This window comes from Arachis ipaensis, chromosome B3 (assembly GCF_059453495.1).
Source record: "Arachis ipaensis isolate K30076 ecotype BB chromosome B3, ASM5945349v1, whole genome shotgun sequence".
In the NCBI taxonomy this organism is placed as follows: Eukaryota; Viridiplantae; Streptophyta; class Magnoliopsida; order Fabales; family Fabaceae; genus Arachis; species Arachis ipaensis.
Genome location: NC_142438.1, coordinates 77642041 through 77714129, shown reverse-complemented (window position 1 = coordinate 77714129; position 72089 = coordinate 77642041). Strand labels below are relative to the sequence as shown.

General features: G+C 38.8%; 3 non-coding genes across 3 annotated transcripts; 1 reads left to right on the top strand and 2 right to left on the bottom strand.

Annotated features, from left to right (window-relative positions):
* Window positions 1-27181: 27181 nt before the first annotated feature.
* Window positions 27182-27289, bottom strand: LOC148571180 (small nucleolar RNA R71). The gene has a single exon (XR_015908856.1). It is a non-coding gene; the product is annotated as a small nucleolar RNA R71 (small nucleolar RNA).
* Window positions 27290-35394: 8105 nt separating this feature from the next.
* On the top strand, window positions 35395-35502 carry LOC148571179 (small nucleolar RNA R71). The gene has a single exon (XR_015908144.1). It is a non-coding gene; the product is annotated as a small nucleolar RNA R71 (small nucleolar RNA).
* A 35790-nt stretch (window positions 35503-71292) lies between these two features.
* On the bottom strand, window positions 71293-71396 carry LOC148571178 (small nucleolar RNA R71). Its single transcript, XR_015908050.1, has one exon. It is a non-coding gene; the product is annotated as a small nucleolar RNA R71 (small nucleolar RNA).
* Window positions 71397-72089: the final 693 nt, after the last annotated feature.

Here is a 72089-nt window from a genome sequence, read left to right as displayed (position 1 = left end):
AAAATAATTGTTACAAAATAAACGTTGTCTTTTTGTAACTAAAGAAAAAAAAGTTACAAAATTAAGTTATATTTTGTAACAAAATTTTATGATAGAAAAAATATATTATTACGAAAAATATTTTAAAGGTAAAAAATTGTTATCACTTTTGTAACAAATTTTGATTTTTATATTAAAAAAAATTTGTTACAAAATATTACTTTGTATTGTAATAGTTTCATTTTTTGTTACAAAATTTTTTGTAACAGAACATACTGCAACAACTCTTTTTTTGTTACAAATTCCTTTCCTTTCAAAATTTAAATTTTTTGTAACAAATTTTTTTGTTACAAATACTGCTTTTTCTTGTAGTATAATGCATTTGCAGCTAGCAGAATAGTAACATGTAAGATGTTGGAGATATGGAATTGTTATAGTTATATTTATTGTTATACAAGTTAAGATATATAAAAATTTATTGTTATATTTTCAGGGAATTGACACAATGGTAGAGGAGCATGACACACAACTTTCTAGTGGCCAAAGAAAAGAATTGTCATAACAAATAAATTTTGAAGAATCTAAAAATTCTGCTTTTGGATGAAGCTACAATCTACAAGTGCATTGGTTGCTGAATTTGAATGTGTTCAAGAAGCCTTAAAGAAAGTCATGTTAAATAGGATTACCATAGTTATTGCAAATTGGTCAACAACTACTAGGAATGCTGACACTTGTAGTGGTGTAACAAGGGAAAATAATAGAGTTTGGGTGTTTTAAACTAGTCTTTGTATCATGTGCTCCAGCTAGAGCTTATCTTTGTTGTGGTTATAGTTTTTAGAGTAAATAATTATTTCTAACCACGAAAGATTCAAGCGCTCACAAATCTACCCATGAAAAAATAAAACTAATGCTGTACCCAAAGAAGATAAATTCTAATTGACAAAACTACCTAAAACCTAAAAAACTATTCAAAATTTTCAAATTATCCCTTCTTTACCAAATCCAATTTCACAATCTCTCTTCCTCTTTCTCTTCCACCACTGTACTCACCTTCTGCAAAACATAAAGCTTCTAACAAATGTTGTTTTGTTAGGGAGAATTTAACCACATTTGCCCTACCTACCCCTACTTCGAATCACAAGACCACAATCCAAACTCACTATTTTCTTCCCCAAATCCTTCAATGAACATAGAATCCAAATGAGACCCAACATGCATTCTAATTCTAGTACAAAGCTCACAAAACTGCAGAACTAATAGCCACCACAGCAACCCTTGATCATGAAGCAATGAAGCTCCAATCTTACAACAAAAAGCTATCATTTTTAGAAAACTTTCACACAATCAGAAAAGATCAAAGATTTGAAACACCAAAATCTCAACAAAAACACGTTTTGAGGTTGTTGAGAGGTGAAAGAGAGAAACTTGAGTCTCTAGAGGGAGGCTCTGGAGTCGATGGAGTGGCGTTGGCGGCGAACCAAACAATGAGGGAGTTGTCAGAGTAGAAAATGGAGGCGATGAAGGTAGGAGGGGTGGTGGATGAGTTGATGGAGTATGATGAATCTGGGCTTGTCAAATTGAAGATGTGTACAGGGGTGAAAGAGGAAGAGGAAGAGAAGTTATGAAATTTGATTTGGTAAAGAAGGGGTAATTTGAAAATTCTGAATATTTTTTTTTTTGATTTAGTTAGTTTTCTCAACTAGAATCTATCTTTAACAGGTACATCATTAATTTTATTTTTTATGGATAGATTTGTCAGTACTTGAATCTTTCATAGTTAAAAATGGTTATTTGCTCTAGTTTTTATTACACAATTTGATGATGCTATGCTTATTGACATTTTTTATGCAATTATTATGAGTTTTATATTTTTTTTGGAGTACATCGGAGTATATATGAATGCTCATACTAGAGAATTTTTTTAATTTGATAAAGATCTAGGCCACGCTTTTAAAGCATGGCAATAGGTTCACATCTAGGCACAAACTTAAAAAAAGTGTGGCAATAAGTTTACATATAGGCACGTTTCTTCAAGCATAGCAGTAGGTCTAGTTCTGGGCATGCTTTTAAAGCGTGGCGATAGATAACAGCGTGGTAACAAAATAAGCGTGGCTGTAGGTCAATAAAAGCATGCCAATAGAGCAACCGGCACGCTCGCGGGATGTGACCCCTGCAAAAGTGTGGCCATAGCTAAAAAGCATGGCCACAAGATGTGATTATACTTTTCTTATTTTTTGGCACGCTTTAAAAGCATGACAAAAGCCTATTTTTCTTGTAGTGTCACTCAGAATTTGAAGACAACCTAAATTTAGTTAAAGGTAAAGCTCTCATCAAAGATGAGATGACAACTACAATAATCAAGTCCAAATCATTGCATATAAAGGCTAACAATAATATATTTGTATTAAAATATTACACGAATGCAATATTTGTTTAGAGAAAATTAAGATCTACAGAGAGCATAATCCAGCATGACCAAAATTTAAATCAATTCTTTATTTATATTACTAATAAGTTAACCATATTAAAAATTTTATCTTAAAAAATAAAATCAAATCAAGTACAAGCAACCTTTTTCTTCCAAGAGTTTTCATAGAAAAATAGGGGTGAAAATTTTATTGGAACTCATCAAATCATGTAGTTGTTAAGCACTTTCTCACCGGTGCTAAAAGCTGATTCTAAAGCAACCACAATAAATTATATTGAAAAATTTTCAACATATTAACAACCGAAAATTGAACCACAGTAGCAAATTATTATCAAATAACAAATTAGAACCAGCAAAACAAAATTTACCCAAAACAAATAATTAGAACCATCAACAACAGAACTAACAACAACAAATTTTACTCTAAATCTTGGTGAATATAAAGTCCTCCGAAGAAGACATTGTTGAGTTGCAGGAGAGGGCTTGAACTTCTGCTATTGCTCAGTGAGGATGCAATTTTCTGCGACCACGAGGGCTGCTTGGCAACAACGCAGACTACTGTGATGGAGAGAGCTTCATGGCGAAAGAGAGGGCTATTCGATATTCAGCGATGATGTAGACTGGATGTTGTTGTTCTCTGCTACAATTGTGACAGAGAAGAGCGCTGCGATTGGAAATCGTGACAACGCGTTGAGAACAATGAAGAATGACCACTGCTCCTGTGTGAGAATGATGGAAAGAGGAGGAGAAGAATGTTGTGGTTAGGACTCACGATGACGAACCCACCATCGGTGTTGTTGTTTTGCATGTCTGCATGAGAAGGATAGAAGAGGAGTGCTCGAATGAAGAAAATGAGGGAGAGGGAGGGAGGCATTACTGCTATGTAAATTAGGGTTAGGGGAATAGGGATTAGGGTTTTGTTACTTGGTTAAAGAGCATAAAAGTAAATTTATCATTACTTCATTTTCACTCTCAGTTATAAAAGTGTTTTGTCTGTTGGAGTAAAATTTTAGGAGATATTTCAAGTGTGAATATCCCTAAAAAAATATTCTGACATCCACATCGAGAGATGAGAGCGAGAGGGGATGGGAAACATAGGGAGGGATTGAACTAGACAATTTAGTAGAGATTCGAGGGTTTGAAATTGAGAAGAGTACTATCATTTGAAAAATGAATCGTTCTCTATCTTTGTAGATCATCTTCCTGAAGATATATAAAAAAGGAAGTTGTACCACTTGTTCAACTGAACTAGACGTATAAATGATATCTATCTCTCAAAAAAATTAAAGAATGGTAACATATACATTTTTGTGTTCATCCGGATACAACGAAGGGTGGAGCTATGAAGGCTATTGCAGAGATGAATAGGATGAGGTTACTAGGGAAGGTTGTTTCTGTAGGAGAATCTAGGTATCGACGCACAAATAAAGTGGAGAATGTGAAGAGACATAACGAGGTGGGCGACATCCAAAATATTGTTAAGCATCAACCACAACATGAGGAGAGCCTGAGGTTTTCAGGAAAGAATGTGAAAGAGCTAAGGAAATAAGAAAAAAAAGAAGATCTACATGGCAATGGGTGGACAAAGAAGATGGAAGTTCCTTTGGCAAAACAAAGTTTGGATTGGTTATAGAGGAGCCTAATAGGCGGGACGACAAAGGCTATTGACTATAATTCTTTGAAGTCCATGATTGAGAAGAATTTGACTTAAGTTGTGCAAGTACAAGAACTAGGTGCGTTGACGAATAGATTTTTGCTAGTAAAGAATTTCAATAAAACAGTCGCGTTGTAGATATAGTTTCTAAACCAACAAAAATCACTTCGTACAAATGTTTTGGTTGTCACAAGTAACAAACCCCTTAAAAATTGATAACCGAAGTATTCAAATCTTGGGTCGTCTTCTCAAGGAACTGCAGGGAAGTATGTTCTTATTATTGGCTATACAGGTTGTAAATCGGGGTTGAGAGTGAGGAATAAGTATGACGAATAATTTAAACGGCAATTAAAATAAATAAATACTGTAAAGCAAACTTTTGGCAAGGTATGAGAAATTGGAAGTCCAGACTTAGTTATCCTTATCAATAATAATGAAGATTGAATCTTAATTCCACTTAGTTGACCTTTGCTAAAGCAAAGGAAAGTCAAGGGATTAATTAGTTTGACCTTCGAATCCTATTTATTTCCTAAGAAAAGATTGGGATTATTGAAAGTCAATTCAATTAGCAAAGATAACAGTTATCAATTATGTTGAGCTAAGATAACTCTTGAGTTACTGATTTCTTAACCAAGACCAAAAGGGAAAAAGTAAATTTGCTGGAATAAAAATGTCTTCAGATTGAAAGCAATGGTGACATAAATAAAAGAAAGCAATAATAAACTGAAATACCTCAAATAACATTAATTCAAATAATCTGGAACAAAGAAAAATTCATAAATTAAATGGCAAAAGTAATAATCAACTAAAGTAATGGAATGAATAAAAGCGAAAGGGAAGCTTAAAGTAAAGGAACATTAAACCTGGGATCGAGAGTCACTCCTAAAATTAAGAGAAGTCCTAAATCCTAAGAGAGAGAGAGAGGAGAGAACCTCTCTCAAAACTAAATCTAAATCATGAGAAGTAACTAAATTGGCGATCTCTCTTTGAATGGATGCATTTCCACACTTTATAATCTCTAATCTATGCCTTCTGGACTTGGATTTGGGCCAAAAAGGGCTTCAGAAATCGTTGGGAGTGTTTTCTGCAATTTCTGGTGCGTGGCCTCTGTCACGCGTCTGCGTGGGTCACGCGGTCGCGTCATTCGGAGCTTTTCTTGTCACGCGGTCGCGTCAGTCATGCGGCCACGTCATATGTGTTTTGCTTAAGGCGCGCAGTCGCGTCAGTCATGCGGCCGCGTCGCTGTTGATTCGCGCTTGGCATGTGTCCGCGTCGCCCATGCGATCGCGTGGATGCCAGTTTCTTTAGAAACTCCGTTTTGTGCTTTTCTTCCATTTTTGTATGTTTCCTTTTCCATCCTTTAAGTCATTCCTGCCTTAGAAGATCTGAAACTGCTCAACACACTAATCACGGCATCGAATGGAAATAAAGGTAATTAAAATAATTAATTTTAAAGCATAGGAAACATGTTTTTCACGTACATCACATAATAAGGAAGGAGAAGTAAAACCGTGCAATTAATATGAATAAGTGGGTGAAGGATTGGATAAATCACTCAAATTAAGCACAAAATATATCATAAAATATGGGTTTATCAACCTCCCCACACTTAAACAATAGCATGTCCTCATGCTAAATCCAAGGTGAAAAGTAAGGTTAAAGTGATGGAATGTTATGTAATGCAATCCAATCTAAATGCAGCTACCTAAATGAATGGTGCATCATGCAATTCTAATTTTTATTCACTTGTATATAAAGCTTGCATGTAGTTAAATTAATTCACATTCTCAAGGAGTCATGTATATATATATATAGCCAAGCCTTAGATAGTGATAAAGTGCCTTTACAATTGAGATGGGAGAGAAAAACATTTTAAAAACTTGCAAGACAATTAATAATTTAAGCAGAGATATATGTTAATGAGCTATTGAACCCTCACTGGATTTTGTGTTTACTCTCTAATCACTCAGTGTTTATTGGGTTAATCACTCTATTCTTCTTTTTATTCTTACTTTCTATAACTTTGTTCTTCATCTAACCAATCAACAATCATAGAATATAGTCATACCAAAAATCATGAGGTCTTAAGTAAGGTTGTAATGGGGCCAAGGTAAAGGTAAGGGTATATGTATAAGGCTAAGTGAGCTAATAAGTGAATCCTTAATTAGACTAAGATCTCACCTAACATACATACTTTCTAAATCAAAGCTTCTTTATCTATTTTCCATATTTTTTCACTTTTGATGTTACATGCTCATATCTCAATATTTATTTTTTTTATCCCATGTGCATTGCTTTATTTCATAATTGGGGTATTCTTTTTGTGTCCCCTTTTTTTTTCATAACACTTTTTTTTGCTGTATTTTTTTTAATGCACGTGGTAATTCAATTATTTTGATTTTACATGAGCATGCTTCCCAAAACTTTTTATCTGAGTTATTTTATTCTTTTCAAATTTTCTACCTTTTGTATTTATCATCCATGTTCCCAATAGGTTCCCCACATTTAAACCATATACAATTTCTATCTTAAGCTAACCAAGGATTCAACTTGTGATTTTATTTTGTTTTTCTGCTTAAGGCTAGTAATGTGGCTTATAGAATAAAAGGGGATTTAAAGGCTCAAGGGGCTAACAAGGGTGATGTGAAAGGTAGGCTATTTTGGGATAAGTGAGCTAAAATCAAATAATGGCCTCAATCACTCTTTTGGTATGCATCTATATTCTATAATCGGACATATAGATTAAGACAAAGTAAAGAACACCAGAATATAAAAGAAGGGCGGAACACACAGGAATAAAAATTATGGTTTGAATGTAACCATACAATTAAGCTCAAAACTCACAGGCTGTGTGTTCTCTAACTCAAAATCATTTATCAATTATGTATGTCATGCAGGTTTAGTTAAAAATTCCCATTATTCTCAATGTAAAACTTAAGGTGGCCTTAAAGTTCTAGGGTTTCTCCTTGATGAAATGTTGTTTAATTAACTAACATGTAATGCTATATATACAAGGTGTGGGTTGTTTTGATTCTGTTAAAGTCTCTAGTTTACTTCCTTTTTCTTTTCAATCTATTCCAAGTTATCTTATGCTAAAAAAAGTAAACTATACTAATCAATCCACAATTTCTATAACTAATAAGTTAGAATTGCAACTAAACTAAGTGGCTAAAATATGAACTAAAAATGTAAAATGCAAAAATAGAGTATAAATACATGAAAATAGCAATGTATAAGTACTGCAAAATAGAAATAAAAAGAAAAATATAGAAAAATAGCAAAATAAATAAAAAGAGTATGTAGTGGTTCACAAAAAAAGAACGCCAGAGATGGCGACCTCCCCACACTTAAAATGTAGCATCGTCCCTGATGCTCACTCAAGCAGGGTGTGAAGGGGTGTCATCACTGGAAGGACGGGTAGATGGGGTCTCTGAGATGGTGATCTGAGGGTCTGACTGCTGTGGAGGGGGTGCTGACTGAAGGGGGATCTCAGGGTCTACAACCTGAATCTGAGGCGGAGCCTCCTGAAGGTGTGCTGCCTGCTGGGTGCCTGCCTGCTCTGCCTCGCTCTTGGATGGGTCTCTGCCTCGGGATCATCTGCCTCCTCCTCAGATGCCTCGGATGGTGTGTCAGGCTCGGAGGGGATGTCGCCAGATCGTATCATCAGCTTCAGGTGCTCATAGCGTCGCTTGTTGCGACGCTCCATCTGGTCAAGCAGTCGAAACAGGCGGTGCACTAGATGATAGATGGGCTCTGGGGCAGGTGGAGGTGCAGTGGTGGTGGCAGGTGTAGCTGTAGAGGAAGAGGGGCCAGCAGATGGTGTGGCAGTGTCACCAGGAGCAGTGAGGACTGGAGGTCTGTAGCCCAAGGCCAGAAAATTCCTGCTGTGCGGGATAATCTTCTTGCATTCTACAGCAGGTGGCCTCTCATCGGCATCCTCCCAAGGCACGTCAGCTCGACGGCTCAGCTGTGTAACCAAATAGGGAAAGGGAAGAGTGCCTCGGACGTGGACCCTGGCGATGTAGAACCGGATAAAGCGTGGCAGGTACAGGTCCTTACCCTCCATCACACACCATAGGAGGGTGATCATAATGGCAGGTATATCGGTCTCGTGAGTACTCGGCATAATGAAGTTGCTAAGTATCTGATGCCACAGCCGAGCCTCATCATTCAAGTATGCCCGCTTGATTCCCTTGGGCATCATGGTGTTCTGACCCATAATCCAAGGGACGGTCGGGTCAAGGGCTATCCGGGCCTTGACTGCATCCCAATCAAACTTCAGAAAGCGCATGTCTTCCTCAGCTTTCTGATAACCATCCGGCTGATCAGATTTAGGCAGAAGCTTCAGAACATCTTCAATTGCCTCTTCAGTGACCAGAATCTGCTTCCCCCTAAGGTTCACTGCATCTAGGGAAGTCTTGAAGTAATTTCAGTAGAATTTCCTTACCCAAGATGCATTGACCTCAGACAGGTTTCTCTCCAGAAAGAACCAGCCTCTTTGTTTGATCTGATCAGAGGTGTATTGCTGGAGTTCTCCTGGGATCTTCAGAGTCCTCTCTAGGTATAGGTTCCTGGAGTTTGCAAACACCGGATACTTCAGCTCACAGTATCGGTTTGCAAACTTCACTGGGTCATTAGCAGGGAGCAGCTGGTCGGCCTTCTCCTGCGGGGTGAAGTTTTTCTCCTGCCAGGAGGCATCATGCATGAGATCTATGATAGACATAGATGATTCTCCTCTTTTACGTTTGCCAGTGGTAGCCTTTCCTTTTCCCTTTCTCTGGGAATCTGACATCTTGAAAAACAGAAAACCAGGATATAGTAAAAATAGGAAAACAAATAGGTAAATAGGCAAAAGAAACACAAAGTGGCAAAGGAGAATTAGAATGAGGTAAATGAGTTAAGTAAATGTGCATTAAGGATTGTATAGGAGTTAAAAGTTCGAAAGGAAAAATTCACAATCCAAAATGTAATAGAAGGCATGTTAAGTAGGAAAAATTATCAGTATGCCATGGTTAGAGGGTTAAAAGAAAGTGAAAAACTAGAAAAAAAAAAGATTTTAAAAGGTTAGTTTGATTAGAATAAAAAAAAAAGAGTTCAGGAAATCAGAATTAGTGAGTCAATGAAAATGGGTTAAGATAAGTGGCATAAGGATAAGTTTCTAAGTAACAAGCATTCATAATTATAAGCGATAGGTAACTCAGAACCAAACAAGGAAAACAGGTTGATGATGATTCAAATAGATATAGAAATAGAAAAAATTGGAATCAAACATGAAAAATGCAATTTTATGAACCGGGAAATCAAAGAGAATAAGAATGCGTGCCTGGCATTCATGAATGGGTTTGGGTAAAGCAGAGGAAAGCAGATTTCAAAATGCCAAAACCAAAACATGAATGAAAACATTTTACAGAAATTTGGGCAGCATTCCGGCTAAAATTGGATTGTCCCGGAAAATAAACAGCAATCAAATAGTTCATATGAATTAAAATTAAAGCTTGCAATTACATATAAGGAATATAAACATGAAAATTCAGTGTAAAGAGCAGCAAGAAACAAGAAATCACAGCATATGAACATTACAAACATCACAGCAACAGCAGAATTGCAAATTTGATAAAACAGAAACATGAACAGTGCAAGTAAACAGGCCTAAATCCACTAACCACATCCTAGGCTACCTAACAACCTAAAATCCACTACAACATGCATATCTAACTAGCCTAAAAATGAACATAAACAGAAAATAATGAAATAATGACTAAGGATAGAAGGGTGGCATTTGTCGGAACCTGGTAGGCCGAATAAGGAGAGTGGGCAGAAAGGTGGCTTGGGGTGGTGGTGACGGCGTCTGGCGCGGCGGCTGGCGGTGGTGGGCACGGCTATTCGGGGCAGGGGGGAAAGAAGGGATGGGTAATGGGGTAGGGGGGTAAGAGGGGAAGGGAGGGGGTAGGTGTGGGTGTGGCGGATGGGGGGTGACGCGGCTGGGACGGGCGGCGGCGGTGGGTGGTGGTTGCGAAGGGGGCAGTGGTGGAGCGGGAGAGAAGAAGAAGAAAGAAGAAGAAAGAAGGGAGAGGAGGAAGGGGGGGGTAGGTGGCGGTGGTTTTTGGGAGGTCGGCGGCGTCTGGGGGTGGCGGTGATGGTGGCTGGATGGTGGTGGTTGGATTGGAGGGGAAGAGAGGGAGGAGAGGGTTTCAGGGGGGGGGGGGGGGGCGCGACTGATAGGGTTCGCGTGGTTGGGGGTTATAAATTTGAATCCACGCGGCCGCGTAGGGCACGCGGTCGCGTGGCTGGAGCGAAATAGGGGGGTGACGCGATCGCGTGGGTGACACGATCGCATGAGGGCAAAAAAGATTGAATGACGTGATCGCCTGGCGCATGCGATCGCGTCGCTGGGATTTGTGTTAAATGCATGAATCCAGCGTCGTTTCAGCGCAACTCTCTGTCTCCTTTGGGGTGTTCGTGCAATCCATGCGACGCGGTCGCGTCGCTCACGCGGCTGCGTGGGATTGGCATTGTGCAAGTGATGCGATCGCGTGGGTGACGCGATCGCGTGGGTCATTTGTGCGAAACGCACAATGGCCGCACGATTCCAGCCTAACTTTCTGGACGTTGGATCTTTACGCCGATCTCCAGGTCATGCGGCCGCATGGATGACGCGGTCGCGTGGGTAGTATTTTTCGCAATATGACGCGATCGCATGAGTGATGCGGTCGCGTCGTGCACCCTTTTTTTATGCAGTATGCAGAATGCAATGATTAATATGAATGCGATGCAAAATTCTAGGTTCAATATTATAAAATAAAATAAAACTCGAAAACAAACAAAACGAAATAAAAATTGAAAAATGAACGATCATACCATGGTGGGCTGTCTCCCACCTAGCACTTTTAGTTAAAGTCCTTAAGTTGGACATTGGAGGGGCTTCCTGTTATGGCGGCTTATGTTTAAATTCATCCAAAAATCTCCACCAATGCTTGGAATGCCAATAGCCTCCGAGGTCCCAAACTAGGCATGTAAAGCTCCTGAGCAGCTTCAAACAAATTTTTAGGCTCTCGGAATGACGAATGTCGGAATAGATTCCAGGATCCCAAACTTTGCTTTTAAATCCGCCTCTGTCTTGATCTATATTTTTCCATCCAGGCGGTTTAGAAAGTAGATTCTCACCATGGTGACCAAATATTTTTCGAGATCCATTCGATTGAATATGATACCAATCTGTGCACTTCAAGTTGAAGCGTGGAACTTTATTGAACTTTGTGCACCAACTCTGAGCACGAGCCATTTCCCTCTTACTCTTAAAGCCATAGAGAGCTCTAAGCTGGCCATTTGTTTCAAGAAAACCATATTCAAGTGGAAAAATACAGTTAAAAGTTAAGGATTGTACCCACTTGAAGCTTGTATTGGGTGGTAATGGCCTTGGGGTAGGTGGTTCTAATGGTTCTGTGAGTTCTACTCCCTTGTGCTCTTCTGTGAAATTCTCCAGTTCTTTGCAAGATTCTTCAAATGTTTCCATGTCCTGATCAAAGTCATCTATGTCCTCCTCATCACTTGTGTCATAGACTGGAGGTTGAGAGAAATCAACCTCTGCATCATCTTCGTATTCATTTGGGGAAGATTCTTCGATCTCAGAGAATTCACTTGCGGATGCAAGTTCATTACTAAGAGAACTTGACTTGTGACTATCATCATCAAGGGAATTTGTGTCCTGGGTTATTCCGTCTAGTTCTTCATAAACGACTTGCCTTGGGGATTGTGCACTGTCCTCCTTAGCATCAACTGTAACGTCCTTGACGGAGTTCTCCTCAGCTCTGGATTCCCATGGAGGTTCAGCGTCTCCTAGATCTTCAACCAACTCTTCTTCTTGCATAATGACAGCTTCTTCTACTTGTTCTAGCACGAATTCATTCTCTGTCTTGTCCACTGGAGTTTTTAGTATTTCCTTCATGCTACACTCTTCGTTAGATTGTCCACATGGGGCTGTGGTTGGTCCTTGAATGTTCGAACGTCTAGAGGCTAATTGAATTACTGCTTGCTCCAGTTGTCGAATGGTTGTTTGAAGTTTATTTACTGTTTCCTTGAGGCGAACCTCTGATTCTCGGGGTGATGGATTTGGACATGAAACATGGGGAAGTGGTGGTGCTTGGGAGTGAGTGGATTGGAACTGGGGTAGGAAAGGACCATACGGTGGCGAATGGTGAAGAGAAGCTTGTGAGTGTGGTGGTTCGAGGTTATGTTGAGAGGATGGTCTATAGGCACGGGGTGGGGCTTGTTGGTAGTTACAAGGTTGTCCACCATATCTATCAGCTGGGTATGCATTGTAGAATGGTCGTTGTCCATGATATCTTGGAGGGTGTTGTTGCCTAAAGGGTTGATTAGATCCTCTTGGCTCCATCCATCCTTGATTGGTCTGACCTTGATGCATATTCCTGCTGTGGCTTCTATTTCCTTCAACAAAGTTAGAACCAAACTCAAAGCGAGAAGGGTGAGAGTTCATAGCAGCAAATAAAATTGAAAAGGAAAAACAGAAATAAATAAACAAGTAAAAGAAAAATATTTACAATAACCAATAATAAGTCACACGTTAGCAGTTCCCCGGCAATGGCGCCATTTTTGACGAATAGATTTTTGCTAGTAAAGAATTTCAATAAAACAGTCACGTTGTAGATATAGTTTCTAAACCAACAAAAATCCCTTCGTACAAATGTTTTGGTTGTCACAAGTAACAAACCCCTTAAAAATTGATAACCGAAGTATTCAAACCTCGGGTCGTCTTCTCAAGGAACTGCAGGGAAGTATGTTCTTATTATTGGCTATACAGGTTGTAAATCGGGGTTGAGAGTGAGGAATAAGTATGACGAATAATTTAAACGGAAATTAAAATAAATAAATACTGTAAAGCAAACTTTTGGTAAGGTATGAGAAATTGGAAGTCCAGACTTAGTTATCCTTATCAATAATAATGAAGATTGAATCTTAATTCCACTTAGTTGACCTTTGCTAAAGCAAAGGAAAGTCAAGGGATTAATTAGTTTGACCTTCGAATCCTATTTATTTCCTAAGAAAAGATTGGGATTATTGAAAGTCAATTCAATTAGCAAAGATAACAGTTATCAATTATGTTGAGCTAAGATAACTCCTGAGTTACTGATTTCTTAACCAAGACCAAAAGGGAAAAAGTAAATTTGCTGGAATAAAAATGTCTTCAGATTGAAAGCAATGGTGACATAAATAAAAGAAAGCAATAATAAACTGAAATACCTCAAATAACATTAATTCAAATAATCTGGAACATAGAAGAATTCATAAATTAAATGGCAAAAGTAATAATCAACTAAAGTAATGGAATGAATAAAAGTGAAAGGGAAGCTTAAAGTAAAGGAACATTAAACCTGGGATCGAGAGTCACTCCTAAAATTAAGAGAAGTCCTAAATCCTAAGAGAGAGAGAGGAGAGAACCTCTCTCAAAACTAAATCTAAATAATGAGAAGTAACTAAATTGGCGAGCTCTCTTTGAATGGATGCATTCCCACACTTTATAATCTCTAATTTATGCCTTCTGGACTTGGATTTGGGACAAAAAGGGCTTCAGAAATTGCTGGGAGCATTTTCTGCAATTTCTGGTGCGTGGCCTCTGTCACGCGTCCGCGTGGGTCACGCGGTCGCGTCATTCGGAGCTTTTCTTGTCAAGCGGTCGCGTCAGTCATGCGGCCGCATCAGTCATGCGACCGCGTCACTGTTGATTCACGCTTGGCATGCGTCCGCGTCGCCCATGCGATCGCATGGATGCCAGTTTTTTTAGAAACTCCGTTTTGTGCTTTCCTTCCATTTTTGTATGTTTCCTTTTCCATCCTTTAAGTCATTCCTGCCTTAGAAGATCTGAAACTACTCAACACACTAATCACGGCATCGAATGGAAATAAAGGTAATTAAAATAATTAATTTTAAAGCATAGAAAATATGTTTTTCACGTACATCACATAATAAGGAAGGAGAAGTAAAACCGTGCAATTAATATGAATAAGTGGGTGAAGGATTGGATAAATCACTCAAATTAAGCACAAAATATATCATAAAATATGGGTTTATCATGCGTACAAAGCACTCCTGACTTTTGATAGTGTTTTGAGTACAAAATGAACAACCTGTTGCAACTTTTTCGTAGCATTTGGAGATGGGATAAAGAGGAGTGCAGTGAAACTCGAAAGGTATGGTTAGAGTGCTTTGGTGTTTCATTGCATACGTGGTCAGCAAAGACGTTCAAGATTATAGGAAGTCAATGGGGAGAAGTTATTGGGTGTGACAAATCCACGGAATCATGCCTCTCATTCAGTGTGGGACAGGTACAAATTGATACTTGTATCATGGACATAATCAACGGTGGGTTCACATCACAATTGGTATAAGCAGATTCAACGTCCTAGTTAAAGAGGCTGGTCATGAGAGTTATGGAGTGGAGTGCAAGCTCGAAGAGGTAGGTGCTCCTTGTCCCCCAAAAGCATGCAAGAATTTGGTTGCAAGTAGTTTGAGTGCCATAGTGCCAATGGCAAGCAGAGATATGGTGGTTGAGTTGGTGATGGCGGTTATAAGGGAGGAAGAAGCGGATAAGGGTAGATTAGTAATTCCTGAGAACATTTTGAATGAATGGAGTTATTGCAATTTAATTCAAATTCACGCATCAAGGACAACGGATGATCCTGATTTAGAGGGAAGTTCTGATTTGATGGAATATAATGATTTGATTATTAATGATGCTGAATCAGAAAAAAATGGTTAGCTAGGTTTATAATAATGATGGGCTGAATAAAGGTAACATTTGAAAAAAAAAGAAAAGAAAAGCAAAGCAGGCTCCTTAGTTGGCCCAATAAGGAGTTTTCTGCCAATTGTGCTAATGGAGAAAGCTTGGGCCTAATCCCTCTAAACAGAAGCTCGTTTCATGTTGATGATGTTAGAAGTGGCGGGCTGGTGTTGGGGAGTTCATGTCGGGTTCTGCTTGTCCGAGTTGAGTTCGCTCCCACTTCTGGGTTATGCGCTGCTCAAGAATAGGTCGAAAGGGAGAATCAAGACTTTGACAGCGCAACTGGTTCACATAGTGAGGGAGAGCACTGAACCACTAAGCAGCGATATGGTAGTGGAAGTGGGGTCACGTTGTGTAACATCCTGTGACCCTAAGCCTTACCTCTAGCCGTAAAGCAAAGGATAACAAAGTGTCACGACAGTTCTAAAGCTTATAATATATAATATATATCCAAGAATTCATATAACTAGAAGCCCGATGAAGGAGTAAAGCTCAAAGTTGCGTAAAACGGAGTTACGAAATATGAAGTGTTCACACACGATAACTAAACACGTAGGCACGGACAGAACATGACATAATATATAAAACCTTGTAGATAGCTCCAGGATACACAAGGTAATAATTAAATTAACAATATATATATATATATATATATATATATATATATATATATATATATATACCAAAAAGAGGACTAGTCACAGCCTGCGGAGTTTAGGCCGGCTAGTCAAACTGAAATACAAAAGAGTTTTAGAAGTTTAAACAGCTTATACAACTTATATCTCAAATCAAGCCTCTAAGGCCATAAAGTATAGAATACAAAAGGATGAGAGAGTAACTACATCAAAATAAAGCAGAATAAAACAAAGAAGAAACCATAGTCCGCTCTGTCACCATGTCTGCAATCTCACCGAGGTGGATTTGCGACATGCGTCTAAAAAACAACAACATATGGTATGAGAACCGGAGGTCTCAGTATGGTAACAGTGCCCAATATATAAGATGTAAGGTTCCGGAACGCCAAAGGTAATCCTAGAACTTCACATCGGTACAGATATTCAAGCTTAACAAAATAAATAACTTAAACCATAAATAGGGTATTCTAACTTAAGGAATTTCTAACTAACACTAGTCTCTGCTGTCCCACAGCCTTCACCAACCTATCCTCCATGCGATCCCATCGCCACCGCCTACCAAGCCTCTTCAATCCCAGTAGAAACATAGGTAATGTAAACAAGTAAAGAACAAGTAATATACATATACAGCAAGCAAACAAATAGCAAGTAGACATGTAATTCATTTAGGCATACAGAAGATAAGCAAAGCAAACAAACACATAGAATATGCATATTATGAATGCTTGTCCTATTGGCTCGTGATATCACTTGTCGATCTGTAAATGCCAACCTGATACATCCTTCTGGATGTAGCCTTTCTGCCACGCTAGAGATATAGTGCCCTGCACACTCATGAAGCAGAGAATCTGCCACGCCAGAGATATAGTGCCCTGCACACTCATACAGCAGGGAGTCTGCCACGCCAGGGATATAGTGCCCTGCACACTTCATGCAGCAGAGAAGGCTATGCAAGCGGGATACCACCCCAGCGCTCACATCTCAACGTAAGCGGGATTAACCATCGTCCTTACACCGGCGGTACAACCTCGACAAGCAGGAGATTGCCACAACTCTTGCCCAAGGCGTATAGCGACTCAACAGTCTCAGCATAAAACAATATATCAGTGGTTTTTTCAGAAATCATTTTCAGTACTCAGTAAAGTCATCTTTCAACTCCGAGTCCTAAACTCGTCTCAACCACTATCAATCCATAATTTCCCAAATCATCACATTAATCATTATTATAATACCCCACCATCTCACTCAACTAATCCATCCTCACTACCCCAGAAATCTAAGTCTCCGCCTTCTAAATTCATAGAGAAATTTACTAAATTGAGTCACTAACTCATCTTTAGTAATATTAGGACCTAATTACTAGATAGTATCCTTAAATGGTATTTAAATAAGATTAGAAAGGTAGAGAACATTTAAAAACGAAGAAAATTTTTTTTTCAGCAAAACAAGCGTCTCGCGTATGCAAGTCTCTGTCCCGCGTACGAATGCTGTTAAAAATGGGTGGTCGCATATGCGACCTCCTGCTCGCGTCGTGTTTTAAATGTTCGCGTATGCAAGGGTAAAAATTTGTATGTTTGTGTACGCATGCAGTGTCCGCATATGCGAGATGCCCAGGTAGTGACGAATGCTCGCGTCGTGTACACAAGCTGTACAAGACTTAGAAAATCTTAAGCTGCAGAATTTCAGTTTTAAAACACCAACTTTAAACGCTCATAACTTCCTCTACAAAACTCTAATCCTCAAACTTTATATAATTTTAAAGCTCTTGAAATAACCTTTAATTTAAAACAAAGATCATCAAATTTCAAGATTTGAGGCTCAAGTTATGATCTACCAAAGTTCATCAAAAACCAAGTTTTACAAAATCAGCAAGGTTCTCTAAATTTCAAAACTCCAAAACCAAGACCATTTCATAAACATTCTAATTCACACCAAATCTCACCATTCAGGCCTGTTCATACCCTGGGTCGAGCTGTCCGACCCGAGATGTTCGATGATAAAGTGACCGACCTATTTAGGTCAGGCTATCCGACCTCTTCTCAAAGGGGTCGGCCAAATCGACAGGAAAGCCCAGTAAAGGGCCCAAATAGAGGAACACGATCCACATCCAAAGGCAATCCAAGCCTATAGAGATAAAGGCAGTTCTCTTAAAGATAAGCTGACTTCACTCAAGATAAGATAAGATAAGATAAGATAACTAACTTATCTTATCAGAAGGTCAGCCCACACTACTATAAATACACTGGAGCACCCAGGTATAACTCATACTCTGATTCTACAATAAACCTGATTAATACCCGTGCTAACTTAAGCATCGGAGTCTCTTGTAGGTACCCCCACCCTCCGGTGACCAAGGATCAGAAGTGCAGCCAGTCCAACAAGTCGACACAATAGCTCCGGCCGCCACCAGCCAGCCGGACATGTCATCTCCGACCAGTACAGAAGATCTCATCCGAGATCGGCCTACAGTTTCAGGTAACCCTCGGAACATTGGTGCCGTTGCTGGGGAACCTGGAAGTCATCCCAACACCATGGCGGACGGCCATGACAACGACCACGATTCAGATCTGGAAAATAGAACACCGCACAAAAACACGGACACTACACTAAAGGATACTCCGGAATCCAACGAGGACAAAAACTCATCAAATCCGGGGGTAATAGAAGCACTTCAAGATCGCTTAAAGCAACTTGAAAAAGAAACCCAACAACAACGAGAGGTCGGGAAGGATCTACAAAGAGAGGTACGGCGGTGTCAAGAATCGGAAGATAAACTACTGCAATTAGAAGCCGATCTTAAATCACAAGCTCCTCGGACCACTCCTGAGGAAAATTCACACAAAGAACAAGATCCATTCACCAGGGAAATCATGAAAACCAAAATTCCAAAAGACTTCAAACTCCCGGATATGATTTTGTATGATGGTACCACAGATCCCAACCATCATCTCAGCAATTTCAGAAGCAGAATGTACCTCACCGACGCCTCAGATGCCGTTCACTGCAAAGCTTTTCCAACAACTCTCACGAAGACAGCAATCAGATGGTTCGACAACCTACCTCCAAAGTCCATCTCAAACTTTGACGACCTGGCCAAAACATTCCTAGCCAGATTCTCCATCCAGAAAGATAAGGCCAAGCACGCCCCCAGTTTACTGGGGATCAAACAAGGAGATCGGGAGAGCCTCCGCAACTACATGGAAAGATTCAACAAAACATGCATGGACATACAAAGCTTGCCAACAGAGGCCGCCATCATGGGACTCATCAATGGCCTATGAGAAGGACCTTTTAGCCAATCCATATCAAAGAAGTACCCTACCTCCTTAGACGAAGTGCAAGAGCGAGCAGAAAAATACATCAACATGGAAGAAAACGCTCGGTTGGGAGAAACCTCAAAATCCGGGGTCCCTTGCCGAGATAAAGACAAGGAATCCAAAAGGAAAGAAGATCGACAAGGAGAGAAAATAAAAAATACCACAATTACACCCTTCTCAGGGCATCCCTAGTCGACGTATACAAAGAAGTCTACCATACGGAGAAAATACCCCCAGCTCGGCCACTCAAAGGCAAAAGAGGAGGAGGAAACTGGAATGAATATTGTGAATATCATCGAGTGCGAGGGCACTCCACCAACGAGTGCTTCGATCTAAAGAACATCATAGAAAAACTGGTGAGGGAAGGAAAACTAGATCGGTTTCTAGCCACCCGAGATGACGACCACAGAAAAAGACGAAGAGACGAAGATATCGGATGAACCGCGTGATCACCTCGTACACCGGAAAGACACGTCCACATGATACACGGCAGATTCGCAGGGAGAGGAATCTCCAAATTATCTCGCAAAAGATATCTCAAAGAAGTATATCATGTCGAGGGGAAGGAAGAAGCACCCGACATCCCTGCAATCACATTCACTAAAGAGGACGCATCCGGTATCATCTCGGGATACGACGACCCCATGGTCATCACCATCATACTGGCAAACGCCAATCTGCACCGCACATTAATAGACCAAGGGAGCTCCGCCGATATCTTATTCAAAAATACCTTCGACAAGGTTGGCCTAGAAGACAAGGAGCTTAGGGCATACCCGAACAGTTTGTTCGGACTGGGAGATACCCTGGTACAACCACTGGGATACATGTCACTACATACAACCTTCGGAAAAGGAAACCAATCCAGAACACTCGAGATAGAATACATTGTGGTCGAAGTGAGTTCAGCCTACAATGCCCCTAATAGGTCGGACAACACTAAATCAACTCGGCGCAATAGTCTCAACTCCACATCTATGCATGAAATTTCCAACTACAGAGGGGATAGACACAATAAAAGCAGATCAAAAGATGGCACGCCGCTGTTATAACAAAAGTCTAAACCTCAGAGGCAGAGGAGAAGAGTTCCATACAATTGAGCTTGGTGGAGTCCAGAGACGAGAAGAACTCCGTCCACAACCCGAAGGTGAAATAGAGAAAGTTCAGATCGGAGACACTTCGGACAAAACGACTAATATTGGCACGATCCTGAAAGGAGATGGAAAGGAATTACTAGTACAGTTCTTGCGAGATAATGTCGATCTTTTTGCATGGAAAGCTGCAGACATGCCAGGCATAGACCCCAAGCTAATGTGTCACAAATTAGCGGTCTACCCAGGATCTTGGCCGGTACAGCAGAGACGAAGAAAACTTGGGCCAGAGCGATTCCAAGCTGTGGAAGAATAGGTATAAGCACTACTGGAGGCAGGATTCATAAGAGAAGTCAAGTACCCACTATGGCTAGCTAACGTCGTCTTGGTGAAAAAATCAAATGGAAAGTGGCGAATGTGCACCGACTATACCGACCTCAACAAAGCCTGCCCAAAAGATCCTTACCCACTCCCAAGTATCGACGCTCTGGTAGATGCTTCCTCCGGATATAGATACCTCTCGTTCATGGATGCATATTCCGGATACAACCAAATTCCCATGTATCCACCAGATCAAGAAAAGACCTCGTTTTTGACGCGAAAAGCAAATTACTGCTACATTGTGATGCCTTTCAGTCTCAAAAATGCGGGAGCTACTTATCAAAGGCTAATGAATAAAGTCTTCTCAGATCACATCGGGAAAATCATGGAAGTCTATGTGGACGACATGTTGATAAAGACACAAAGTGAAGAGACATTATTATCCGACCTGGTCAAGTGTTTGACACTATAAGGAAGCATGACATGCGACTCAATCTCGCAAAATGCACCTTTGCAGTAGAAGCGGGAAAATTTTTAGGTTTCATACTCACACAAAGAGTAATTGAAGCAAATCCAGATAAATGTCAAGCCATACTCAACATGAAAAGCCCAACCTGTGTCAAAGAAGTACAGCAACTCAACGGGAGATTGGCCGCCCTATTCAGATTCTTAGCAGGATCAGCGATAAGATCTCTCCCCCTCTATGCTACTTTAAGGAAGGGAAAGCAGTTCGAATGGACAACAGAATGTGAACAAGCCTTCCAAGACTTTAAGGAATTCTTAGGACGGCCACTTATCCTATCCCGGCCACGAAAAGGAGAACCGCTTATATTATATCTCGCAGTAGGAAGCCGGGCAATAGGCTCAGCACTAGTCAAAGAAGACAAAAGTGGGCAACAACCCGTCTACTTCATTAGTAAAGCGCTACAGGGATCCGAGTTGAACTACCAGAAAATAGAAAAGTTTGCCTATACTCTTGTTCTAACATCTCGACGACTTCGCCTGTACTTCCAGGCTCACACAATTAAGGTTCGAACTAACCAGCCCATAAAAGAAATATTGCAGAAAACAGATTTTGCAGGTAGAATTTTACAATGGGCAGTCGAGTTATCCGAGTTCGACCTCCAATATGAAGCTCGGACGGCCATCAAATCACAGTATCTGGCCGACTTCATTGCAGAATTCACAGATGCCCCGGAAATCCCCACAGAATGGAATCTCTATGTGGACGGTTCTTCAAATAAGACTGGGAGCGGCGCAGGTGTGATAATAGAAAGCAACCAAGGAACCCAAGTTGAGCTCTCCCTCAAATTCGGGTTCCCGGCCTCAAATAATCAGGCGGAATATGAAGCGTTATTAGCTGGTTCGAAGCTGGCTAAAGAGGTTGGAGCTTAAAAACTCAACATTTACAGTGATTCACAAGTAGTCACCTCACAGATAACAGGGAACTACCAAGCCAAAGATCCCACCATGAAAAAGTATTTGGATAAAACCAAGGAACAGCTCGAACAACTCGGGGAATATGAGATCCGCCACATACCCCGCGAACAAAATGCCCGAGCTGACGCACTCTCGAAACTAGCCAGTACCAAACCAGGGGGAAATAATAGAAGCCTCATCCAGGAAATGCTACAGAACCCGTCAATCTTGGAAGAGGAAAAAGTCCTAGCCATAACAAGTCAGGACCAAGGATGGATGACCCCCATAATTAACTACCTCAAAGCAGAAACACTCCCCACAGAGGAAAAGGAGGCAAAGAGGTTAAAAAGGGAGGAACAGTACTACACTATCATAAACAACATCTTGTACAAAAGAGGGATCTCAATGCCATTACTAAAATGTGTGCCGACCAACAACACAAAGGAAGTGCTAGAAGAAGTACACGACGGCATTTGCGGCAATCATCTCTGAGCACGAGCTTTCGCCAAAAAAGTACTCCGGGCGGGAATTTATTGGCCAACTCTATAGAAAGAAGCTACAGAATTTGTAAAGACATGTCCACCATGTCAGAAACATGCCAACTTTCACATCGCCCCGCCAGAAGAGCTCATCAGCGTAACTTCGCCTTGGCCGTTTGCAAAATGGGGACTTGATCTTCTCGGACCTTTCCCCCAGGGATCAGAACAAGTTAAATTTCTCATAGTAGGGGTAGACTATTTCACAAAGTGGATCGAGGCAGAGCCCCTAGCCAATGCCACTGCCCAAAGAAGCCGGAAATTCCTATATAGAAACATTGTCACAAGGTTCGGGGTTCCACACTCCATCACCACAGACAATGGCACTCAATTTACAGATACAGGCTTCAGAAAATTGGTAGCCGACTTGAACATAAAGCACCAGTACACCTCAGTGGAACATCCGCAAGCCAATGGATAGGCTGAAGCTGCCAACAAAGTCATATTGGTCGGGTTAAAACAGAGATTACAAGACGCAAAGGGAGCTTGGGCAGAAGAGCTTCCACAAGTTCTATGGGCATATCGAACGACACCACACTCCACCACAAAGGAATCCCCCTTCCGGTTAGCATACAGAATAAAGGCAATGATTCCAGTAGAGATTGAGGAAGGATCGCCCAGAGTGGTTCATTACAATGAGGGAGCAAACTCCCAACTTCAGAGGGAAGAGCTCGACCTACTACCTGAAATCCAAGAAAGAGTTCGGATCAGGGAAGAAGCACTAAAACGTCGAATGGATTCCAGATATAATCAAAGGGTAGTGCCGAGAAGTTTCGCAGAGAATGATCTCATCCTAATCCGAAATGATATTGGAACAACTCGACCAGGAGAAGGAAAGTTGGCAGCAAACTGGAAAGGACCCTACTGAGTTGTAGAAGTACTTGGGAAGGGCTACTACAGACTGTCCAAACTCGATGGACGAGAGCTTCCCAGATCATGGCACATGATGAGCGGATAATTTATACGCTTTTTGGCATTGTTTTTAGTATGTTTTTAGTAGGATCTAGTTACTTTTAGGGATGTTTTTATTAGTTTTTATGTTAAATTCACATTTTTGGACTTTACTATGAGTTTGTGTGTTTTTCTGTGATTTCAGGTATTTTCTGGCTGAAATTGAGGGACTTGAGCAAAAATCAGATTCAGAGGTTGAAGAAGGACTGCTGATGCTGTTGGATTCTGAACTCCATGCACTCAAAGTGGATTCTGGAGCTACAGAACTCCAAATGGTGGGCTCTCAACGGTGTTAGAAAGTAGACATCCAGGGCTTTCCAGCAATATATAATAGTCCATACTTTGCCCGAGTTTAGATGACGCAAAAGGGCGTTGAACGCCAGTTCTACGCTGCAGTCTGGAGTTAAATGCCAGAAACACGTCACGAACCAGAGTTGAACGCCAAAAACACGTTACAACTTGGCGTTCAACTCCAAAAGAAGCCTCTGCACGTGTAAACTTCAAGCTCAGCCCAAGCACACACCAAGTGGGCCTCGGAAGTGGATTTATGCATCAATTACTTACTTCTGTAAATCCTAGTAACTAGTTTAGTATAAATAGGACTTTTTACTATTGTATTTACATCTTCGGATCATCTTGGGACGTCTAGTTCTTAGATCATGGGGGCTGGCCATTCGGCCATGCCTGAACCTTTCACTTATGTATTTTCAACGGTAGAGTTTCTACACACAATAGATTAAGGTTTGGAGCTCTGCTGTTCCTCAAGGATTAATGTAAAGTACTACTATTTTTCTATTCAATTCAACTTATTCCGCTTCTAAAATATTCATTCGCACTTCACTATGAATGTGATGATCATGACAGTCATCATCATTCCCCCATGAACGCGTGCCTGACAACCACTTCCGTTCTACCTTAGATTGAATGGATATCTCTTGGATATCTAATACAGGGGACCGAGTCTGAGTTATTAGTGTCTTCGTGGTATAAGTTAGAACCCATGGATGGCCATTCCTGAGATCCAAAAAGTCTAAACCTTGTCTGTGGTATTCCGAGTAGGATCTGGGAAGGGATGGCTGTGACGAACTTCAAACTCGCGAGTGTTGGGCGTAGTGACAGACGCAAAAGGAGGGTGAATCCTATTCCAGTATGATCGAGAACCTCCAGATGATTAGCCGTGCTGTGACAGAGCATTTGGACCTTTTTCACAGAGAGGATGGGATGTAGCCATTGACAACGGTGATGCCCTATATAAAGCTTGCCATGGAAAGGAGTAGGAATGATTGGATGAAGACACCAGGAAAGCAGAGGTTCAGAGGAACGAAAGCATCTCTATACGCTTATCTGAAATTCTCACCAATGATTTGCATAAGTATTTCTATCTTTATTTTCTGTTTATTTATTATTATTATTCGAAAACTCCATAACCATTTGATATGCGCCTGACTGAGATTTACAAGATGACCATAGCTTGCTTCATACCAACAATCTCCGTGGGATCGACCCTTACTCACGTAAGGTTTTATTACTTGGACGACCTAGTGCACTTGCTGGTTAGTTGTATCGAAGTTGTGACAAATTATGAATTAAGATTAGAGCACCAAATTTTTGGAGCCATTACCAGGGATTACAATTTCGTGCACCAAGTTTTTGGCGCCGTTTCTGGGGATTGTTCGAGTTTGGACAACTGACGGTTCATCTTGTTGCTCAAATTAGGTAATTTTATTTTTCGTTTTATTTTCGAAAAAAAAATTTGTTTTCAAAATCTTTCAAAAAAATTTTCCCTTTGTTTTCGAAAATTATTTCAGAATTTTTAAGAATGAATTCTAGAGTTTCATGAAGCATGTTGAAGCCTGGCTGGCTGTAAAGCCATGTCTAAATTCATTTGGACTGAGGCTTCCAAGTCATCATTACAAGAGCAAGCTAGTTGTTGCTAATCAAATTTGTTATTGTATGACTGATTTGTATCTTCTAAAGCTTGGCTGGCTATTAAGCTATGCCTAACCCTTGGATTGGAGCTTTAGGCTAACATTGAAAGATTCTTGGAATTCTTATTAAAAATTTTTGAATTTCTTATTTTCTTTTTCCTATATGTTTTTCGAAAAAAATATACAAAATCCAAAAAAAATTAATAAAATCATAAAATCAAAAATATTTTGTATTTCTTGTTTGAGTCTTGAGTCAATTGCATTTTTTCTAAAAATTTATGCATTTTTCGAAAATTCATGCATTCATAGTGTTCTTCATGATCTTCAAGTTGTTCTTGGTAAGTCCTCTTGTTTGATCTTGATGTTTTCTTATTTTGTGTCTTTTGTTTTTTTTCATGTGCATTTTTGCATTCATGGTGTCTGAACATTAAAAATTTCTAAGTTTGGTGTCTTGCATGTTTTCTTTGCATAAAATTTTTTTCAAAAATATGTTCTTGATGTTCATCATAATCTTCAAAGTGTTCTTGGTGTTCATCTTGACATTCATAGTGTTCTTGCATGCATTCATTGTTTTGATCTAAAAATTTTCATGCATTGAGTCTTTTTGATGTTTTTCTCTTTCTTCATTAAAAATTCAAAAATCAAAAAATTATCTTTCCCTTTTTCACTCATAAATTTTCGAAAATTTGAGTTGAATTTTTCAAAACTTTTTAAAATTTAGTTGTTTCTTATGAGTCAAATCAAATTTTCAATTTAAAAATCTTATCTTTTCAAAAATCAAATCTTTTTCATTTTTTCTTATTCATTTTCGAAAATTTTAAAAATATTTTTCAAAAATATTTTTCTTAATTTTATATCATATTTTCGAAAATATCATCAACAATTAATGTTTTGATTCAAAAATTTTAAGTTTGTTACTTACTTGTTAAGAAAGATTCAAACTTTAAGTTCTAGAATCATATCTTGTGATTTCTTGTGAATCAAGTCATTAATTGTGATTTTAAAAATCAAATCTTTTTCAAAAATAATTTCAATCATATCTTTTCAAAAATATCTTTTTATCTTATCTTTTTCAAAATCATATCTTTTTAATCATACCTTTTCATATCATATCTTTTTTAAATATCTTTTCTAACTTCTTCTCTTCTTATCTTTTAAAAATTGATTTTCAAAATTTGTTTCAACTAACTAATTGACTTTTTGTTTGTTTCTTAACTTTTTCAAAATCACCTAACTACCCTTTCCTCTCTAATTTTCGAAAATACCTCCCTCTTTTTCAAAAATTCTTTTTAATTAATTAATTGTTTCAATTTTTAATTTTAATTTTAATTTTATCTTAATTTTCGAAAATTATTAACTCTTTTTCAAAAATTATTTTCAAAAATTTCTCTCTCTCATCTTCTTCTATTTATTTAATTACTTACTAACACTTCTCTTCATCTCATATCTCTGCTCTCCTCACCCTTGTGTTTGGATTCTCCTCTCTTCTCTTTCCTTACATTATATTCTTTTCTTCTTTCACTCACACAAAGGAATCTCTATACTGTGACATAGAGGATTCCATATTTTCTTTGTTATTCCCTTCTTTGTCATATGAGCAGGAGCAAGGACAAGAACATTCTTGTTGAAGCAGATCCTGAACCTGAAAGGACTCTGAAAAGGAAACTAAAAGAAGTTAAAATACAACAATCCAGAGACAACTTTACAGGAATTTTCGAACAGGAAGAGGAGATGGCAGCCGAAAATAATAATAATGCAAGGAGGATGCTTGGTGACTTTACTGCACCTAATTCCAATTTACATAGAAGAAGCATCTCCATTCCTGCCATTGGAGCAAACAACTTTGAGCTGAAACCTCAATTAATTTCTCTGATGCAGCAGAACTGCAAGTTTCATGGACTTCCATCTGAAGATCCTTTTCAGTTCTTAACTGAATTCTTGCAGATATGTGATACTGTTAAGACTAATAGAGTAGATCCTGAAGTCTACAGGCTCATGCTTTTCCATTTTGCTGTAAGAGACAGAGCTAGAATATGGTTGGACTCTCAACCCAAGGATAGCCTGAACTCTTGGGATAAGCTGGTTACGGCTTTCTTAGCCAAGTTCTTTCCTCCTCAAAAGCTGAGTAAGCTTAGAGTGGATGTTCAAACCTTCAGACAGAAAGAAGGTGAATCCCTCTATGAAGCTTGGGAGAGATGTAAGCAACTGACCAAAAAGTGTCCCTCTGACATGCTTTCAGAATGGACCATCCTGGATATATTCTATGATGGTCTATCTGAATTAGCTAAGATGTCATTGGATACTTCTACAGGTGGATCCATTCACCTAAAAAAAAAACGCCTGCAGAAGCTCAAGAACTTATTGACATGGTTGCTAACAACCAGTTTATGTACACTTCTGAGAGGAATCCTGTGAGTAATGGGACGCCTCAGAAGAAGGGAGTTCTTGAAATTGATACTCTGAATGCCATATTGGCTCAGAATAAAATATTGACTCAGCAAGTCAATATGATTTCTCAGAGTCTGAATGGAATACAAGCTGCATCCAACAATACTCAAGAGGCATCTTCTGAAGAAGAAGCTTATGATCCTGAGAACCCTGCAATAGCAGAGGTGAATTACATGGGTGAACCATATGGAAACACTTATAATCCCTCATAGAGAAATCACCCAAATCTCTCATGGAAGGATCAACAAAAGCCTCAACAAGGCTTTAACAATGGTGGAAGAAACATGTTTAATAGCAAGCCTTTTCCATCATCAACTCAGCAAAAGATAGAGAGTTCTGAGCAGGATCCATCTAGCTTAGCAAACATAGTCTCTGATCTATCTAAGGCCATTCTGAGTTTCATGAATGAAACAAGGTCCTCCATTAGAAATTTGGAGGCACAAGTGGGCCAGCTGAGTAAGAAGATCACTGAAACCCCTCCTAGTGCTCTCCCAAGCAATACAGAAGAAAATCCAAAAGGAGAGTGCAAGGCCACAAGAGAGGATGAGGATGTGAATCCCAAGGAGGAAGACCTCCTGGGACGTCCAGTGATCAATAAGGAGTTTCCCTCTGAGGAACCAAAGGAATCTGAGACTCATCTAGAGACCATAGAGATTCCATTGAACCTCCTTATGCCATTCATGAGCTCTGATGAGTATTCCTCTTCTGAAGAGAATGGGGATGTTACTGAAGAGCAAGTTGCCAAGTTCCTTGGTGCAATCATGAAGCTGAATGCCAATTTATTTGGTAATGAGACTTGGGGAGATGAACCTCCCCTGTTCACCAACGAACTAAATGCATTGGATCAACTGAGATTGCCTAAGAAGAAACAGGATCCTGGAAAGTTCCTAATACTTTGTACCATAGGTACCATGACCTTTGAGAAGGCTCTATGTGACCTTGGGTCAGGGATAAACCTCATGCCCCTCTCTGTAATGGAGAAACTGGGAATCTTTGAGGTACAAGCTGCTAGAATCTCACTAGAGATGGCAGACAACTCAAGAAAGCAGGCTTATGGACTAGTAGAGGACATGTTAGTAAAGGTTGAAGGTCTTTACATCCCTGCTGATTTCATAATCCTAGACACTGGGAAGGATGAGGATGAATCCATCATCCTTGGAAGACCCTTCCTAGCCACAGCAAGAGCTGTGATTGATGTAGACAGAGGAGAATTGATCCTTCAACTAAATGAGGATAACCTTGTGTTTAAAACTCAAGAATCTCCTTCTGTAACAATGGAGAGGAAGCATAAAAAGCTTCTCTCAGTACAGAGTCAACTAAAGCCCCCACAGTCAAACTCTAAGTTTGGTGTTGGGAGGCCTCAGCCAAACTCTAAGTTTGGTGTTGAACTCTGGTGCACGAAATTGTGATCTCTGGTAATGGCTTCTTAGGCCAGATACTCTGATCTAGTTTTACAGTCTGTCACAACTTCGATACAACTAACCAGCAAGTGCACTGGGTCGTCCAAGTAATACCTTACATGAGTAAGGGTCGAATCCCACGGAGATTGTTGGTATGAAGCAAGCTATGGTCACCTTGTAAATCTCAGTCAGGCGGATATAAAATAATTATGTGGTTTTCGAATTTTAAATAATAAAATAGGGATAGAGACACTTATGTAATTCATTGATAGGAATTTCAGATAAGCGAATGGAGATGCTTTCGTTCCTCTGAACCTCTGTTTTCCTGCTATCTTCATCCAATCAGTCTTACTCCTTTCCATGGCTGGCTTTATGCAAGGGCATCACCGTTGTCAGTGGCTACATCCCCTCCTCTCAGTGAATAATATGCTCACGCACCCTGTCACGGCACGGCTATTCATCTGTCGGTTCTCGATCATGCTGGAATAGGATTCACCCTCCTTTTGTGTCTGTCACTAACGCCCAACAATCGCGAGTTTGAAGCTCGTCACAGTCATTCAATCATTGAATCCTACTCAGAATACCACAGACAAGGTTTAGACCTTCCGGATTCTCTTGAATGCCGCCATCATTCTAGCGTACGCCACGAAGATTCTGGTTAGGAGATCTAAGAGATACTCATTCTAGCTTAATTCATGTAGAACAGAAGTGTTTGTCAGGCACGCATTCATAAGGGGGAAGGATGATGAGCGTCACACATAATCATCACCTTCATCACGTTCTTGGGTGCGAATGGATATCTTAGAAGCAAAATAAGAAGAATTGAATAGAAAACAGTAGTACTTTGCATTAATCTTTGAGGAACAGCAGAGCTCCACACCTTAATCTATGGAGTGTAGAAACTCTACCGTATGAAAATACATAAGTGAAGGTCCAGGCATGGCCGAGATGGCCAGCCCCCTAAAATGTGATCAAAGGATCATAAGGTAATCCAAAGATGCCTAATACAATAGTAAAAGGTCCTATTTATAATAAACTAGCTACTAGGGTTTACATGAGTAAGTAATTGATGCATAAATCCACTTCCTGGGCCCACTTGGTGTGTGTTTGGGCTGAGCCTAAGTGTTGTACGTGCAGAGGCCATTTGTGGAGTTGAACGCCAGTTTCTGTGCCAGTTTGGGCGTTCAACTCTGGTTTTGGATCCTTTTCTGGCGCTGGACGCCAGATTTGGGTAGAAAGCTGGCGTTGAACGCCAGTTTACGTCGTCTATTCTTGGCCAAAGTATGGACTAATATATATTGCTGGAAAGCCCTGGATGTATACTTTCCAACGCAATTGGAAGCGCGCCATTTCGAGTTCTGTAGCTCCAGAAAATCCACTTTGAGTGCAGGGAGGTCAGAATCCAACAGCATCAGTAGTCCTTCTTCAACCTCTGAATCTGATTTCTGCTCAAGTCCCTCAATTTCAGCCAGAAAATACCTGAAATCACAGAAAAACACACAAACTCATAGTAAAGTCCAGAAATGTGAATTTAACATAAAAACTAATGAAAACATCCCTAAAAGTAACTAGATCCTACTAAAAACATACTAAAAACAATGCCAAAAAGCGTATAAATTATCCGCTCATCACAACACCAAACTTAAATTGTTGCTTGTCCCCAAGCAACTGAAAATCAAATAGGATAAAAAGAAGAGAATATGCTATAAATTCCAAACTATCGATGAAACAGAGCTTCAATCATATGAGCGGGACTTATAGCTTTTTGCCTCTTGAATAGTTTTGGCATCTCACTTTATCCATTGAGGTTCAGAATGATTGGCTTCTATAGGAACTCAGAGTTCAGATAGTGTTATTGATTCTCCTAGTTCAGTATGATGATTCTTGAACACAGCTTCTTTATGAGTCTTGGCCGTGGCCCTAAGCACTTTGTTTTCCAGTATTACCACCGGATACATAAATGCCACAGACACATAATTGGGTGAACCTTTTCAGATTGTGACTCAGCTTTGCTAACGTCCCCAATTAGAGGTGTCCAGGGTTCTTAAGCACACTCTTTTTTTTTTTTTTTTGCTTTGGACCTTGACTTTAACCGCTCAGTCTCAAGTTTTCACTTGACACCTACACGCCACAAGCACATGGTTAGGGACAGCTTAGTTTAGCCGCTTAGACCAGGATTTTATTCCTTTAGGCCCTCCTATCCACTGATGCTCAAAGCCTTGGGATCCTTTTTATTTGCCCTTGCCTTTTGGTTTTAAAGGTTATTGGCTTTTTCTGCTTGCTTTTTCTTTTTCTTTCTATTTATTTATTTATTTTTTCGCCTACTTTTTTTTTTCTGCAAGCTTTGTTCTTTGCTGCTTTTTCTTGCTTCAAGAATCATTTTTTTTTTATTTTTCAGATTATCAAATAACATGTCTCCTAGTCATCATTCTTTCAAGAGCCAACATATTTAACATTCTTAAACAACAACTTCAAAAGACATATGCACTGTTCAAGCATTCATTCAGAAAACAAGAAGCATTGTCACCACATCAATATGATTAAGCTAAGTTCAAGGATAAATTCGAAACTCATGTACTTCTTGTTCTTTTGAATTAAAACATTTTTCATTTAAGAGAGGTGATGGATTCATAGTACATTCATAACTTTAAGACAAAGTTACCAACTACTAATGATCATGTAATGGGGACACAAACATAGATAAGCACATAGAAAACGAAAAACAGAAGAAAGAAGAACAAGGAATGAATCCACCTTAGTGATGGTGGCTTTTCCTTCTTGAGGAACTAATGATGTCCTTGAGCTCTTCTATGTCTCTTCATTGTCTTTGTTGCTCCTCCCTCATTGCTTTTTGATCTTCTCTTATTTTATGAAGCATGATGGAGTGCTCTTGATGTTCCACCCTTAGTTGTCCCATATTGGAACTCAATTCTCCTAGGGAGGTGTTGATTTGCTCCCAATAATTTTGTGGAGGAAAGTGCATTTGAGGCATCTCAGGGATCTCATGGAAATGAGCTTCTTGCGCCTCTTGAGCTCCATGGCTGGGCTCTCTAGCTTGCTCCATCTTTTTCTTAGTGATGGGCTTGTCCTCTTTAATGAGGATATCTCCCTCTATGTCAATCCCAGCTGAATTGCATAGGTGGCAAATGAGGTGAGGGAAGGCTAACCTTGCCATAGTGGAGGACTTGTCAGCCACCTTGTAGAGTTCTTGAGGTATAATCTCATGAACTTCCACCTCTTCTCCAATCATGATGCTATGGATCATGATGGCCCGGTCTATAGTAACTTCAGACCGGTTGCTAGTGGGAATGATTGAGCATTGAATAAACTCCAACCATCCTCTAGCTATAGGCTTGAGGTCCAATCTTCTTAGTTGAACCGGCTTGCCTTTGGAGTCAATCTTCCATTGAGCTCCTTCTACACATATGTCCATAAGGACTTGGTCCAACCTTTGATCAAAGTTGACTCTCCTTGTGTAGGGGCGTGCGTTCTCTTCCATGTATGGCAAGTTGAACGCCAACCTCACATTTTCCGGACTAAAATCTAAGTATTTCCCCCGAACCATTATAACATAGTTCTTTGGATCCGGGTTCTTACTTTGATCATGATTCTTGGTGATCCATGCATTGACATAGAACTCTTGAACCATTAGGATGCCGACTTGTTGGATGGGATTTGTTAGAACTTCCCAACCTCTTCTTTGAATTTCATGTCGGATCTCCGGATACTCATTTCTTTTGAGTTTAAAAGGGACCTCAGGGATCACCTTCTTCTTGGCCACAACGTCATAGAAGTGGTCTTGATGGGCTTTGGAGATGAACCTTTCCATCTCCCATGACTCGGATGTGGAAGCTTTTATCTTCCCTTTCCCTCTTCTAGAGGATTCTCCGGTCTTAGATGCCATCAATGGTAATGGAAAAACAAAAAGCTTATGCTTTTACCACACCAAACTTAGAATATTGCTCGCCCTCGAGCAATAAACAAAAGAATAGAAGAAGAAGAAGAAGAAATATGGAGAGGGAAAGGGAGATGTAGTTTCGGCCAAGAGGAGTGTAGAGGGGTGTGTTGTGTGAATTTGATGAAGAATGGAGGTCTTTATATAGGGAAAGAAGGGGGGTATTGGTTCGGACATATGGGTGGGTTTGGGTGGGAAATTGGTTTTGAATTTTGAAGGTAGGTGGAGTTTATGAGGTAGGTTTATTGGGAAGAGTGGGTGGATGTGAGTGGTGAAGGTTTAGTGGGGAAGAGAGATTGAGGTGGTTGGTGAGGAATTTTTAGGGAAGAGTGTTTATGGGGTTGTGTGAAAGAGAGTGGTGAGAAGAAGTGAGTGGAGGTAGGTGGGGATCCTGTGGGGTCCACAGATCCTGAGGTGTCAAGGTATTTACATCCCTGCACCCATTAGGCATGTAAAAATGCCTTTGTACCCAACTCTGGGTGTTCAGCGCCAGGTTGGTGGCCATTTTGGGCGTTCAGCGCCCATTTGTGTGCCATTTCTGGCGTTGAACGCCAGAACCATGCCTGTTCTGGCGTTCAGCGCCCAGAAGCTGCCCATTTTGGGCGTTCAGCGCCAGAACCATGCTCTGTTCTGGCGCTGAACGCCAGACAGATGCTCCTTCAGGGTGTGATTTTTCTTCTGCTGTTTTTTTGATTCCGTTTTCAATTTTTATATTTATTTTGTGACTCCACATGATCATGACCCTAAGAAAACATGAAAAACAATAAAAATAAGAATTAGATAAACATTGGGTTGCCTCCCAACAAGCGCTTCTTTAATGTCAATAGCTTGACAGTGGGCTCTCATGGAGCCTCACAGATGTGCAGAGCTTTGTTGAGACTCTCCAACACCAAACTTAGAGTTTGGATATGGGAGTTCAACACCAAACTTAGAGTTTGGTTATGGCCTCCCAACACCAAACTTAGAGTTTGACTGTGGGGGCTCTGGTTGACTCTGCTTTGAGAGAAGCTTTTCATGCTTCCTCTTCATGGTTGCAGAGGGGGATCCTTGAGTTTTAAACACAAGGGAGTCCTCATCCCATTGAAGGACTATTTCACCTCTGTCAACATCAATTACAGCTCTTGCAGTGGCCAGGAAAGGTCTTCCTAGGATGATGGATTCATCCTCTCCCTTTCCAGTATCCAGGACTATGAAATCAGTAGGTATGTGAAGGCCCTCAACCTTTACTAATACATCTTCTACTTGTCCATAAGCCTGTTTTCTTGAGCTCTCTGCCATCTCTAGTGAGATTTTAGCAGCTTGCACCCCATAGATTCTCAGTTTCTCTATTACAGAGAGGGGCATGAGGTTTATTCCTGAACCAAGGTCACATAGAGCCTTAAAGATCATGGTGCCTATGGTACAGGGTATTATGAACTTTCCAGGATCCTGTCTCTTCTGAGGCAATGTCAGTTGATCCAGATCACTTAGTTCATTGATGAACAAGGGAGGTTCAACTTCCCAAGCATCAATGCCAAATAATTTGGCATTTAGCTTCATGATTGCACCAAGAAACTTGGCAGTTTGCTCTTCAGTAACATCCTCATTCTCTTCAGAAGAGGAATACTCATCAGAGCTCATGAAGGGCATAAGGAGGTTCAATGGGATCTCTATGGTCTCTAGATGGGCCTCAGAGTCCTTTGGTTCCTCAGAGGGAAGCTCCTTATTGGTCACTGGACGTCCCAGGAGGTCTTCCTCCTTGGGATTCACGTCCTCTCCTCTCCTCACAGGTTCGGCCATGGCGCTTATGTCAATGGCCTTGCACTCTCCTTTTGGGTTCTCTTCTGTATTGCTTGGGAGAGTACTAGGAGGGATTTCAGTGATCCTTTTACTCAGCTGGCCCACTTGTGCTTCCAGATTTCTAATGGAAGAGCTTGTTTCATTCATGAAACTTACAGTGGCCTTGGACAGATCAGAGACTAGATTTGCTAAATTAGAAGCATTTTGTTCAGAGTTCTCTGTCTGTTGCTGAGTGGATGATGGAAAAGGTTTATTATTGTTAAACCTATTTCTTCCACCATTATTAAAGCCTTGTTGAGGCTTTTGATCCTTCCATGAGAAATTTGGATGATTTCTCCATGTTGAGTTATAGGTGTTTCCATAAGGTTCACCTAAGTACTTTACCTCTGCTATTACAGGTTCTCAGGATCATAGGCTTCTTCTTCAGAAGATGCCTCTTGAGTATTGTTGGATGCAGCTTGCATTCCATTCAAACTCTGAGAGATCATATTGACTTGCTGAGTCAATATTTTATTCTGTGCCAATATGGCATTCAGAGTATCAACTTCAAGAACTCCCTTCTTCATAGGCGTCCCATTACTCACAGGATTCCTTTCAGAAGTGTACATGAACTGGTTATTAGCAACCATGTCAATGAGTTCTTAAGCTTCTGCAGGCGTTTTCTTTAGGTGAATGGATCCACCTGCAGAAGTGTCCAGTGACATCTTTGATAGCTCAGATAAACCATCATAGAATATATCCAAGATGGTCCATTCTGAAAGCATGTCAGAAGGACACTTTTTGGTCAACTGTTTGTATCTTTCCCAAGCTTCATAGAGGGATTCACCTTCTTTCTGTCTGAAGGTTTGAACATCAGCTCTAAGCTTGCTCAGCTTTTGAGGAGGAAAGTACTTGGCTAAGAAAGCCGTGACCAGCTTATCCCAAGAGTTTAGGCTGTCTTTAGGTTGAGAATCCAACCATAATCTAGCTCTGTCTCTTACAGCAAAAGGAAAAAGCATGAGCCTGTAGACTTCAGGATCTACTCCATTAGTCTTAACAGTATCACATATCTGCAAGAATTCAGTTAAGAACTGAAAAGGATCTTCAGATGGAAGTCCATGAAACTTGCAGTTCTGCTGCATTAGAGAAACTAATTGAGGTTTCAGCTCAAAGTTGTTTGCTCCAATGGCAGGAATGGAGATGCTTCTTCCATGTAAACTGGAATTAGGTGCAGTAAAGTCACCAAGCATCTTCCTTACATTATCATTATTTTCGGCTTCCATCTCCTCTGCCTGTTCGAAAATTTCTGAAAGGTTATCTCTGGATTGTTGTATTTTAGCTTCTCTTAATTTTCTCTTCAGAGTCCTTTCAGGTTCCGGATCTGCTTCCACAAGAATGTTTTGATCCTTGCTCCTGCTCATATGACAAAGAAGAAGGCACAGAAAAATAATAATAATAATAGAGATCCTTTATACCACAGTATAGGGATCCCTTTGTGAGTGGAAGAAAAGAGGGGGAGACAAAGAATGTGATGTAAAGGAAGAAACACAACTGTACGAATGGAAGAGATGTGAGATGAGATGTTAGGATATGAATGAATAAATAGAATGAGATGGGGGAGGGATAATTTTCGAAAATTATTTTGAAAAAGAGTTAGTGATTTTTGAAAAATAGTTTTTTGAAAAAATGTTAGTAATTTTCGAAAATTTTTGAAATCAAAAATAAAAAATAAAAATAATTAGTTAATTAAAAAGAAATTTTTGAAAAAGAGGGGAGATATTTTCGAAAATTAGTGAGAGAGAGTTAGTTAGGTAGTTTTGAAAAAGTTAAGAAACAAACAAAAAGTTAGTTAGTTAGTTGAAACAAATTTTGAAAAGATAGGAAGTTAGGAAGTTAGAGAAGATATTTTGAAATCAAATTTTTGAAAAAGATAAGATAAGAAGATATTTTTGAAAAGATATGATAGAAATTAGTTTTTGAAAAATATTTGATTTTTTAAAATCTCAATTAATGACCTGATTCATAAGAAATCACAAGATACGATTCTAGAACTCAAAGTTTGAATCTTTCTTAACAAGCAAGTAACAAACTTCAAATTTTTGAATCAAAACATTAATTGATTATGTTATTTTCGAAAATTTGATATAAAAATAAGAAAAAGATTTTTGAAAAATATTTTTGGAATTTTCGAAAATAACTAAGAATTTTGAAAAAGATTTGATTTTTGAAAAAGATTTTGAAAAAGATAAGATTTTCAAATTGAAAATTTGATTTGACTCATGAGAAACAATTTGATTTTAAAAATTTTTGAAAAAGTCAATCCAAATTTTCGAATTTGATGAGAGAAAAAGGGAAAGATATTTTTTTGATTTTTGAATTTTTATGATGAGAGAGAAAAACATAAAAAAAAATGCAGTGCATGAAATTTTTAGATCAAAACATGTGATGCATGCAAGAATGCTATGAATGTCAAGATGAACACCAAGAACACTTTGAATGTCATGATGAACATCAAGAACATATTTTTGAAAAATTTTTAATGCAAAGAAAACATGCAAGACACCAAACTTAGAATTCTTTAATGCTTAGACACTAAGAATTCAAGAATGCATATGATAAACATGAAAAGACACAAAACAAAAAATCATCAAGATCAAACAAGAAGACTTACCAAGAACAACTTGAAGATCATGAAGAACACTATGAATGCATGATATTTTCAAAAAATGCAGGATGCATATGCAAGTGACACCAAACTTATGATATGACTCAAGACTCAAACAAGAAACACAAAATATTTTTTTATTTTCATGATTTTCTAATTTTTTTGGATTTTTATTTTATATTTTTCGCATATTAAAAGGAAAAATAAGGATTCCAAAAATTTTTAATATGAATTCCAGGAATCTTGCCATGTTAGTCTAAAGCTTCAGTCCAGGAATTAGACATGGCTCACTAGCCAGCCAAGCTTTCAAAGAAAGCTCCAGTCCAAAACACTAGACATGGCCAATGGCCAGCCAAGCTTCAGCAGATATGGATACTTTTCATGTATAGAGCAACTAAGTGTGTGAGAATCTCTTCATTTGTGATGGTAAGTTGAAATCCCAGTTCAAAAATTAGACATGGCTTACAGCCAGCCAGGATTCAACAAATCACCATGAAACACTAGAATTCATTCTTAAAAATTCTGAAGAAAAATATATTTTTGAAAACATTTTTATTTTTATTTTTTATTTTTTTTTTCAAAAACAGATGAGAAAATTTTGAAATATTTTTGAAAAATTTTTGAAAATAAAAAAAGAAAAGTACCTAATCTGAGCAACAGGATGAACCGTCAGTTGTCCAAACTCAAACAATCCCCGGCAACGGCGCCAAAAACTTGGTGCACAAAATTGTGATCTCTGGTAATGGCTTCTTAGGCCAGATACTCTGATCTAGTTTTACAGTCTGTCACAACTTCGATACAACTAACCAGCAAGTGCACTGGGTCGTCCAAGTAATACCTTACGTGAGTAAGGGTGGAATCCCACGGAGATTGTTGGTATGAAGCAAGCTATGGTCACCTTGTAAATCTCAGTCAGGCGGATATAAAATAATTATGTGGTTTTCGAATTTTAAATAATAAAATAGGGATAGAGACACTTATGTAATTCATTGATAGGAATTTCAGATAAGCGAATGGAGATGCTTTCGTTCCTCTGAACCTCTGCTTTCCTGCTATCTTCATCCAATCAGTCTTACTCCTTTCCATGGCTGGCTTTATGCAAGGGCATCACCGTTGTCAGTGGCTACATCCCCTCCTCTCAGTGAATAATATGCTCACGCACCCTGTCACGGCACGGCTATTCATCTGTCGGTTCTCGATCATGCTGGAATAGGATTCACCCTCCTTTTGTGTCTGTCACTAACGCCCAACAATCGCGAGTTTGAAGCTCGTCACAGTCATTCAATCATTGAATCCTACTCAGAATACCACAGACAAGGTTTAGACCTTCCGGATTCTCTTGAATGCCGCCATCATTCTAGCGTACGCCACGAAGATTCTGGTTAGGAGATCTAAGAGATACTCATTCTAGCTTAATTCATGTAGAACAGAAGTGTTTGTCAGGCACGCATTCATAAGGGGGAAGGATGATGAGCGTCACACATAATCATCACCTTCATCACGTTCTTGGGTGCGAATGGATATCTTAGAAGCAAAATAAGAAGAATTGAATAGAAAACAGTAGTACTTTGCATTAATCTTTGAGGAACAGCAGAGCTCCACACCTTAATCTATGGAGTGTAGAAACTCTACCGTATGAAAATACATAAGTGAAGGTCCAGGCATGGCCGAGATGGCCAGCCCCCTAAAACGTGATCAAAGGATCATAAGGTAATCCAAAGATGCCTAATACAATAGTAAAAGGTCCTATTTATAATAAACTAGCTACTAGGGTTTACATGAGTAAGTAATTGATGCATAAATCCACTTCCTGGGCCCACTTGGTGTGTGTTTGGGCTGAGCCTAAGTGTTGCACGTGCAGAGGCCATTTCTGGAGTTGAACGCCAGTTTCTGTGCCAGTTTGGGCGTTCAACTCTGGTTTTGGATCCTTTTCTGGCGCTGGACGCCAGATTTGGGTAGAAAGCTGGCGTTGAACGCCAGTTTACGTCGTCTATTCTTGGCCAAAGCATGGACTATTATATATTGCTGGAAAGCCCTGGATGTCTACTTTCCAATGCAATTGGAAGCGCGCCATTTCGAGTTCTGTAGCTCCAGAAAATCCACTTTGAGTGCAGGGCGGTCAGAATCCAACAGCATCAGCAGTCCTTCTTCAACATCTGAATCTGATTTCTGCTCAAGTCCCTCAATTTCAGCCAGAAAATACCTGAAATCACAGAAAAACACACAAACTCATAGTAAAGTCTAGAAATGTGAATTTAACATAAAAACTAATGAAAACATCCCTAAAAGTAACTAGATCCTACTAAAAACATACTAAAAACAATGCCAAAAAGCGTATAAATTATCCGCTCATCAAACTCCCATGTCCAAACTCTAAGTTTGGTGTTGGGAGTTTATAAAATTGACCTGATCACCTGTGTGGCTCCATGAGAGCCCACTGTCAAGCTATTGACATTAAAGAAGCGCTTGTTGGGAGGCAACCCAATTTTTATCTATCTAATTTTATTTTCATTCTTATTGTTCTTTCATGTTTTATTAGGTTCATGATCATGTGGAGTCACAAAATAAATAGAAAAATTAAAAACAGAATTAAAAATAGTAGAAGAAAAATCACACCCTGGAGGAAGGGCTTACTGGCGTTTAAACGCCAGTAAGGAGCATCTGGCTGGCGTTCAACGCCAGAACAGAGCATGGATCTGGCGTTGAACGCCAGAAACAAGCAGCATCCTGGCGTTCAGACGCCAGAAATGCACACTGAGGAAAGTTGGCGCTGAACGCCAGAAACAAGCATAGAACTGGCGTTTAATGCCAGAAACATGCTGCATCTGGGCGTTGAACGCCCAGAACAAGCATCAATTCGGCGTTTAAACGCCAGAATTGCATGCAAAGGCATTTTACATGCCTAATTGGTGCAGGGATGCAAATCCTTGACACCTCAGGATCTGTGGACCCCACAGGATCATCTCAGCATCTGTGGACCCCACAGGATCCCCACACATTACCTCCTCATAATCCTATATCACCCTTTCCCAAGAACCCTTCACCAATCACCTCCAATTCCCCTCCAAAACCCACAAGATCCCCACCTACCTCCACTCATATTCTTCCCTCTTCTCAATATTCATCCTCTCTTTCCCATCCAATCCCACCCATATAGCCAAATACACACATCCCTCCATCTCCTCCATATCTTCTTCTCCTTCTTCTTCTATTCTTTCTTCTTTTGCTCGAGGGCGAGCAACATTCTAAGTTTGGTGTGGTAAAAGCATAGCTTTTTTGTTTTTCCATAACCATTGATGGCACCTAAGGCCAGAGAAACCTCTAGAAAGAGGAAAGAGAAGACAAAAGCTTCCACATCCGAGTTATAGGAGATGGAGTGATTCATCTCAAGGGTCTATAGCTCAGTGGTAGAATATTTGACTGCAAATCAAGAGATTCCTGAGATAACTCAGGGGATACATTTTCCTCCACACAATTATTGGGGACAACTAAGGATGGAGTACTAAGAGCACTCCATCACCCTCCATGAAATTAGAGAAGATCAAAGAGCAATGAGAGAGGAGCAACAAAGACAAGGAAGAGACATAGAAGAGCTCAAGGACATCATTGGTTCCTCAAGAAGGAAACGCCACCATCACTAAGGTGGACTCATTCCTTGTTCTTAAATTTTCTATTTTTCGTTTTCTTATGTTAAAATGTTTATCTATGTTTGTGTCTTTATTACATGATCATTAGTGTCTAAGTGTCTATGCCTTAAAGTAGTGAATATGAATCCATCACCTCTCTTAAATGAAAAATATTTTAATTACAAAAGAACAAGAAGTACATGATTTCGAATTCATCCTTGAAACTAGTTTAATTATTTTGATGTGGTGACAATAATTTTTGTTTTCTGAATGAATGCTTGAACATTGCATATGTCTTTTGAAGTTGTTGTTTATGAATGTTAAATATATTGGCTCTTGAAGAATAAGGAAAAAGGAGACATGTTATTTGATAATCTGAAAAATCATAAAAATGATTCTTGAAGCAAGAAAAAGCAGTGAATACAAAGCTTGCAGGAAAAAAAAAGCAAGCAGAAAAAGCCAAAAGCTCTTAAAATCAAAAGGCAAGAGCAAAAAGCCAATAACCCTTAAAACCAAAAGGCAAGGGTAAATAAAAAGGATCCCAAGGCTTTGAGCATCAGTGGATAGGAGGACCTAAAGGAATAAAATCCTGGCCTAAGCGGCTAAACCAAGCTGTCCCTAACCATGTGCTTGTGGCGTGAAGGTGTCAAGTGAAAACTTGAGACTGAGCGGTTAAAGTCAAGGTCCAAAGCAAAAGAAGAGTGTGCTTAAGAACCCTGGACACCTCTAATTGGGGACTTTAGCAAAGCTGAGTCACAATCTGAAAAGGTTCACCCAATTATGTGTCTGTGGCATTTATGTATCCGGTGGTAATACTGGAAAACAAAGTGCTTAGGGCCACGGCCAAGACTCATAAAGTAGTTGTATTCAAGAATCAACATACTGAACTAGGAGAATCAATAACACTATCTGAACTCTGAGTTCCTATAGATGCCAATCATTCTGAACTTCAATGGATAAAGTGAGATGCCAAAACTATTCAAGAGGCAAAAAGCTACAAGTCCCGCTCATCTGATTTGAGCTATGTTTCATTGATATTTTGGAATTTATAGTATATTCTCTTCTTTTTATCCTATTTGATTTTCAGTTGCTTGGGGACAAGCAACAATTTAAGTTTGGTGTTGTGATGAGCGGATAATTTATACGCTTTTTGGCATTATTTTTAGTATGTTTTTAGTAGGATCTAGTTACTTTTAGGGATATTTTTATTAGTTTTTATGTTAAATACACATTTCTGGACTTTACTATAAGTTTGTGTGTTTTTCTGTGATTTCAGGTATTTTCTGGCTGAAATTGAGGGACTTGAGCAAAAATCAGATTCAGAGGTTGAAGAAGGACTGCTGATGCTATTGGATTCTGACCTCCCTGCACTCAAAGTGGATTTTCTGGAGCTACAGAACTTCAAATGGCACGCTCTCAACGGCGTTGGAAAGTAGACATCCAGGGCTTTCCTGCAATATATAATAGTCCATACTTTGCCCGATTTTAGATGACACAAAAGGGCGTTGAACGCCAGTTCTACGCTGCAGTCTGGAGTTAAACGCCAGAAACACGTCACGAACCAGAGTTGAACGCCAAAAACACGTTACAACTTGGCGTTCAACTCCAAAAGAAGCCTCTGCACGTGTAAACTTCAAGCTTAGCCTAAGCACACACTAAGTGGGCCCCGGAAGTGGATTTATGCATCAATTACTTACTTCTGTAAATCCTAGTAACTAGTTTAGTATAAATAGGACTTTTTACTATTGTATTTACATCTTCGGATCATCTTGGGACGTTTAGTTCTTAGATCATGGGGGCTGGCCATTCGGCCATGCCTGAACCTTTCACTTATGTATTTTCAACGGTAGAGTTTCTACATACCATAGATTAAGGTGTGGAGCTCTGCTGTTCCTCAAGGATTAATGCAAAGTACTACTGTTTTTCTATTCAATTCAACTTATTCCGCTTCTAAGATATTCATTCGCACTTCACTATGAATGTGATGATCGTGACAATCATCATCATTTCCCCATGAACGCGTGCCTGACAACCACTTCCGTTCTACCTTAGATTGAATGGATATCTCTTGGATATCTAATACAGGGGACCGAGTCCGAGTTATTAGTGTCTTCGTGGTATAAGTTAGAACCCATGGATGGCCATTCCTGAGATCCAGAAAGTCTAAACCTTGTCTGTGGTATTCCGAGTAGGATCTGGGAAGGGATGGCTGTGACGAACTTCAAACTCGCGAGTGCTGGGCGTAGTGACAGATGCAAAAGGAGGGTGAATCCTATTCCAGTATGATCGAGAACCTCCAGAAGATTAGCCGTGCCGTGACAGAGCATTTGGACCTTTTTCACAGAGAGGATGGGATGTAGCCATTGACAACGGTGATGCCCTATATAAAGCTTGCCATGGAAAGGAGTAGGAATGATTGGATGAAGACAGCAGGAAAGCAGAGGTTCAGAGGAACGAAAGCATCTCTATACGCTTATCTGAAATTCTCACCAATGATTTGCATAAGTATTTCTATCTTTATTTTCTGTTTATTTATTATTATTATTCGAAAACTCCACAACCATTTGATATCCACCTGACTAAGATTTACAAGATGACCATAGCTTGCTTCATACCAACAATCTCCGTGGGATTGACCCTTACTCACGTAAGGTTTTATTACTTGGATGACCCAGTGCACTTGCTGGTTAGTTGTATCGAAGTTGTGACAAATTATGAATTAAGATTAGAGCACCAAATTTTTGGAGCCATTACCAGGGATCACAATTTCGTGCACCAGCACGCCTCCAACCTAAGAAGGTACTACAGCTAGAAAAAGTAAAAGATCTCAGTATTGGATGCACTCTTTTTTCTGAAAGGATTTTTTAATGAGGCACCAAGTCGAGACTCAGACACTATCCGACTTAAAGGGATGAAAAATTCCCACATGTATATATTTGCACTTTCCTTTGAATAAAATATATATTTTAGATATTCTACAAGTTTCCAAGACGAATTAATCTGAAGCATTCATTGTCCGATTATAAAGCAACAGATCGGCATAAAGTGAAGAACAATTTCACTGCACGATCACGATAAAGACAATCGTCCGATAAAGGTGAAAACGCGATTCACCTAAAAGACGATCTAAAGATAGCAACCACCTTCTACAAATCGGCAAAGATGAACACAGAATAATGTAAGAAGTTATCAAAAGTGATCCGAAAAAGAACCTGACGAGGTCTTATGGATTGCTAAATAATAACTTAAAGACTGGCCGACGTTAAGAAGTCGGACCAAGTCAACCCAAGTTATAAGTAAACCCTTAAAAGAGGTCTGGCCAACCCTATTAAAGAGGATTACTTTAACTTAGAAGGGCCCGACATGACAAAGTCAGCCCAAAATGAAAAGTTATAAAAGTAGTCCCTGAAAGAGACCTGACAAAGGTCCAAAAAAGAGGACTACAAAAATAACTTAGAAAGAGGACGACGCAAAGAAGTCGACCTCCTACAAACAAGTAATAAAAGTAATCCCTGAAAGAGATCTGACAAAGGTCCAAAAAGAGGACTACAAAAATAACTTAGAAAGAGGACGACGCAAAGAAGTCGACCTCCTACAAACAAGTTATAAAAGTAATCCTTGAAAAAGATATGACAAAGATCCAAGAAAGAGGATTACAAAAATAACTTAGAAGAGATCGACATAATGAAGTCAGTCTCCTACAACAAACAAGTTATAAAAGTAATCCCTGAAAGAGATCTGACAAAGATCTAAGAAAGAGGATTACAAAAATAACTTAGAAGAGATCGACATAACAAAGTCGGTTTCCTACAACAGACAAGTTATAAAAGTAATCTCTGAAAGAGACCTGACCAAGGTCCAAAAAAGAAGATTACTAAAAATAACCGAGAAAAGATCGACATGACAACGTCGGTCAACTACTTGGAAAAGGACAAAAAAGTCGGTCATGGATTGCTAATTGGATCCATGCATCTACGACCTCCAAGTACAAAGCAGTTCAAAGAGGCTGAGCAACAAGGCTTCAACATTCTCGAAACATATAAAAGCTAAGACAGGCGAAAGCAAGCATGACATAAGATAACAAAGCTTCAGGGTTAGACCCAAAAGCTTAGAAGATACTCGTTGTGTTTTTCAAAATAATGGGTTGCTAAACAAGCAACCAGAAAGAGTGTCAGCAAAATAGACCAACCACGAAATAAAGAGTTTTAAAGCCCACAAGCCGGCAACTACATAAATATCCAAAATAAATCAGCTAAATATTAGAAGACTTTTCAGCAGCATCAGTCTGAGGAGAGGGAGGGCGAGCCTGGAGAGGAACAGCATCCACAGTACCATCGTCCCAGTTTAAGATCTGGCAGTCAGGATCAGAAGCGGGAGGGCCGACCTGGGCAGGAGGAACAGCAGGAGCTGACACCTTGGCAGAAGACACAGGGAGGGGATCGACATCATCATCATTCTCGGCATCAAGGACAATCTTACCATCCCTGACAACATTATCCAAGCTGAAGAGAGTAAGGTCGGCCTCGGGAGCAATAATCCGAACTTGCTCTTTCAGGTTTTCATAAGCAGCAGTTACGCTGCCAACAAAATGACCCTGGAGCTCAGAGTAATCAGCTCGGGCGTTCTCCAACTCCGCCTTCAGACGCATTTCCTCCCGATAGGATGTAACATAGCTGTCTTTATGCCTCAGTGCCGTGTCCTCGGCCAGCCTTACAGAAGCCGCCAGAGAAAGTGAATGGTGCACGAATTGTGAATCACACTTTTCACAACTCGTACCACTAACCAGCAAGTGCACTGGGTCGTCCAAGTAATACCTTATGTGAGTAAGGGTCGAATCCCACGGAGATTGTTGGTTTGAAGCAATCTATGGTTATCTTGCAATTCTTAGTCAGGAAGTCAATTTTATTTATCAGTTGAATTGCGAATAAACAAGAGAGTATGGGTTAAAGGTTACTTATTATGCAGTAATGGAGAATATGTTGGAGTTTTGGAGATGCTTTGTCTTCTGAATCTCTGCTTTCCTCTGTCTTCTGATTCACGCACGCACGTCCTTCTATGGCAAGCTGTGTGTAGGTGGATCACCGTTGTCAATGGCTACCATCCATCCTTCCAGTGAAAAGGGTCCAGGTGCGCTGTCACCGCACGGCTAATCATCTGCAGGTTCTCAGTTGTACCGGAATAGGATTTACTATCCTTTTGCGTCTGTCACTACGCCCAGCACTCGTGAGTTTGAAGTTCGTCACAGTCATCCAATCCCAGAATCCTACTCGGAATACCACAGACAAGGTTTAGACTTTCCGGATTCTCATGAATGCCGCCATCAATCTAGCTTATACCACGGAGATTCTGATTAAGGAATCTAAGAGATATTCATTCATCTGATGTAGAATGGAGGTGATTGTCAGACACACGTTCATGGATTGAGGAAGGTGATGAGTGTCACTGATCATCACCTTCTCCATAGTTAGGCGCGAATGGATATCTTAGATAGGAACACGCATGTTTGAATGGAAAACAGAAATACTTGCATTAATTCATCGAGACACAGCAGAGCTCCTCACCCCCAACAATGGAGTTTAGAGACTCATGCCGTCAAAGAGTATAAAGTTCAGATCTAAAATGTCATGAGATGCAAAATAATATTCTAAAAGTTGTTTAAATACTAAACTAGTAGCCTAGGTTTACAAAAAGTGAGTAGACTATGACAGATGGTGCAGAGATCCACTTCTGGGGCCCACTTGGTGTGTGCTGGGGCTGAGACTTAAATAATTCACGTGCATAAGACTGTTTTGGGCGTTCAACGCCAGGTTTGGATCCATTTCTGGCGTTGAACTCCAACTTTTAATCCTTTTCTGACGCTGGACGCCAGAATTGGGCAGAGAACTGGCGTTGAACGCCAGTTTACGTCATCTATCCTTGAGCAAAGTATGGACTATTATATATTGCTGGAAAGCCCTGGATGTCTATTTTCCAACGCAATTGAAAGCGCGCCATTTCGAGTTCTGTAGCCCCAGAAAATCCACTTTGAGTGCAGGGAGGTCAGAATCCAACAACATCAGCAGTCCTTTTTCAGCCTGAATCAGATTTTTGCTCAGCTCCCTCAATTTCAGCCAGAAAAATACCTGAAATTATAGAAAAACACACAACTCATAGTAAAGTCCAGAAATATGAATTTTTCCTAAAAACTAATGGAAATAAACTAAAAACTAACTGGAATATACTAAAAACTATATGAAATTAACCCCAAAAAGCGTATAAAATATCCGCTCATCAGTGAACTCGCCTTCTCGTTCTCCAGATCCTTCTCCAACTTGGCTACCTTTACTTCAAGCTCCTCCTTCAGGCCTTTCATCCGATCAAACTCCTGTTTAGCCTCCTCCATAAAGGCTTTGGTGGCGTGAAGAGGAAGATTTTGAGCAGTCCGGTACAGAGCAGCCCCCATATACGCCATTCTAACACTACTTCGAGTTATAAAGTCCAGATGGCGAAGGAGCGACACATCATCCATAGGAAGGGCACCGTAGGGACCGATTTGTTGATCCACAAATTCAATTACATTAAAGTCAGGAGCATCAAGGTTGAAAGGCTCATCTATTTTTTTTCTTGTTGGGAGGAGCACCAGAACTAGAGGCAGAAGTCGGTGGAGGGTCAGCCAGACGAACCCGAGGAGTAGGGATCACCTTCCTCGGTCCAGGAGAACTCGACACAGGTGGCTTTACTTGCACTTGGGAAGATCCCTCCCCGGCCGCCTTGGCCAAGATGTTCTGAGCAGCAGTCGCCTTCTTTGCCCTTTTGAAGGCCTTCATGGATTCATTATTTTTTGACATCTCTGCAAACACAAAATTAGCCATAATAAATGGTTACAATCACAAGATGAGGAAGCCAAACTAAGAAACAAGTATAGAAACAAGTCAGGCAAATACCCAAAACAGCCCGGACCAGGGATGGGTCATTCAAAAACCTTTTTGTATCAAGATGGGGTGGTGCTCCCTATAAATCTTCAAGAACAACAACAAAGGCACGCTCAACATCGTCAAGCATATCCCAGGAATAGCGAGACACTCTCACCTCCTTCTGCCACTCTAGAGGGAAAGAAGGCTCATCATTTTTATCAAGAAAAAAAGGGCGGGCCTCCTCGACAGCACGAACTTTAAAGAAGTAATTCTTGAAATCCTTAAAGGACTCATCATACATAGCAAACACTTTATGGCCCTGGGCAGACCTGAAGGAAACCCAGGAAGCTTTCTTTTTCGAAGAGCCACCAGGCTTGGCGGAAAGAAACAGGTAAAGGAAGAGAGCCTGAGAAGGTGTTACACCTAACTATTGGCAAAGTAGCTGAAAAATTTTGATAAAACCCCAGGAATTCGGGTGAAGCTGGGACGGGGCAATATTACACGACCACAATAGGTCGGTCTTAAAAGCAGTAAAAGGAAACATAATGTCCAGTTGACTGAAGAAATATTTGTAGGCATAGAAGAAGGGACGCTCCCCCTCGATGGAAGTCGGAAAACAAACCCTCTCATCAGAATCAGGAGCAACAAGCTCATAATCCCTCTCCCAGGCACTGTTTCCACAAATCCTATGACGCTTCCTCAGCTCTATGAAAAATTCATTATCCACAACAGAAACACACATCAAGACAAGGGAGTCTAGCCAATCGGACATCCCCTCGGGAACTCTGGAAGACATCTCTACAATGTTATTGCGAGAAGACATGAGGCAAACTAATCCTACAATAAGAAAAGAAGATTAGATTACTAAAAAGCATCTCGGGCAAAGGGCGAAAAAACTCGACCAATAGGATACAGAAGAACAAACAGAAAAGGAAAAACCCAAGACTCAAACCAAAGTCCTGGGGCATCCTTTGGAGGCAGTAACAAAGCAAGGTTTCTGGAAAAATCTACAGCTTACGTCTCGGCTTCCCCCAAACAAGAAAAGAAGATTTTCAAACAGCAAGCATAAAAGTTTAAAAAGTCATCAAAACCACTATCTTTTTACAGTCTATCAGCAAAAAAGCTTCGACAACATCAAACACGCCAAACGGAAACCATCAAAGGCACAACCTTTTTTCAGAATCAGACAAAAAAGCAATCATTCAAACAAAGCGAGGAAAAGATGCAAATTTTCTGGGTATTAGTATCAGATAGAAACAACAGAACATGCAAAAATCCCTAAAAAGCATCAAGCAACAGGAAAGGCAAAAAGGATCATGCAGAAGATGAAGAAACTCCTAGAACACACATTTCAACAACAATTAGGCGCGACAAAACAGAAAGATCCAAACTTTCTTTAAAGCAAAAGCAAAACCTCATCACAAAGCCAAAACAATGAAAAGAAAAAGAAAATACGAATGGAACTAATCTAGAAAGGGAAGAAGCTTCAAGGAGACGTGAAAATGAAAGCTGCCCAGAAAAATCGCCTAGCGACGCCGCAACGCAAGAAAAGCAGAAATGTGAGCGAAAGACAGAAAGTGAGAGAACAAAGGAAGAAATTGCGAAAAGAGAGAAGAAGAGAAACCGTTTCTGGGTTTTTGAAAATCAAAATAAAGAGCCAAAGGAAAATGGGGCAATTAATACTAATTAATGAAAGTATTAAACCCTCACACGTTCCCAAAGCACTAATATAAAAGCGCGCGCTTTTAGAGGAAAACGTTCTACATTCAAAAGTCGCTACAAAGGAATCGACGAAATGCTTGAGTTCGGCTTCATTAGGAAAGGACCGAAGTCAAGGACTCTGGTATGCGAAATTGTGATCTCAGGTTAGGTTGTAAAATTTGTTGTTTGTTCTCTCCCTGGCAATGGCGCCAATAACTGGTGCACCATACCATGGTCCAAACATAACTTCACAACTTCGCACAACTAACCAGCAAGTGCACTGGGTAGTCCAAGTAATAAAACCTTACGTGAGTAAGGGTCGATCCCACGGAGATTGTTGGTATGAAGCAAGCTATGGTCATCTTGTAAATCTCAGTCAGGCAGATATCAAATAGTTATGGAGTTTTCGAATAGCAATAATAAATAAATAGAAAATAAAGATAGAAATACTTATGTAATTCATTGGTGAGAATTTCAGTAAGTGTATAGAGATGCTTTCATTCCTCTGAACCTCTGCTTTCCTGCTGTCTTCATCCAATCAGTCCTACTCTTTTCCATGGCAAACTTTATGTAAGGGCATCACCATTGTCAATGGCTACATCCCATCCTCTTGTGAAAAAGGTCCAAATGATCTGTCACAGCACGGCTAATCATCTGAGGTTCTCGATCATACTGGAATAGGATTTACTATCCTTTTGCGTCTGTCACTACGCCCAGCACTCGCGAGTTTGAAGTTCGTCACAGTCATTCAATCCCTGAATCCTACTCGGAATACCACAGACAAGGTTTAGACTTTCCGGACTCTCATGAATGCCGCCATCAATCTAGCTTATACCACGAAGATTCTGATTAAGAGATCCAAGAGATATTCATTCAATCTAAGGCAGAACGGAAGTAGTTGTCAGGCACGCGTTCGTAGGGGAATGATGATGATTGTCACGTTCATCACATTCATATTGAAGTGCGAATGAATATCTTAGAAGCGGAATAAGTTGAATTGAATAGAGAAACAGTAGTACTTTGCATTAATTCGTGAGGAACAGCAGAGCTCCACACCTTAATCTATGGAGTGTAGAAACTCTACCGTTAAAAATACATAAGTGAAAGGTTCAGGCATGGCCGAATGGCCAGCCCCCAAACGTGATCAATATGATCCTCAAGATGAACTAAAAATCATAAGATGATTAATACAATAGTAAAAAGTCCTTTTTATACTAAACTAGTTACTAGGGTTTACAGAAGTAAGTAATTGATGCATAAATCCACTTCCGGGGCCCACTTGGTGTGTGCTTGGGCTGAGCTTGAAGTTTACACGTGGAGAGGTCATTCTTGGAGTTGAACGCCAGTTTGTAACGTGTTTCTGGCGTTCAACTCTGGTTCGTGACGTGTTTCTGGCGTTTAACTCCAGACTGCAGCATAGAACTGGCGTTCAACGCCCTTTTGCATCGTCTAAACTCGGCCAAAGTATGGACTATTATATATTTCTGGAAAGCGCTGGATGTCTATTTTCCAACGCAATTGAAAGAGCGCCATTTTGAGTTCTGTAGCTCCAGAAAATTCACTTTGAGTGCAGGGAGTTCAGAATCCAACAGCATCAGCAGTCCTTCTTCAACCTCTGAATCTGATTTTTGCTCAAGTCCCTCAATTTCGGCCAGAAAATACCTGAAATCACAGAAAAACACACAAACTCATAGTAAAGTCCATAAATTTGAATTTAACATAAAAACTAATAAAAACATCCCTAAAAGTAACTAGATCCTACTAAAAACATACTAAAAACAATGCCAAAAAGCGTATGAATTATCCGCTCATCAGACTCGCCCCCAAAACAAAAGAAGACCGAGCTCAAGCAGGGGCACTGTTCATACCCTGGGTCGAGCTGTCCGACCCGAGATGTTCGATGATAAAGCGACCGACCTATTTAGGTCAGGCTATCCGACCTCTTCTCAAAGGGGTCGGCCAAATTGCTAGGAAAGCCCAGTAAAGGGCCCAAATAGAGGAACACGACCCACATCCAAAGGCAATCCAAGCCTATAGAGATAAAGGTGATTCCCTTAAAGATAAGCTAACTTCACTCAAGATAAGATAAGATAAGATAAGATAACTAACTTATCTTATCAGAAGGTCAGCCCACACTACTATAAATACACTGGAGCACCCAGGTATAACTCATACTCTGATTCTACAATAAACCTGCTTAATACCCGTGCTAACTTAAGCATCAGAGTCTCTTACAGGTACCCCCCATCCTCCGGTGACCAAGGATCAGAAGTGCAGCCAGTCCAACAAGTCGGACACAACAGCTCCGGCCGCCACCAGCCAGCTGGACACATCATCTCCGACCAGTACAGAAAATCTCATCCGAGATCGGCCTACAGTTTCAGGTAACCCTCGGAACAAGGCCCACAATCACATCCCTATGTCTCCTCACTTACCAATTGACTCCCTTCATCATTTGAAACCTATTTCATTCGACTTTTCCAATATAAATCAACAAAAATCTACAATTTCTACATCAAGGTTCTAATATTAGTAACTTTAACACAATCTCATTATTCATAAGTACCATTTATCATACCTCATCATAAAGTCTCATAATTACAATAATCCAACCTCAACATCAACAATTTTCATCATAAGTCATCAAAATCATCACCATCATTTAACATCATCACACAACATCAATTTAACAATTGTCATCAACCAATTTCAATCCTATCCCAAGGTCTACTAGCCTAAGTATCTAGAAACATTACATATTATATAAATAAAATCGAAACCATACCTTGGCCGATTCTCCAAAAAGCACAAACGCCCAAAGCTTGATTCCAACAAGATCAACAAGCCTCAAGCACCAACACCACTTCCAAAACTCACAAACTATGAAGCTATACACATATAACGTACCAAGAATCAAGACTATGGCTAACCAAAATATCAAATGACAAGATTTAAAGAGATTTAACTTATCCAACGAGATCAGGGACAAAATTCAACAATATTTCAATGCTAGATTACCCCCAAACAACCAAAAGACAAAAATCTACTCAAAAACAAAACTCAAAAATGAAAAAATGTTAGGGCAGAAAACTGGAGTGCGAGTTTTGAGTTCTTACCTACAAATCTTAGTTAGAAATGAATGGCTTGGCAAGAGCTTCGCGTAACCCCAAATGACTCGTTAATCGGAACTCTGTAGCTCAAGATATGGGCAAAAGAAGAAGAAGGTGAATAATGTTTGTTGGGGTTACTCTCTTCTCTCTATACCAGCGCCTGTTTCTTGTGTGTGTGGATGTTATGAGCTGAAAAAGACTCATTAAAAGGTGTATATGTGTTGGGCTTGGGCCCAACTTGGGTCCGGTCTAACTCGTTAGCGTTTTTAGCCCGTTTGGCCCACTTTGGGTAAAAACCTTTAAGATTAGTGCCCAATTTTTAATTCTAAATTATTTTTGTCTTTCCAAAATAATAAATTCAATTTTCAAAATTTTATTTTTCTCAATACGCAGTACCGGACAAACTAGAGCCAATACTGCTGGCTTAAGTGCTGGTACGCGTTTTTACAAAAAATTTTCATAAAAGATAAATTTTCCCACCCAAAAAAATTGATTGAATTCAAATTTCACCTTTATATTTTCAAATTAAGATGTCTAATTTTTTGAACCGATTCCAGACGATTAAATTATTATTTTATATTATCTAAACGGTCGATTTTAATTACGGTTCTTACACGTCGGGGAGTTACATCCGATGGGATGCCCTCCCATGGAGACCACGACAACAGATGAAAACCATTTATTGCTAGCGATGGCGGGGCTGCATTCTTCTAAGGACAGTGGGCTTGAGGAGGAAGCGGAGGTGTGTGGTGTAGTGCTTGGAAAAAATACTGCGGGCTTTCAAGTTGGATTTGTCAAGGATGGAGAAGACGCACCTGTAGATTGTATGACCTTGAATGTTGCGGGCCTTGATGGAGGCAATGTCGAGATCGGGGTTGCCGTGGAAAATAGGGATGGATAGGCTTTGGAACAGGAGGAGCAGATGCTTGAAATAGGAGGACATGGATCAGAATGAGGCACTAGTTCAGAATGATATCATGGTAATTCTTCAAGAGCAGTGCAGTACAACAAAGAAGATGATATCATGGTAATTCTTCAAGATCAGAATGAAGCACTAGTTCAGAAGAGGAGATTGGCGAAGCAGAAAGAAAATGGATGAAGATGCAGACCCAGAAAACTGAAAAAGATGTGTAATAAAGTTTTAAAATAATTTTTAGCTCTTGGAATGTAAGGGAGTTACAGGGTGTTGGAAAACTGAATGTGGTGAAAGAACTGAAAAAGAAGCAAAAACTGAATATGTTTGGTTTGATTGAAACTAAGATGCAAGTTGTGATTAAGTTTGATATAGTACGTATTTAGGGGAGTGATGTTGTAGGGTGGGAGTTTGTAGGTTCGGAAGTCACGTCCGAGGGTCTGTTGTTAATGTGGAATGACATGCTGTCTAAAATGAATAACTGTTACAAAGGAGAGAGATGGTTATGTGTTGAAGGAGTGCTATTAAAAAATGAGTTTAATTGTGCTTTTTGTTTAGTATATGGTGCTCATACTAGAGTGAAAAAACTGGTTGTGTGAGAGGAACTGAGTTTTATAGCTGGGTTATGTCAAGTTCCGATATGTTACATGGGGGGACTTTAATGAGGTTATATAGATTGAAGAGAGAAAAGGTAAGGACAGGTTAACAGCTTCGGCAGAAGATTTTAAGGCTTGGGTCCAAAATATGCAGTTAGTGGACTTACCGTTGAATGATCGAAAATTTACATGGTTCAGAGGCCACTCTTGCAGTTGTATTGATAGAGTTCTATTAAGTGTAGAATGGATTGAGGAGTTCCCGAAGATTCGATTAAAAGGTGGATTGAGAGGTTTGTTAGATCACTGCGCAATTATAATTGAGGATTCTAAATTCAGAGGTGGACCATGACCTTTTCGAAGCTTAGATTCTTGGTTTACACATGAGGGTCTTTTAAGAATGGTCATGGAGAAATGGAGGAATCTAGGCGAGCTGCAGTTCACAAAGAAGCTGAAGGCTTTAACGTTGCCTTTGGGGAGATGGCATAAGGACAATTTTGGTGACGTGGACAAGAAAATTCAGCGCTTTGAGGAGGAGATCAAGAAGATAGATGATATGGCTGGCAATGGAGTTTATGATGGTATAGTAGAAGCTAGAAGGAAGGCTCTAGTAAGTTGTTGCAAGTAGTGATATGTGAGAAAAGAAATGTACTGAAAGCAAATGTCGCGATCCAGGCATGCAAAACACATGGATAAAAACACTAGGTACTTCCATAACATGGCGTCGACAAGAAGGAGGAATAATTGTATTGATGCATTAGTAATTAATGGAAGGTTGATAAGAAAGCAAGCTCGGATGAGGATTGCTATTAGAGAGTTTTATAAGGATTTGTATCATCAGGAGAGATCACCGGTTGTGGGATTTAGGGATGGTTTGGTAAATCAGATTGATGAAGAAGAGTCTGTAGCATTGGAGAGAATGCCGACAATGGAGGAGGTTAGAGAGGCGGTTTGGGATTGTGAATCATCTATGGCTCCAGGAAGTGATGGGTATAATATGAATTTCATTAAGAAGTGCTGAAATGATATTGGTGCAGAGTTCACGGCAGTTGTGCTGGAGTTTTTTTTCGGTCATCAAGGTTTTCTTCTGATTCGAATATTACGTGGGTGGCCTTAGCACCTAAGTTCATCGGTGCCAAGGAGATTAATGACCTCTGACCGATTAGCATGCTAGGTTGGGTATATAAAGTAATCTGTAAAGTGATAGTCCAAAGGATGAAAACATTGATGCCAGGTCTAGTAGGGGAGACTCAGAGTGCATTTGTGAAGGGTCAAAAAATACATGATGGGGGTACTTATTGCATGTGAAACAATGCAATGGTTAAAGATGAGGAAGAAGAAAGCGGCGATCATTAAATTAAACTTTCAGAAGGTGTATGACCGGGTAAAATGGAGTTTCGTGGATATTGTGTTACAGAAGATGGGCTTTGGTTGGAGGTGAAGGAAATGGGTGAAGGAGTGTGTTAGTACAACTTCTATGTCGATTTTGATAAATAGCTTACCAACTAAACTATTTAAGATGGAGAGGGTTTGAGACAAGATGATCCACTGTCTCCATTTTTATTTGTTCTTATTGTTGATGTTCTACATATGATGGTAGGGGAGGTAGCCAGAAATAGACGTATTTCTTTTGCTAGTTGGCAAGGATAACATAGAGTTGTCATATCTCCAGTTTGCAGATGACACTATATTATTCTGTCCATCGGAGGAGGAGACCATCAGAAACTATGCGAGGTTGCTAAGGTGTTTTGAGGTGATGTCGGGGTTAAGTATCAACTTCAATAAGTCTAGTTTGATCCCAATAAATTGTGAACAGCCGTGAACTTACAATATGTGCAACTTATTAGGATGTAAGGAAGCTAACCTTCCAATCAGATATCTTGGCATTTCTTTCAGGAGCAAACCCAACGTGAGTTAGAAGATAAAGTTAAGGAGAAGCTTAGCTTGTGGAAGACAAAAGTGCTCAATAAAGCGGGCAAGTTAGTCCTTATTAAATTTGTGTTGAATAGCTTGTCGGTGTACTATTTTAGCCTGTATAAGATGCCGAAGGCAGTGGTAGAAAAATTGATTTCGTTGCAGAAAAAATTCCTATAGAGTAAGGAGGAAGGCAGAAATGGTGTGGCACTAGTTAAGTGGGCAGTGGTTTAGGCTCCAAAAAGGTTGGATGGGTTGGGGTGGGTGATGCCGTGGTGAGAAGCACAACTCTCCTTTTCAAGTGGTGGTGGTGTTTCTCAAAAGAGGAGTGTCCATTGACGATGGCCAATTTGCATAGGTTAGGAATTTGATTATCAAAAATGGAATTGGCATTGCAAGTATAGTCCTAACCTAACAAATTGACCATCAATCAAATATTATCACAATTCAAATCAAAATATATTAACCGAGAGTATTTAGACTCCCGACTCGTTCTTCCCTAGGAGTTGCAATGAGATGTATAATTATTGGCTGAGAGAGAGAGCATGGGGAATTGAGAATGAAAGCAAGAGAGCAAGAGATGTAAATAGCAAGGAATTAAATGATCATGCAAAAAATTAAGAGAAAAGCAATTAAAGCAATGGAAATGGAAATCAAATACTAAAAAGAGCTCTTGGTAATAATTGGGGAATTTAGGATTCCTATCCTAGTTATGGACCACAAACATGGCAATTGTGTGGAATCAATCTAAATTAATCAATCCTCAAAAGCATAATTGATCTCAATCCATAAGTCCTAGTCAACTCACTAATAACTTAGTGAAAGACTAGCGTCAATGGAAACCAAACCAATTAACTATTCTCACACAATGCGGAATGGACATCCCCAACTCAATTCCACCCAAACATCCAATTTCTCAACCAAGAGTGTGAAAACTAGACATGCAAGAAATTAAACATCAAAGCAATAAAAGTCAAAAGCAAGGAAGATTAAAATGCAAGAAATCTCTTGGCAAGTAATTGAGGACTAAGGCTACCTATCCTAGACAATGACCACAAACATATGATGATCATGAAGAGTTAATCCTACTTAGTCAACCTTACATCGAAGATAAGTGAAATAGGCATAGTTAATTCCAATCCCTTAGTCCTATGTCAACACTAAGGGTCACATAGAGTCAAGGGAGACCAAATCAACTAATTACTCTAATGTATCAAACAAGAATGGACATCAATGACTCAAGGATCACCAAAGTCAACTATTCCAAGCCAAGAGTTAAGAAAAACTAAGTGAAAACTAAGCCAAGCATTTCATCAAACACGTGGTGTGCATGAGAATAAAATAATATTAAATTGCAATAAAATAAATTCTAAAAAACTACCAAAGCAAGAAAGCGACAATAATAATTAAAGGAAGCAATAAATGACATGAAAACATAAATTGCATTAATTAAAAGTAAAATTAACAAAAGTATCCATGAACATAAAAATAGAAAGATAAAGGAAATAACAAGAGAAATAAAGAAGAACAAAGAAGCAATAACAATAAATGACAAGTAAAAGTAAATAGAAACAAGAATTAAAAGTATAAATTATAAGAAATTAAACTAAAGAACCCTAATTCTAGAGAGATGGGGGAGCTTCTCTCTCTAGAAACTAAGAGAAAAGCAAGTAAAAGCTAAACCTAATTTCCCCCCCTTGTTTCTACTTGAATTGGGGTTGAAATAGCTTTAGAAATGAGTTGGATTGGGTTTTGGGGGCTCAGAAATTGCTGCCAACGAGTTACAAGTAATGAGGTCACGTAACAAGACTTGTGCGTACGCACAGATGTATGTGTACGCACACTTAAACTTATGTCCACTATAGCAAATTATATATCATTTTGAAGCTCCGGACGTTAGCTTTCCAATGCCGCTAGAATCGTCTCATTTGGAACTCTGTAGCTCAAGTTATGACCAATTTAGTACAGAGAGGTCAGGACTGGCAGATTTCCAAATCCTTCATTTCTTGAATTCTCCCATTTTGCATGCTTTTCTTCCACTTCTTCAATCCATACTTGCCTTGTAAGCCTAAAATTACTCAACAAACATATCAAGGCATCAAATAGAATTAAAGTGAATAAAATTTATCAATTATAAAGCTTAAAAAGCATGTTTTAACTTTCAAGCACAATTTAGGGAGCAATTATGAAACTATGCTATTTCAACGGATAAGTGCAAGAAAAGTTAATGAAATCCACCCAAATAGAGCAAATAAATACCATGAAATGTGGATTCATCATATCTCCACACTTAAACAATAGCATGTCCTCATGCTATACTCAAGAAGGAAACAAGGGGTATTACATTTATTCAAAGCAAGTAAACTACCTATATATAATCTATCCATATGAATGCAACTACTTAGTCAAAATAAATCAATTTTCAAGAAAGCATATATGAACATAGGGGCTAAAGCAATCTCAACCAAGTCAAATCCATAATTGATTAGAGTTATTGAAAAGCATTAACAACTTGCAAGGTAAACAATAATAATAAGTGGAAACATGTAATCAAACATTTGAACCCTCACCAGATGTGTATCCGCTCTAATCACTCAAGTGTATAGGGTTAATTCACTCATTTCTCTTTTAATCATGCTTTCTAAGATTTTTCTTGCATCTAACAATCAACATTTATTCAATGTATACATACAAATATCATGAGGGCTTTTCCATGGTTGTAATGGGACTAGGGTAAAGGTGAGGTTATATATGTGGTCAAGTGATCTTTAATTTTTCATCTTTGATTAGCCTAAGCTCTCACTAAACTTATATAACAATCTATACAACTCAAAGCAAACCTAACTACCCATTCCTCACTTTCTTACACACTCATGCATTTCCTTTTTAATCACAACTCATATGCATGGTTTTTGTTACTTTACTTTGGGGCACTGATGAATGTGGTTTTGCACCGGTTAGGATTTTTCACTTTCAAGATAACTTACGTTGCAAGTATAGACCAAATCGGCAAATTAAACCCCAAAAGTCAAATTTTAATATTTCTAATTTAAACCGAGAGTAATTCAACCTCGGGTCGTCTTTCCTAGGAGTTGCAATTAAGTGTCATATTATTGGCTATGAGAGAAATGGGGGTTGGAAGATTACAAGAGAGCAAGAAATATAAATGGCAAGAAATCAAAGTGCAAGAAGGTAGCTTAGCATGCAAGAAATTAAAAGTCAAAGCAATTAAAGCCAAGAAAGCAATAAAAGTGGAAATTGAAAGCTGAAAAGGACTCTTGGCAAGAAGTGGGTAATTAAGGATTCCTATCCTAGTTGTGGACCACAAACATGGTAATTGTGTATGAGTTAATCCCAATTAGTCAACCCTACATCGAGGATAAGTCAACTAGGCATAATTAATCTCAACCCCTAAGTCTTAAGTCAACACTAGTGGGCCACTTAGAGTCAAGGGAAACCAAATTAATTAACAACCCTCACACAATGTGGAATGGACCTCCACCACTCAAGTTCACCTAAACACCCAAATTTCCAACCAAGAGTGTGAGAAACTAAGTAAAAACCCAACTAAGTATTTTGTCAAACACTTGGTGAGCATGTAAAGAAAGCATGGTAAAATGACAAGAAATAATAAATGCTACAACTACCAAGCAAGAAAAATAAAGATAGCAACTCAATGAAGCAATAAATGACATGAAAAATAAAATTGCATTAAATGTAAATTAAAGTAACAAGAGTGTGCTCATAAACATAAAAAGCAACAAAATGAGAAATTAACATGATAAACTAAAGAGATTAAGACAATAAAGCAAAGAAAGGTAGAAGAAACTAGAATAAAACAAGAATGAAGCATAGAAATTACAAGGAAATTAAACTAGCTAACCCTAATTCTAGAGAGAAGGGGGAACTTCTCTCTCTAGAAAATAAACTACATGACTAAAATCTAACCCTAATTGCTCCCCCCTTCACATGAAGTGAGGCCTTGTCTAATATAGGAAGAATCAGCTTCAGAAGGTCCAAAAACTGGGCTCTGGAGGCCCAGAAATCGCCCCTAGCGATTTCCATTAAGTGAGTCACGTGCTGGGACGTGTGCAAACGCACAGGTGTGTGTGCACGCACACGTGCTGATTCTCTTCTTGTGCGTACGCACACATGGCTGAGTAGTTCTTGTGCGTACGCACAGAAGGTTGTGCATATGCACACTCCAATGTGTGCTTCTCCTTTGATTTCTTCATGTTTTCTTCCAATTCCATGCTTTCCTTCCACTCTTATCAATCCATTTCAACCTATTACACCTGAAATTACTCATCAAAGCCATCAAGGTATCGAATGGGATAAAAGTGATTAAAATATGCACAAAATTGCATGTTTTCACAATTAGGCTCAATTTAGGGAGACAATACAAAAGTATGTTATTCTAGTGAATAAGTGTGAGTTTATATGATGAAATCCATCCAATTCAAGCTAAAATATATCGTCAAATATGGACTCATCAATTTCCCCACACTTAAACAATAGCATGTCCTCATGCTAATCACAATCAAAGGAGAAGGAAAAAGAGGAAAAACAATTTATTCAATACAACCAACTACATGCATGCAATCACACTAAATGCTATCTATATATATGTACACTATGGTTCCTATTTAGTTTGGCACAAAACAAACAAGAGATTCTAATTAATCCAAAACAAGCCTTAGGGCCAAGGCAAAGAATTAATGCACTATGATCAACGCCCAAAGAATTGAATTGATATTTTCAAAACTAACCAACAAACAACTTGCAAGAAGATACAATCTAAGGCACAAGAACATAGAATTGAGCGACCGAACCCCTCACCAGATGTGTATTCACTCAATTCGCTCAGTGTTTAAGGTTTAATCACTCAATTCTTCTTTAATCATGTTTCTCAAAGATTTATAAGTCATCTAACAATCAACACTTATTTAGTGCATGCATACAAATATCAAGAGGACTTATTCATGGGTTGAATGGAGCTAGGGTCAAGGTAGGATGCATATGGTCAAGTGGGCTAGAATTTGAATCTTTGATCAACCTAAGCTTCCCACCTAACCTATGACAACTTATACAATTCAAAGCTAACCTAACTACCCATTCCTCACTTTTTCACATACTCATGTATTCTCTTTTTGATCGTCACACATATGCATTGATTCTTATTGACTTCACTTTGGGGCATTTTGTCCCCTTTTTATTACTTTTCTTTTTTATTCTTTTCTATATTTTATTCTTTTATTTATTTTTCTCATCATTTTTTTTTCTTTTTCAAACTAAAATATATACAAGAACATCAATGCATATGGTTTAACATAATTCATACATGAGTATGTACCCAATTCCCAATATTTTGACAAAAACATAAAAATACGCTTTTATCCCAACCAATGTTCCCAAACTTCCCAAACTTAAATGATAAACACACTCACTAGCCTAAGCTAATCAAAGATCCAAACAAGGGACATTTATTATTTTTCACTTAAGGCTTATGATGTGCTAAAATTAAGAACAAATGGGTTTAGCATAGGCTCAAAGTTGGTTAACAATGGAAGATGAAGGGTAGGCTATTTGGGTAAGTGAGCTATTTGAAACAATGGCCTCAATCATATACATGCATTCATACACAAAATAATGGACATATAGAATCAAGAAAATCAAAGATTACAATCATAAAAGGAGTTTATCACACAAGAACAAATTTTATGGTTGAAGATGTGCAACCATACAATTAAAGATCAAATCTCACAAGGTATGTTGTTCTAGCTCTTTTCTATATTCTATGAAAAATACTTCAAGCAAGTTTGAAAAATAATTTCTCAATTCAATCAATGGCATGCCCTAAAAGGGATTTCATGAAAATTTCTTGTTGTTTTTACCAAAATTATTCAATCTAACATGTAACATACAAATATTTACTACCCTAATACTATAAGCGTTAAAGAAATATTTACAAATAAACCAAACCAAGCAAAGTGCAAATAAGACAAAAATTGCAAAAATTGGAGAAAAAGAACAAAAAAGAATATTACAAAGTGTCTGAGAAGAGAAATTTTTACACCCCTTGAAGTTGGCAATCCTCCCCCACACTTAAATAATGCACAGTCCTCCGTGCACGCACATGATCCGGGGATGAAGGGCTTTGCGGCTCCACCTTTAGCCGGTGGGCTCCGGGGGCTCCGGTTGCTTTGGAAACAAATAAATAACAATTGAGGAGAAGTTAGATGTGCATGTGGTATGATAGAAAACCATGTGTGCATTCCAATTATGCGTGTGGTTGGAACACACACAACGGCCAGTTAAAACGGCATCCACACATTCAAAAAGTAATAACATGTGTTTCTCAATTAAGTAACCTATGCTGCAATTAAAGAATAAGTAAAACTTGAGGCACAAGCAATCCTAGGTAACCACAAAAGTTAATTGAGTATTTGATATTGGTTATTGAAACTGTGCACGTGAAAGCGCAAGATTGGTATAAAATAGCACAATAAACAACAACTAATCCCATAATGAACGGAAAATCCTTATTCATCAGGAAACATAATGAAAAAGTCACATGGGAAGGTAATTGTTACAAAAAGTGATAAGCTTGATAAAAATCAAGTTAAGTCACTCAAACAAATGCAAAGTATTAACAAAGAACAAGTACCAAAAATGTGGTGAATTTGATATGCAAGTCATGATGAACAAGTAATTTCAACTCAAATCACTTGACCCAATGCACTCATATAATTTGTCCTAGTGGTACAATCAAAATATGAGTAGCCAAACCCACTAGGTACTTGGTAAGTTAAGGCAAAGTATAAGGGCATTGGTGTAAGTTTCAAGCAAGAAGCAACCCTATCAAAATTAAGCAACACTTGCAATTTATTCACTTAACAGGCAAGTAAAGCAAAACTAATGAAATTACTAAAATAAAAATGAAATGTAAACAAAATAGACATGAACAAGCATAAAATAGGGTGAAAGGGGGAGAAGAGAGAGGAAGAGAAAAGAAAAAAAGAAGTAGAGAGAATGAAGAAGAGATAAGAAGCATAAAAGTGAGAAAATAGGGGCGTGTGCGTTTGCACACTATGAGGAAAGAGAAAGGTATGCGCTCGCACACTCTATCCGAGCGCTCCTGGCAGAAGAGGGAGTAAGAAGTGTGCGTGCGCACAAGGGTGTGCTGATAAACCCATATTTTATGATGTATTTTGTGCTTAGTTTGAGTGATTTATTCAATCCTTCACCCACTTATTCATGTTAATTGCATGGTTTTACTTTCCCTTCCTTATTATGTGATGTATGTGAAAAACATATTTCCTATGCTTTAAAATTAATTATTTCAATTACCTTTATTTCCATTCGATGCTGTGATTAGTGTGTTGAGTAGTTTCAGATCTTCTAAGGCAGGAATGACTCAAAGGATGGAAAGGAAACATACAAAAATGGAAGGAAAGCGCAAAATCGAGTCCTTGAAGAAACTGATATCCACGCGATCGCATGGACGACGCGATCGCGTGCCAAGCACGAATCAGCAGCGACGCGGCCGCATGAATGACGCGACCGCGTGGCAAGGAAAAGCTCCGAATGACGTGACCGCGTGACCCACGCGGACGCGTGACAGAGGCTACGCACCAGAAATTGCAGAAAACGCTCATAGCGAATTCTGAAGCCCTTTTTGGCCCAAATCCAAGTCCAGAAGGCATAGACCAGAGGTTATGAAGTGAAGGAATGCATCCATTCAAAGAGAGCTCGCCAATTTCCAGTTCTCATGTTTTAGATCTAGTTTTGAGAGAGGTTCTCTCCTTTCTCTCTTAGGATTAGGATTTAGGACTTCTCTTAGTTTTAGGAGTAACTCTCAATCCCAGGTTCTTTATTTTTATTTATTCTTCCAATTTAGTTTATCAACTCTTCATGTTAGATTACAATTTCACTTATTAATGTTATTTGAGGTATTTAAATTCATGATTGGTTTCTTTAATTTATGTTATTGTTGCTTTACATCTGAAGGCATTTTTATTCCAGCAATTTTACTTTTTCCTCTTTTGGTTTTGGTTAAGAAAGCAGTAACTCAGGAGTTATCTTATCTCAACATAATTGATAACTGTTATCTTTGCTAATTGAATTGAACTTCAATAATCCCAACCTTTTCTTAGGAAATAAATAGGATTCGAAGATCAAGCCAATTAGTCCCTTGACTTTCCTTTGCTTTAGTAAAGGTTGACTAAGTGGAATTAAGATTCGACTTTCATTGTTGTTGATAAGAATAACTAAGCCTGGACTTCCAATTTCTCATACCTTGCCAAAATTTTGCTTTACAGTATTTGTTTATTTATTTTAATTGCTATTTAAATCAATTGTCATATTTGTCCCTCATTCTTAAAACCCCCAATTCTACAATCTCCATAACCAATAATAAGAACATACTTATCCGCAGTTCCTTGAGAAGACGACCCGAGGTTTGAATACTTCGGTTATCAATTTTTAAGGGGTTTGTTACTTGTGACAACCAAAACTTTTGTAAGAAAGGTTGATTGCTTGGTTTAGTAACTATACTTACAACGAGAGTTTACTATAACCTCTAAACCGTCAATCTTCAGCTCTTTCATGTGCGCATGCACAGAAGACTCTCTCTTTTTTTTTTTGGGAAAGGGTCATGTGTGCGTGCATCATGTGGATTTTTTAAGGACATCACCACTAAAGATTGGATTTGAGTCCCCTGAATTTCTAGAAAGGATTCATGGTGATATATGTGGACCTATTCATCCACCATATGGATCTTTTAGATATTTTATGGTCCTAATAGACGCATCTTTGAGATGGTCACATGTGTGCTTATTTTCTTGTAACCTGGCGTTTGCGAGATTACTTGCTCAAATTATTCGATTAAAAGCACAGTTTTCAGAAAATCCAATCAAAGCAATTCGCCTTGATAATGCTGAGGAATTTACTTCCCAAGCCTTTGATGTTTATTGTATGGCTAATGGAATAAGTGTTGAACATCCTGTAGCTCATGTTCACAAACAAAATGGGTTAGCAGAATCACTTATTAAACATCTCTAATTCATTACTAGACCCTTACTTATGAGAACAAATATTCCAACCTCAGCTTGGGGGCATGCTATTTTACATGCCGCAGCACTTATTCGTTTGAGGCCAACGAATTACCATCAGTTCTCTCCTATGCAATTAGCTTTTAGCCAGCATCCAAATGTTTCCCATTTAAGAATATTCGGGTGTGTGATATATGTGCCAATTGCACAACTTTCTCGCACCAAAATAGGACCCCAAAGAAAATTGGGGATATATGTTGGATATGATTCTCCCTCTATAGTAAGGTATCTTGAGATACAATCTGGGGATGTATTTAAAGCCCGATTTGTAGATTATCATTTTGATGAATCAAAATTTCCAACATTAGGGGAAGAGAATAAGCTTCCTGAAAAGGAACTTAATTTGAAAGTATCATCTTTGATGCATTTGGATCCTCGATTAGGGCAATGTGAACTAGAAGTTTAAAAGATTATACATTTGCAAAGAATAAAAAATGAATTGCCTGATGCATTTTCCGATACAAAGAAGATAACCAAATCTTATATACCAGCAAAAAATTCCCCAATTCGAATTGAGGTCCCAGTCGGACAAATAGTCACTGAAACAAATTCACACCAGAAGCGTGGCAGGCCTGTCGGTTCCAAAGACAAAAATTCTCGAAAAAGAAAAGAGGTAAATACCGTTTCTATTGAAAAAGACAGAGTAAAGACACCGTTGTCCAAAATTATGATATAGTTTTAACGCCAGAAGACGTTTAGGTACCTGAAAATTGTAAAAATGATGAGATCTCGATAAATTATGTCTTTACAGGAGAGAAATGGGACCAAAATAAGACAATTGTCAATGAATATTTGCATATAATGTGGCATTAAATATCATACATGAAAGTAAGGATCTTGAGCCAAGATCAGTCGAAGAATGTCGACAAAGAAATGATTGGCCAAAATGGGAAGAAGCCATGAAGACTGAGTTAGACTCACTTGCAAAACGTGAAGTCTTCAGACCTGTAGTTCGTACACCAGAAGATGTAAAACCTGTTGGATACCGATGGGTATTTGTGAGAAAACGAAATGAGAAAAATGAAGTTGTACGCTACAAAGCTCAACTTGTAGCACAAGGTTTCTCACAAAAGTTTGGTATAGATTATGAAGAAATGTATTCCTCTGTAGTGGATGCGATAACATTGCGTTATTTGGTCAGTTTATCTGCATATCATAAACTGCATATGAATTTAATGGATGTGGTAACGGCCTATTTATAGAGATCATTAGATCGTGATATCTATATAAATGTCCCTGAAGGATTAAAGATATATAAATCATCCAATGAATATTCACAGGGGTTATACTCAATCAAATTGCAAAGATCTTTATATGGTCTAAAGCAATCTGGACGAATGTGGTATAATTATCTTACGGAGTATCTGGCCAAAAACGAATTTAAGAATGATGATATCTGCCCATGTGTTTTCATAAAGAAATCTGCATCTGAATTCATTATAATTGCTATGTACGTTGATGATTTGAATATCATTGAAACTCTTGAAGAGATTCTAACAATTATAAAAAACGCTGAAAGAAGAGTTTGAGATGAAAGATCTTGGAAAGACTAAATTTTGTCTCAACCTGTAGATTGAGCATACAACAAATGGGATCTTCATTCATCAAACAACATACACAGAAAAGATCTTGAAGAGATTTTATATGGATAAGTCACATCCATTAAGTACCCCAATAATCGTAAGGTCTTTGGATGTGGAAAATGATCAATTCCGTCCTAAGGAAGAAAATGAAGATATCCTTGGTCCTGAAGTACCATATCTTAGTGTCATTGGAGCGCTAATGTATCTTGCTAATAACACACGACCCGATATATCATTTGTTGTGAATTTACTAGCAAGATATAGTTTCTCTCCAACCAGAAGACATTGGAATGGAATCAAACAAATCTTTCAATATCTTCATGGAACGGTTGTGATGAGCGGATAATTTATATGTTTTTTGGCATTGTTTTTAGGTAGTTTTTAGTATGTTTTAGTTACTTTTTATGCAAAAATCACATTTCTGGACTTCACTATGAGTTTTTGTATTTTTCTATAATTTTAGGTATTTTCTGGCTGAAATTGAGGGACCTGAGCAAAAATCTGATTCAGAGGCTGAGAAAGGACTGCAGATGCTGTTGGATTCTGACCTCCCTGCACACAAACACATTTTTCTAGAGCTACAGAAGTCCAATTGGCGCATTCTCAATTAGGCTGGAAAGCTAACATCTTGGGCTTTCCAGCAACGAATAATAGTTTATACTTTGCCCGAGATTTGATGGCCCAAACTGGCATCAAAACTGGCACCAAAACTGGAGTTAAAATGCCGGAACTGGCACCAAAACTGGAGTTAAACACCCAAACTGGCATCCAAGCTGGCGTTTAACTCTAGAAAAGGCCTATGCACGTGTAAAGCTCAATGCTCAGCCCAAGCACACACCAAGTGGACCCCAGAAGTGGATTTTTGTACTATCTACACTTAGTTACTCAATTTCTGTAATCTTTAGTAACTAGTTTAGTATAAATACTAGTCTTTCCTATTGTATTTGGACCTTTATCATCTTTTATCAACTTCATGCTTGGCTGGCCTCACGGCCATGCCTAGGCTATTTTCTCTTATGTATTTTCCAACGGTGGAGTTTCTACACCTCATAGATTAAGGTGCGGAGCTCTGCTATTCTTCATGAATTAATGCAAGTACTATTATTTCTCTTTCAATTCACGCTTACTTCTTCTCCAAGATATACTCTTGTACTTAATTCAGTTAAGTCAGAATGAAGGGGTGACCCGTGACAATCACCCACTATCTTCGTTACTCGCTTAGCCAAGATCCGCGTGCCTGACAACCACAAGCGGTCTACATGATGTTCAACGTAGTCATTGGAAGACAGTCGGAGTATATTCTCTTGGATCTCTGATCCACGGATTTGACTTGCCCCTCCTGACAACAGAGCATTCAAATCCGTGAGATTAGAACCTTCATGGTAGATGCTAGAACCAATTGGCAGCATTCCTGAGATCCGGAAAGTCTAAACCTTGTATGTGGTATTCCGAGTAGGATCTGGGATGGGATGACTGTGACGAGCTTCAAACTCATGAATGTCGGGCGCAGTGACAGTGTGAAAAAGGATAGAGAGATCCTATTCTGACACAAGTGAGAACCGACAGATGATTAGCCGTGCGGTAGTCGTGCCTGGTATTTTTCATCCGAGATGAGAGATCCGACAGTTGATTAGTCGTACAGAAACCGTACCTGGACCATTTTTACTGAGAGGACGGATGGTAGCCATTGACAATGGTGATCCACCAACATACAACTTGCCATGGAAGGGAACACGCATGATTTGATGAAGACAATAGGAAAGCAGAGGTTCAGAAGCAACAAAGCATCTCCAAACGCTTATCTGAAATTTCCACCAATGAATTACATAAGTATCTTTATTTTAATTTACGTTTTATTTATCTTTCAATTATCAAAACTCATAACCAATTGAATCTGCCTGACTAAGATTTACAGGATGACCATAGCTTGCTTCAAGCCGACAATCTTCGTGGCATCGACCCTTACTCGCGTAAGGTTTTATTACTTGGACAACCCAGTGCACTTGCTGGTTAGTTGTACCGGAGTTGTGAAAAGTGTGATCAATTCCGTGCACTAAGTTTTTGGCACCGTTGCCGGAGATTGTTCGAGTTTGGACAACTGACGGTTCATCTTGTTGCTTAGATTAGGTAACATTCTTTCTTGTTTCAACCTTTATTTTGTTTTCAAGAAGTTTTTAAAAATATTTTAAAAAAAAGTTTTCGGAAAAAAAAAATGTTCTTCAGAATTTTTAAGAATGAATTCCACCTTAAAGCTCCATGATGATATGTTGAAGCTTGGCTGGCTATTAAGCCATGTCTAATCTTTTAGACTGAAGCTTCCACTTATCATTGCAGCTATTGGAGGAGCCTTTGGATTTTCATTTATAATTATGTGCTAAAGCTTGGTTGGCCATTTGGCCATGTCTAATTCTTTTAGACTGAAGCTTTAGACTAACATTGCACGAATCCTGGAATTCTTATTAAAAATTTTGAATTCCTTTATTTCCTTTTTCCAAAATAATTTCGAAAAAATACAAAAAAATTTAATAAAATCATAAAAACCAAAAAATTTTGTGTTTCTTGTTTGAGTCTTGTGTCAAATTTTAAGTTTGGTGTCAATTACATTTTTTTTAATTTTCTTAAAATTTTTGAAAATTCATGCATTATGTTCTTCATGATCTGCAAGTTGTTCTTGATGATTTTCTTTGTTTGATCTTTACATTTTCTTATTTTGTGTCTTTTCTTATTTTTCATATGCATTTTCGAATTATTAGTGTCTAAAGTTTAAAAATTTTTAAGTTTGGTGTCTTGCATGTCTTTCTTTTCTTAAAACTTTTCAAAAATATGTTCTTGATGTTCATCATGATCTTCAAAGTGTTCTTGGTGTTCATCTTGACATTCAAAGTGTTCTTGCATGCATTATTTGTTTTGATCTTAAATTTTTATGTTTTGTTTCATTTTGTTGTTTTTCTCTCTCATCATTAAAAATTCAAAAGTAAAAAAAATATCTTTTCCTTATTCTTCTCATAATTTTCGAAATTTTGAGTTGACTTGGTCAAAATTTTTAAAATTTAGTTGTTTCTTGTTAGTCAAGTCAAAATTTCAATTAAAAACTTTATCTTTTCAAATCTTTTTCAAAATTAATTCTTTTTCATTTTTTTATGATTTTCGAATTTCATTCTTAAAATTTTTCAAAATCTTTTTTATTTTTCTTTTAATGTTTTCAAAAATTTTAAAACTAATTTTTCAAAATCTTTTTCTTAATTTTATTTCATATTTTCGAAAATCGTTGCTAACAATTAATGTTTTGATTCAAAAATTTCAAGTTTGTTACTTTCTTGTTAAGAAAAATTCAATCTTTAAATTCTAGAATCATATCTTTTAGTTTCTTGTTAGTCAAGTCATCTTTTTAATTTCTTTTTCAATTCTTTTTCAAAATAAATTTCAATCATATCTTTTTAAAATTTTAATTTCAAAATATTTTTCTAACTTCTTATCTTTTCAGATTTATTTTCAAATCTTTTTCAACTAACTACTTGACTTGTTTGTTTTAATCTTAAAAAGTTTACTATTTCTTATCTTTTTCAAAACCACCTAACTACTTTTCCACTTCTAATTTTCGAAAATCACTAACCACTTTTTCAAAATTCTTTTTAATTAACTAATTATTTTAAATTCTAATTTTATTTTATTTCTTTTAATATTTTCAAACACTAACTAAATAATTAAAATAAAAATAAAATATTTTTCTTTTATTTTACTTAAAAAAATTTGAATACTCTTTCTCTCTCATCTCTTTCTATTTATTTTATTTATTTACTAACACTTCTCTTCTCTCTTAGTATTCGAATTTATTCTCTCTCTCATCTCTTTCTATTTATTTTATTTAATTACTAACACTTCTCTTCTACTCATAATTCGAACCCCTCTCTCTTCTCTCTGTTCGAATTACTCATCTCCTCTCACTTCTCATTCTTCTATTCTTCTATTCTTATACTCACATAAAGGAATCTCTATACTGTGACATAGAGGATTCCCATTCTCTCTTTATTCTCTTCTTTTTCATATGAGCAGGAACAAGGATAAGGACAACCTGAAAGGACTCTGAAGAGGAAGCTAAGAGAAGCTAAAGCACAACACTCCGAAGAGGACCTTACAGAAAATTTTGAAAAAGAAGCAGACATGGGAGCCGAACCCAAAAACAATGCTAGAGATGCAAGGAAGATGCTTGGTGACTTTACTGCACCAACTTCCAACTTCTATGGAAGAAGCATCTCAATTCTTGCAATTGGAGCAACCAACTTTGAGCTTAAGCCTCAATTAGTTTCTCTAATGCAGCAGAATTGTAAGTTTCATGGACTTCCATTGGAAGATCCTCATCAGTTCTTAGCTGAATTCTTGCAAATTTGTGACACTGTTAAGACCAATGGGGTTGATCCCGAGGTCTATAGACTTATGCTTTTCCCCTTTGCTATAAGAGACAGAGCTAGGATATGGTTGGACTCACAACCTAGAGAAAGCATGAACTCTTGGAAAAATTTGGTCAATGCTTTCTTGGCCAAACTCTTTCCACCTCAAAAAATGAGCAAGCTTAGAGTGGAAGTTCAAACCTTCATACAGAAGGAAGGTGAAACCCTCTATGAAGCTTGGGAAAGATACAAGCAATTGATCAGAAGGTGTCCTTCTGACATACTTTCAGAATGGAGCATCTTAGATATATTCTATGATGGTCTGTCTGAATTGTCCAAGATGTCATTGGACCACTCTACTGGTGGATCTCTTCATCTGAAGAAAACACCTGCAGAAGCCCAGGAACTCATTAATATGGTTGCAAATAACCAGTTCATGTATACTTCTGAAAGAAATTCTGTGAATAATGGGATGACTCAGAAGAAATGAGTTCTTGAGATTGATACTCTGAATGCCATATTGGCTTAGAATAAAATATTGACTCAGCAAGTCAATATGATTTCTCAGAATCTGACTGGAATGCAAGCTGCATCCGGCAGTACTAAAGAAGCTTCCTCTGAATGATAAGCTTATGACCCTGAGAATCCTGCAATGGAAGAGGTGAATTACATGGGAGAATCCCATGGAAACACCTAAAATCCTTCATGGAGAAATCATCTAAATTTCTCATAGAAGGATCAACAGAAGCCTCAACAAGGCTTCAATAATAATAATGGTAGGAGAAATAGGTTTGGCAATAGCAAGCCTTTTCCATCATCTTTTCAGCAACAGACAGAGAATTCTAAGCAGAGCCTCTCTGACTTAGCAACTATAGTCTCTGATCTATCTAAGACCACTCTCAGTTTCATGACTGAAACAAGGTCCTCCATCAGAAATTTGGTGGCACAAGTGGGTCAGCTGAGTAAAAGAGTTAC